Below are 72,089 nucleotides of genomic sequence, written 5' to 3'. Positions count from 1 at the left end.
TAACGCTATTTTTGTCTTCATTTATAAATATTTTATATGTATTAATATATAGCCATACATGGTCAATGCATATATTGCAGCATATTGAAAAATATAAGCACTATATTTCCCATATATGGAAATGTATTATGTCATCTTCATTTATATAACGCTTTTAACAATGTAGATTGTTCCAAGGCGGCTTTACGGAGATACAAGGATAGTTTATTCAAGGATGTAATATATTGCATTATATTTTGCAGTATATTCCCTTATATTTTTCTTCAGAATGGGAGCGCACAGACTCTTAATGGCTCCAACAATTGTCAGCTTGAATTATGTTTCCGACATGGCGTTGCATTGAACTCAAGCATCTTTTGCAGCTCTCTAGCTCCAATCTTCAATATAGCATCAAATATATCATCTAATGTTTATAACATGCACGACATAGTGGAATATACGCCTTATTTTTTATTTATTTTATTAGATTGTATTTGTTTCAGAATTTGCCTAATATTATATCAAGCAACGTTTTTTTTTTGTTTTTTTTTTAGACTATGGTAACCGCCTAGATAAGATGAATAAGGCCAATAAATAAATGCTGAATGTGTATTCATGTCTGGTCTTGAATACTGTACGCTTTGCAGTGGAGCGTTTCTGCATGTGCATCTGCTCATTTCTTGTGATGAAGACTTGAGATTCATCTTCTGCTGTCTGTAATTTCCAAACATGTCATATTATGCATGAGTGAAGAAGACTGCACAAACACACATGCCCCGTGTGTGTGTGTGTGTGTGTGTGTGTGTGAATATTAATGTGGGCAAGGCATATGCAAATGTATTCTGTGTCTGTGTGTGGATCTGAATCAGGTAATGTGTGTTTATGTAATTAGTTGTGTGATAAACTACTCCTGTGTGTGGATTTTTGCTTGTGGTGGATATTTTGTGTGTGTGTGCGCGTGTTTTTTAATAACCTCAGTTGTGCAGTAGTAGAAGTGTGTTGCTATTTGAAGGCCAGGTCTTTAATAGTGTGTGTGGTGGTCGCACTCCTCTTGATGGGTCTATGAACCGCAGCAGGATCCACAATGCTTGAATTGTGATGGAGCGGGAAATAGGCAGTAGTAGTGTCAGGGTCAGGCAGTATAGAGACATTGAACAGAAACACTTAAAGAAGCAAGACTTACACTTGTATTTAAAAGGGTCATATAATGGTACATGCACTTGTACAAGTTGATTGTACTGAAATGTGTGTTGGCAGTGCTTGTACACAACCATCACATAATGATAAAAATCCATCCGGTGTTTTTTTTATCTCCTTATATGTTTTCCCCCGTCTCAAATCAAGCCGTCTGACCGCGTGACGTCACACGGTTGGACGCCCCTCCCACGATTGTAATTGACAGCAGCGTTTCAACACAGACCCGCCCTGAGCGAGCTGTCATCAAAGTCCGCCATTGTTGATTCGCTGGAGCAGAATGGCGTCTAAGCGATTGTGGTGTTCTGTTCTCGGGTGTAATAAGGAACACAGCAGTCGTTTTGATGTTCCTAAATCCGAACCGCTGAAGACGCAGTGGCTGAGTTTTGTTTTCGAAGGGAATATTCCCCACGATCAACGTCAATGCTTTCATGTTTGAGCGAATCATTTCTCACCAGACTGCTTTATAAACGAGGGTCAGTATAAAGCTAAAGTAAAAAGTTTTTCATGACCATTAGCTGTAACCTCAATCTGTCAATGACCTAACATGTACATCTGTAAACACATAGCATTCGTATCTCACTACTCTACCCTGCCAGTACATACAAAGATAGATCAAAGTGACATTACGTTAACCAACCATTCAGAAACGTCCTGTTCGAGCCTTAATTGTCGAACTTCTTCGGGGCTGTCATCTTGTTCCGGGTCCGACTCCGGTTCAAATTGATACAGTTGCACAGGTGTGTCCTCAGAGACTCCCGCTGCTAGCCTGACTTCGTCATACTCATATTCTAGTCAGAATGTGAGTCTGATACTGCTCCATAGAGATTTAATTATGGGGCGTGTCTCAACCGAACCAGGAAAAAAAATAAACTCTGCACTCAATTGGATAGACCTACAACCAATCAGAGCAACGGAGTAAATGACGCATGTTCTTCATTCATATTTTCAACCAACAAAATGTCACGGCTCTCTGTTCCTCTTTTAAAATGAATGCGCTGTGGATATCTTCTATAACAGACGCGATGGCGGAATCTACACATGATGTTTCATAAACAAAGTTCGGGAGGAACACGTACAAATAATCAATCCAATATCAACTTGTCATCAAACAATACCATGTCTAACGTTACCCTATATCAGCATGAGGAAGCATATTCACTCTGTCAACTTACCTAACACTCCTTGACAGTTTTTCAGCATCCCTCCACCACCCCGAATCCTCACTCTTGTCTTGTTCTCTCACAACCAGGAATACCGGGGGGAGTATGGCTACCGAGCCCACAGCCCTCTCCTCGGACAGCACGTCATATACGCATCTGACTTATTTGTGTGAACTCGTGAAATCTCATATACGCATTTATTCTATCTGACTTATTTGCAAGTGTGAACTCGTGAAATCTCAATTCTCCAGCTGCAGTCTTCTTTGTTGTAAACTAATTCAAATCAAGCGCTCTTTGGTGACGTGGGTGATTACGTAACCGCAGATCATCTGTCCATCATCGATTAAAGCCCGCCCTGGCAATTTGATTGGCTCGGCCTTTTGGGAGCCGGGCATAATTACTCCTCAACGGATTGAGTCCAGACCGAACTTCCCGACCAAAAAATGTTGTGGGCGGGGTTTGGGCTGGCACCCAGGCTATCCCGCTGCCATTCTTTCTCCAAAATATACCCTCAACTGTTGTCAAGGCAACACGCCACGTGTGTTGTGTCAAAACGCCCCACAGAACAGGGCGGGGTGAGCAAAGCTCATTATCATTTAAAGACACAAAACAGAGCTGTTTTTTACCAGGTAAAATGAGTGTTTTCTTACAATACTAATGAGAATTTTTTATTAAAGTATATTACAAACTTTTCATTTAGACCCTAAAGAATCATATTAACTTATATTAACATATTAACAAAAATGGCATTATATGACCCCTTTAATGTGTTGTGGTTATCTTTCTCTCTCTGTATCTCCCTGTCCACTTTTATTGATAAATGATCTGAATATGTTTTGGTTTAGGTCCTTTTTTTTCTCCTTGTATCAACCTGCCATTGAGGAAGAAAAGACTTTGGGACTGTTTCTGGGGGACGAGTCTGAGGGAAGAACAGGAGACAATGGTAAGGAGAATGCAGAAGACAAAAGGTAGGTAAAATAAAAAGTGAATCCCCAGAAACAGTCCCACAGACCCAGCCCCAAACCCCATCTCTGCAATAATAATTAATAAAGGCTGGTTTTCAAAGTGCTTCTTCCTGCCTGTATGTGTTAATGCTCATGGGTAGCCTAAATGGGTTCTATTCAGACCTTAACATTAAGTATTTTACTGTTATGTGTCAACAAGATTCAACAAGACCTTTTCACCTGGCTACACCCAATGTTTAGATCTGCAAATTAGCACAAACATAATTAGATTATGCACTGTTTCTCCATGTTAACAAACAATTTCAAAAAACTTGTAATACATTTTTTGTTTGTCTTGATGTAAGTAATCAACTCAGTAATTTTTATAGTGATATCTAAAGGTTACAATTTTTACCCTATTCACGTAAGAAAAATAATGAATAGGCTATATTTGGGTCTTTTTCAAAACTTTCCCCTAATGGGATTCTTCTGGGCTTTTTTTCCTTACTCGGGACATATTGAGGATACAAAATCAGTTGAGTTTGCTTCTGTTGCACTTTGTTCAACCTTTTTTCATGACTGGACTAGTGTAGTGTAGTGCCTACTTGTTGTCAGTTTGGAGGCTACTATAGCAACAAGCACAATTTAAAGCAACACTAAAGATTATTTTTTACCTTAAAATAATGTTTTCAAAATCGTTTCAGTGGTTCATCAACTCGTAACAGGGTCAAAGGCACTTCTGCATTCGCTTTGCAAACCGCACTATGCAAGTTTGCCAGATCGGGTAGCGTTTCTGTGGTTCGAATGAGACATAAGAAACTACAAATTTGACTTGCTTTACGGCAAGCGTTGCAATACGCTGATTTCACGCAGCCGTTATTTTGAAATCGAAAGCGAGGCTCCGGTGGGAAGAAAACCGGAAGTGTCGCCTTTAATCATAGGAGAGTCGTGAATGCGATGGCGTATTGTTGTGTTTAATGATGTTGTGTCAATTCTAAAACTGTACATACATTTCTTTCATACTTTAGACTATATCCAGTGAAATTTATTTATAAATAAAATAATTTTTTTATATATAATTCAGAGAGTAAAAAATGAAGCAGGAATGAACTATATATATATCCTATATTAGATATTATCTTCCAATAGTGTAAATCGAGGCAGCAGCTTCAGGTTGGTAGTCCAAGGCATTGTTGTTTATCTGTACTTCCGGGGTTCTTCCCACCGGAGCCTCACTTTCAAGTTCAAAATGGCGGCTGCGTGAAATCAGCGTATAGTCATTATTTAGTTTTTCTTCGTTTCTGATGTCGCAATACATCATACTTTCATGAAATGATGCAACATACTCTACCTTGTCTGTGGACATCGTTCATTCCAAAGCCGGTGCTGGATAAACAGCGAGCGTGCGTGCGACGGTCAGCTAAATTATTTAGACAGCGGTAATGGACAATTCCGCTTCCAGCCTGTAGGGGGACCGAAGAGGAAAAGGTCTTTGGTGTTGCTTTAATGCTGGGCACACACCAAAAGATTTTTTTTGACCTATTCAGGCCAGTGTCTTTAAATATATAGCCATCAGATGACTTGTATTGCCTCAGTGGCCACCACAGCTTCCACTAGAACCTCACTGGTTCTTGCTGAAGCTCAAACGTGCTGTGTAACACAGGAATGAATCTCGTTTTTTCTCACTCAAGCGAACATGCTTGAGCTTACGTTTACCACGACTGATGTGTGAGTTGAATGTTTAAATGTGATTAAAAGCCTAAATTCAATCTGGTCATCATTGAGTCTCTTCAGAAAATTTGGACTAAACCGCTCAATTCATATGGATTAGTTTGAGCTTTTGAACTTTTTTAAGCTTCAAAGTGGTAGTTGTGTAGCTGTCAATGGAGGAACAGAAACCTCTCAGATTTCATCAAAAAGATCTTCATTCGTGTTCTGAAGATGAACGAAAGTCTTACGAGTTTGGAACGACATGAGGGCGAGTAATTACTGACAGAATTTTCATTTCCTGGGTGAACTATCACTTTGAGGTAGTAGCTTTTCTACTTTTAAGTTGTTACTCCAACACTGTTATTTGTTAGTCTTTGTAAACTTGCTTACATTTTCTACTTTGAAAATCACAACCTAATTTCGAATTTGGATTGAATCTTTTGTGCCTCCCAGATATTTATCGTTGCATTTTTGGATGGAAAATGTGTGGTAAATGGAGAGAGAGAGAGAGAGTGAACACTAAATAGAGATGTGGGATGATGTGATACACATGGAAAAGAAATGGAAGCCAAGGGTGAATGTTTTTAAAAAAAAAGGTTCAGCAGAAGAGAGAAGGGAGGGGGAGTATAGGTGAGAGGAGAGGTAAAATAGTATAAGTGCAGGTTCGTTATCTCCATTAGCACCTGCAGGGCTAACGAGGCTGTCTCTTCGTTACCATGGCAATGGCTTGTCAAACAACACACACACACACACGCACTGAAACCCCAAACCCTACCTCCTCACTCCCCCATAAACCCTCCCTGTCCCTCAGGTAATGAAAACACAAAAACACACATCATTTTCAGCATGTGTGTGTCTGTGTTTCTTCTACCTTTTGTGTGTAAGTGCCATAAATGAGTCTGTCTGGTTTGATCAATAGACAGCGGTCGCTTTGTGTGTGTGTTATCCCTCATTTTCCCCCACCTCTATTTCTAGGCCATCCTTAAAATCACATGGACAGATACATAGAGCGAAACCCTGCACACTCGAACCCGTTCGATGGGATCCAGCAGGATTGAGGATTGTGTGTGTGTGTGTAAGGGAGACAGACAGTGTGTGTTTTATCTCTTGTAGTTAATGACTGCAGCACAGCTCTACAGATATTGCTTGTGTTGAGTGATCTGTGATTGTCTCCGACCGCTAGCCATTTATCAGAGCTATATGAGAGAGAAATAGACTGTGGAGAAGACGAGAGAGGGAGAGACTCCAGATAAGTGATGGCAGAGGTAGGGATGAAGGTAAAACGAAGTGTAAGTTCATTTCGTCACTGTCCTGTCTGTGTGAGAGTGCGTCAGTGGCTCTGTCTGTGGCACTATATGCACAAATACACAGTGTGTGAGACATTATAGTGAGATTTGGGTCCCTTGCAGATGGACCGATACACAGACACACAGCAGGCCTGCTTAATAATTAACAAGGCAAATCTATTATATGAATATTTAATGTGGATGGTTCATGCGCTGTCCTGATACAGGAGTGTGTTGCTGTGGGAATGTCCGTGTGTGGGATTGTATGTATGATTTACACGTTGTGTGTATGTTTATGCTGTTGTGTAACGCTACTGTCAGTCAGACTAATATGGTGTTGATCACAGATGGGAGTATCAGGTCTGTGTCACTCTGACTATGTAGATAACTCTTTCACCAGTGTTTTATTTTATTTTATTCTTTTTTTGTCTTTTTCCTTTTTTTAATTTAAAATATTTTTTTACTTAAAATATTTTACTATTGTGTTTTATTTTAAGTTTTTTGACACCCTTATAATGCCGAATTTAGTAAATGTACTTATGACACTGAATTGTTATTTTATTTTTATTTTATTTAATTTATTACTTAAAGTCGCAATGTAACGGTAGTAGCGACAGATCCATATTGTGACATACATCCGAATGAAAATTATCGGAAAAGGACTGGGATGGGTTCTATCCATCAATTGTTGGTTGGATTGGATGCAAATCTGAATATTAAGTTTAAAGCTTTATTGATCCCCATGGGGTAATTAATTTAAGCTTACATGGATGCTTACAATATGCAGTCTAATGTAAAATAAAAAGGGGGGAGGAGGGGGTGAGAAGATTAACAAGACTAGATGATTGGAGAAGTCTGGCATATGTCACTAGAGACGAGGTGAAAAAACGAGCAAACAAACAAATCTTCCACAATAAGACCAATAACTTGTTAAAAAAAAATTGACTATGAATTTTCATTTCATGCTGACTTCAAAAAATGAAGTCCATTAAAAATATAGAATTAATCACATGCATTGACTTTGGTTCCATTTATTATTTTATTTAGTTGGTTAGTTGACATTAAAAATATCAAATGAATGACATGCATGATATTAAGCTTTAATGGTCATAGATTAGTAAGTTAGTTAGTAGGTTAGTATAGTTTAGCTTGTGTATATCCGTGTAAATGTGTATTTATAGTTTTGCTAATGCTTTGGGAATGTAACGCTTTTTTTGTTTTAACCTTGCCAATGAAACCACTTGAATCTGAGAGAGTGAGAAAGAGAGGGAGCAACAAACTCAAGGAGCAAATAAGAGAGACAGCAAACATGGGAGAATAAAGGAGAAACCGTGTGTGAGTGTGTGTGCACTGATGTTCTCATTCCCATGCCACTTTCTCTGTTCCAATATCTGCGAGAATTAGAAACTCACACATCTCTCTCTCTCTCTCTCTCTCTCTCTCTCTCTCTCTCTCTCTCTCTCTCTCTCTCTCTCTCTCTCTCTCTCTCTCTCTGCACTGACAGCTCAATGTCAACAGTGACCCAGAGCGAGGGAGGAGAAGGAGAGCTGGAGAAGAAGAAGAGGGGTAGCTAGGGAACAGAATGAGTGAAGGAGAAAGGTGAACAGCCAGTAATAACACTGCTGTGTTACGATTGCATTTATCAAAGCTGAGCTTGAAGAGGGGAAATATGAAAGATGGAAGAACACAGAGCCAGAACAAGGGAAGTGACTTAATGATTGTATTCTGGGAAGTCAGAGATATATGGCATGTATTTCATACCGAATGCATGTTTACATTGCCTTTTTGGACCAGATTTATGACCTCGCACAGTTTATAGCAAGCAAACACGCTCGGCTGAAAAATGGCTTCGTGAATTATTCATCAAGGAAAGTTGCTTGATGACAATTTACGATTTTGAGGTATGTATCTGACAACTGTACATGAGACTTCCCATATTTTCTGCCATCTAGTCACATTTCCGATCAATTCCGTGCTTATGTCCATGTTTTATGTGTGTTTCCCGTGGCCTCTCAGCACCTGTGTCTCGCCACTCCATACATGCGTTTACGTGACATGAAAATGAACGTCTTTATCCCAAAACACAATGATTTCAGCCTGATCACATGACACCTGCCATAACCAATCAGCATCCTGCTGCAAACAACTGCCCTCTTGAAGTGCGCTGGGTGTCGTAGACAGTGTTTGATTTGAATTTGAATTTAAAATATCGGCCTCATTACGATTTTCATTATCTAATCAATTATTCATGAGTTAGGCAAACGAAATGGCTTAGATGCTCAGCGAGCACTCGACAAGGGCGATTGGCCTTGAGCTTGATTTTCGCTTGATTTCGCATTTTGCGTCGTTCTCTCCCTCTCGCTGTTTTTTGCTCTGTTTTCACTGTCTCTCTTTCGAATTTTTCTTTCCACCAAAACGAAAAGTGCATGAGATTCCCAGGGGTGCGCTTTCCCCAGCTTTCAAAAACTTATTCTGTGCCACGTTCAGTCAAGAAAAAACAAGTGAAATGGGGAAAGAAAGCGAGAGAGAGAGAGAGAGAGAGAGAGAGAGAGGTAGAGGTGGAGAAAGATTGGAGAAGAAAATCAGGATATGTGTAACACAGAGCAATGGATGACAGCAAAACAGAAGGGAAGATGGAGGGTTGGCAGATGGAGGGATATGAGAGCTTTGGGACTCAGAGAGAGAGAGAGAGAGAGAGAGAGAGAGGGAGAAAGAGAGAGGATACGCCGACCAGAAGTATCATGCATTCAAACTGAGAGTGCACAGGCAAAGTGGATTATAAATGCAATTTTAATTTATACATAACTGATAATTTAGTTGCCCAATTATTGTAGGTAAAAATGTGTTTATCTAGTACACTTTGGCAGAAATGTCTACATTTGCAGATTTGCATTTGCTGAATTTTGGCTTGGTTTATTTAAAAAAAAAAACAATTATATATAATATTGAGATTTGAACCCTAGTTTCCTTGCTTACTAAGTGAAAACTGCACCACTTGACGAACATGTCTAATACATATATGATGGATTTCGAAGATCTTAAAAAGTCCATTAAATAAAAATGTTTTTTTTTGGGGGGCTTTTTAGTTTGTATGTACTGTATGTATATGCTAAAAGCCAATATATTTACTACCATTCAGATTCAAATGTTTGGGGTCAGTAAGATTGTTTTTGAAAGAAATCTTATATAGGACACATTATATAATATACAAAATATTAAGCAGCTGTTTTCAACTGTGATAATAATAATCAGAAATGTTTCTTGAGCAGCAAATTATCATATTAGAATGATTTCTGAAGGATCATGTGACTGAAGACTGGAGTAATGATGCTGAAAATTCAGCTTTGCATCACAGGAATAAATTACATTTTAAAATACATTAAAATTGAAAACAGTTATTTTAATTTGTAATAATTTTTTAGAATCCTAGTACTACTCTTTTTGCTCAAATAAATGCAAATACACTGGTGTGAGCATGAGACTTTTTTTGATGTACTTACTCAAAAGTTTTGTACTCAACATTTACACAATACATTTTTGCAGATACGTGCATTTAAAATGTCAAATTATTCTCTTGCAAGAAAATAGACCCAAAATATTTATGACTCATCCTGCGCTACACAGTTTTGTCAATCAAGTGCACTGAGAATGTCCCTCACTCTAATGCAAATGCACTAGAAAGCATAACATCGTGGTTCATGTCTGTAAGGCAACAAGCCTGTTGGCTATTATTATTATTATTTTTAAATGTGATGAGCCTTTCGATATTAAAATCTTCTCTTTATGTCAATACAGGAAAGAAACTCTGCTCATTGGGCGATTTCATAGGGCCTCCGGAAAGTGAGCCAGGACTGCCATCGGTGTCCCCTTAGAAATAACAGGTACGTGATCTCCCTGACGACCACGCTAATAGTAGCATCTCATCATTTGGTGACGGTATAATGGAAAGAGCGGACAAATGGACCGAGAAAAGAGCGCTCTTCAGGCATATCTCATTCAACATGACAGCTTTCCGAGAGGAAATTATGTTTAAATAAAATCTTTTTCTTTCTCGCTCAGCCTCAGGAAGATAAATAAGGAAACGTAATGAGAAAAGTTTGTGCAGGAGGAGAAAAGCCATTGTGTCTGTATATTACCGGCCCCAAATTACGGCCGTTAAAACACCTCTTTGCTCCAGCTTCCCCCTCACCAGCCATCCTCTGCCTGTGCAAAGATAAACACAGGCCCTAGATGGAGGGTAAAAAAAGAATCCAAATGAAACAAATGACCTCTTATTTTCATTTCATTCAACCCCCCGCCCACCCCCAACTCACTCCTGCTCTTCCTTTCTCTCTTTCTGCTCTCGCTAATGGTTATTTGCCTTGGTGGAAAGGGTACAGTGTTCTCAAAGAGGAGAAAAGACTCTCTTTATATGAAGGAAAGGAAAAGAGAGGGAGAATAAGGGTGTGGATGAGGCAAAAAGGCAGAAAATATTTCATTTAGATCCATTTTCATCCCCAGCGACAGAGATCCCCTTCCTCTGGCTACAATAAAAGAAAAAAAGACAGAGAAAGAGAAGGGGGGAAAGAGATACAGGAGGGGTGAAAAAAGAGAATTACATGTCAATATTTGTTCCCTTTGGCTCCTCGGATAAGGGCTGATACATTACCTAGAACCTCTCCCTGTAAACCAATTCAATAACGGCGAGGTTTGCCGAGGATCACAGTGACTCAGGGGGCAGCACGGAGAAACAACAAGAAATGGAAACGAACAAGTGGGGAGATGGGAGAGATGAGTTGAGACTGGCTTAAGTGAGAGAGAAAGAAAAAGAGTGTCAAAGCAACTAAAATCACCATTGCAACCAAAGAGATGGGCTACGTTGAAGGCCTTAATTGTTTCTGCCACCAAACATTTAGTCCAAACTCGGTCCTGGAGGGCCGCTGTCCTGCAGAGTTTAACTCCAACCCTGATGTGTCGTGACAGATCGCTCAGTTAAAGCTGCTCGTGAACAGTTCATCTCTTCCTTCTAGTTAATTTATAGCATCAAATAAACATGAATGAATATCAGAAGGAATGTTGTTTTAACCGTGGAAAGATGGCAGTACACACCGTTTTTCAAGTTCAAATCCACTGACGTTAATGTACTAACTCTATTGACTGCTTTGTCGGACAAAAATGGCGGATTCGAAGGATGGCGGATTATGATTGGTCAGATCGCCTGTCAATCAAACTCCCTGCAAAGGTTCAATTGGGGTCAGAGCCGAAATTCTGTTAAGGGGCCCTCATACCTGACCCATGAGCCATGTAAACCATTTGCCATTGCCACACAGTCACACCTGACATCCCAGTGCTCCCACCACAATCCTCCCTCCTTTAACTAGTACTAATGGAAATGTAATTCCTGATATCAGAAATAGACATTGTTACTAGAAAAAATACATTCTTAATATCAAGAATTCACATTTTAAATAGTACAATGCATCAAAAATGCATCCTGTGCATGAATAAAAGCTAAAATGGCTTGCCATAGCATGTCACTGTGTTTTAAATGATAAAAGCAATACTTGATGGTTATTATTTACTGAGGGATGTGCATCCATATTGACCAGTATGTCCAGCCAATCAACATTTTAAATGCAATATAGCCTATAAATCAATAGTCAATGTCAATACATTGCTTTCCATCTTGCTTTATTGCAGAGTTGTAACTAAACTGACTTGAAGACTAGATAATCATTGTCTTGTTTTAAAAGTATGTGCGTGTATAATGAGGAGTGCCATCACGCCCCTTTTTGCACTGGTCCCCACAGATGTTTTGCTGGAAAGGGCGCGTTTCATTTCGTGCACGCGCATATGAACCCATGTTAACGCGCGACACTGTTATCTTTTCCGAGCTGCAGTTTATAAACAAACACTGTTACCCTTTGTCGTTTATCAAACGTAATAAATAGTTGTATTTCACTCTCACTTTTTTGTCAGGCACAAAGTCACAGAACACAGTCCTGGAAGTGGCCGGCATTAGCAAGCAAGACACAGAAAGACCAAAAGATTCACCGCTGCTGGGTTAGACAAACAGACATACTAGAGAGAGAAACACATCAACTTTACTTTACTGTTCTCTGCTGACATCAAACTTGGAGAGGAGAGAACACAAGTCTGCCTGATTGCTGTTCCCGCAATTCACTCTCATGGTGTGTTTTTTTTCTCTCTTTTCGTGATAATTCCGCTTAATTTTCTCATCGATGTTGTAAACTTTGATTGACGCGCTTTGACATGAGGGGGAGGCGGGCCTTGAGTAATTTGCGGGTCATACGTAACTAGCGTAGTGTGCGTATAGGGCTGATCGGCTCTGATTGGGGTTGGAGCTGAACTCTTCAGGACAGTGGCCCTCCAGGAGCAGGATTGGACACCACATGTGAAAGCAATTGCATGATTACTAATTTCTACTAGTAATTTCTTAGCCTGGGTTTCCCCATGCTGCCTTTAAAATTTTATTCACGCTGCTAGGCAGCCTGGATTCCATGGCCCAATAAACGGCTCTGGGCATTCGTAAACCACGCCTCAAATACGAGAAAATGAACATGTGGTTCCCAGACCACGTCTCAATGAGACGAGGTCTGACGTTAGCCAGGCTAGTAATTTCTACTAGTCATCCAGAAAAGTAGTTGACTTGTAGAAATGAGTAATCATGCAATTGCTTTCACATGTTTAACTAAACCAGGGGTGTCCAATCACTGTCCTACAGAGTCCTACTTTTCCTCCTTCAAGTGATCCAATCCAAGACTAGTCAACTAGTCAACAACTAGTCAAGGTTTGGCTGGTAAAGCACGACCATGTTAGCATGTATGCTTGTAGAACAGAGCAGGTAAGCTCGCTCCACCCAGAATGCCCTTTGTGAAATGCTGGTTCGAGAATATGTGAAACAAGCAGTAGGTCTAAGGTTATGGAGGATTGCTTTAATGAAGTTGCGAACCTTGTACATAAATACGCAGAAAAGATCACATTTAAGAATGAAGGAGAAATTGAAAGGGAGTGTGGAGAAACTGAGTTAGCAAAGATTAATTTTGTGATATACCCACAGCTAAGTTCATTCTTCGCTTAGGGGTAAAAAGAAGTTTAAAAACGCCTTTGCAATGGTATACTTTTAACGAATATCCAGACGCCGTCCACTTTGATGAGAGCGCCGTTTAGATGAATATGCAATAGGCAATAACATATTTCTCTAAAGCCACAAATATCATGTTATCTGTAGGTCTACTGTAATTGAGACAAACAAAATTGTCCTAATTAATTAGTTACATCATATGGCATTTACAACTCAAAACATGTTGTGGTCCCATTAACTGTATGCTAATTAGCTAGTGTAGTTTTCTCCGGGTATCGCAAACCTCCTTGCTCAACACAGCCCAAAAGCATTATTGGTAGAACTAATCAACTAGTCAACTGGCACAAGTCCTATTGCATTTTAGTACATCATTAAAATGATTCCAGATCTCATAAATGCTTTAACCGGAAAACAATTTCATCTGATCCATCTGTGGTTTGATTAATGAAAGAGTGTTCATCACCTTCTGCAGATATTTTCTTCACACCCTCACACTCCAAAGCGTATGTCTTTTTTTCCCTCCTGTGAAACAACTCTTTAGCACAAAACAACATGGTGATCATTGGCTTTTTTTGACGTCTGTTTATCTATCTATCTCATCTATTTATTTTCAGGTCTTTTCTTTTCTATAGCCAGTTGTTTTTTTGTTTTGTTTTTTCAGTACAAAAAACGGTAACTTTATTCCTTGAATTTCGAGCTGTTACTTCAACGCCTGATGAACCTAAAGATGTATGATGGCTTTTGTGCTTTCGCTCTCAAGTTAATTATGTTGTTTGTGGGTCTCATATGGTCTTGTATTAATCCAGATGGTTTCTAAAACAAGACTGTTATGCTGTAGAAATGCTAAATGAACGCTGTCTTCGCACATTTCCTTTGATTAATAGTGTTGTTGCGATTGAGTCTGGGGCTCAGAGACTCAGGTGGACGGGTCGTGATCCTGTCTCCTACCTTCATCACCTGTCCGTCAAACACAAAGTAGGCTGGGACTGGCTGCGTGGGGCTGTCCATCAACCTTAGTGGGAGGGTCACGAATAATGATAGCGCCCCATCTGGCCACGAGGGCGACATCACGGCGAGCTGATTGGGGTGAAAGACCAAGTACGCCCACTTTTTCCTCCTCAGTCCAAGACATACGAGCGAAACTCCGGCACGTGCATGTGTATGTGTGGTATGACATGCCATTTGAGGGAGACAGATGGGATCCACTCACTTATACTCACGCTGACGCTCGCTCACGCCATCCTCTGCCTCATTTCACCCTCGGCTCCCCGTGATGCTGGCAAGGTCGTGACCTCTCTAACCCTTGACTTTAACAGTCTGGACAAGCATATGGAGGTAACTCGGGTGGGGAATAAAGTTTTATGCGCACACATTCCACGCTTATCGTCGCAAACTTCATTTTCCATTAAAGCCTCACTCCTGTCATGATTCGGTGTTGTCCGCTCTCATAAACGTCCCATCCGTTGGCGGAGATCAACAGCAGTTAAGTCCATCCCGATTTGCGGATCCGTAGCGGATCCGAGGCGGACCAACGCTACCCTCACCTGTGTGCATTAACATTCGAATGCCACCCGCATTGATGTCTGCATTCATTAAGACGAGAGCGCTCAGGGCTGCCATGTGCGCGCGATACAAGAACTCCAATCTGTCATACAGAGTAATATCTGTTGCTACTCTTGGCGAACACGCACACGCACAAATCCCAGACACACGTGTGGTGACTCCTGCGGTGTTCACTTCCATCTCGATCAAAGCGATAACGCTGCTTCTTAATGTCTCACCTCATTGAGATTCTATCAGTCTATCAGTCTCTGGCCTCTCACACACACACTCTTTCAACCTGAGGAATGGCATTCTCATTAAGATACATCAGATACGATGACTCCTGAACTGAGCACGCAAACTCATTTCCACCGGCTCTCATAAACGTCTTATTAAAACAAATCTCTCCTTATTTTCCACACGTGTGTACGAATGTCGAAATGATTTGTATTTGTACTGGTGTATGTATCGGTAAATATGCATAATGGAATCAGTGTGTGTGTGTGTTGTGTGTGTGTGTAGCCGTGGCCCAAAGCCTCACCCGCCGTCAGTAATGACAGGCACAGCGTAATTAGCCTGGGGTAAACAATTAACACAGGAGATCCATTCTGATGCAAATGACCAAACCCCAGCAGAACCAGACACAATGCCGCCTCAATGCATTTAGAGTCATTATGATCACCTTCCAGGTTGGCGAAGCACACCGTTCGGTTTGTGTGTGCGTGCCGGTGCATTGTCTTTGTTATTTATTATTGTGTTTCTGCAGCTCTGTCCTCTGTTTGCCGTTCTCATTAAGGTTTAGGGTAAATGTTTTTTAATAATGGCGCATCAGGTAAGCCGTATGGAAATTTCCGTCAAATTGGGAGGCCGGAAAAAAACATTAACTGGCGAAGACGGTGGCGCGCGGGTACAAAACTCAGCTTTCAATCACACGCATGTTTCTCTGTAATCACACCATCATTGTTCTTGCTCCTTCCTCTATCCTCCACCGTTGTCTCTCGTTCTCCATTCTGTCGCACCTCTAAATTAGCGCCACTACCCCTGCCGCCATTTGCTGTCCGTTCTGCTTTTCAATTACCTCTGCATGTTTAATTTACTCCATGGATTTAATTTTGAAAATCACAGATTGATTGTCATAAATGGAGCTATTTCTTTTTTTGTGATGAGATGTGGAAGTGCATTATGGGATTGATTTTAAGGCACACATTAATGTCTTCATTCACTGTGTCACTTAAACACTTATTTCTCTATTACGCTTTGCATTTGTGTTTCACACATAGAGCGAGCTGGATGTAAGTATAGATATATATTTCTATGCACTGTTGAGTCATTTGTAATGTTTTTTTGTGTTCATCCATTTTGAAAAGCTTTTAAGGTCATCTGTGCAAATGCACACGGGAATAGAGTTTCGCGTAATGGCAGCACTTATTCACTTAATCGAGATCATACGATATAGTTTTTTCCCCTCCCGGAACAAAACTCTCTGTCTCTTCGAGAGGGGAAAAAAAAAGACTGTTCCCTTTCCTCTAAGAATAATTGAGGCGATAGTGAACACAGTTGCTAATTAATCATGCAGTAGATGAAAATTGAGGTGAAAGAGAAAAAGATGAGAGGAGAGGCAGAGAGATGAGAGGACCTGGATGAGAGATGAGAGACATTTAGAAATGAGAGGAGAGGGCAAGAGTGGATGAGTGCAGGTCACATGGGGAGGGAGAACGTGAAAAAAACAGGGTCATAAAGGAAACAATGGAACAAGATCGAGACATGGTTTGAGACAAAGATTGACACATTATAGATTTATGATTGTAATAACAGACAAGATGTATGTTTACAGTGATTGAGAGGGGAGAGGGGGGGGGGGGGGGGAATTATATGTCAATGCTTTTACGTTCTCTTGCAAATGTTTTGCGTTCCCCAGAGAAACTTTGCATTCGTTTGCAAGATGTTTCTCAGGGGAACTCAAAAGTTTTTGCAAGACGCAAAGGTTTGGCGAGCAAACGCAAACAGGAACGTTTTATGCCATCATTTAAGACCTTATTTAGAACCCTTTTTTGGCATAAAGGGTTCTTTAAAACTGAGACAAGAACCCTACTTTCTATATAGAAGCCCATTGAAAAATATATATTTCTAAGAGTGATAGCATCACTATTTTTTTTAAATAATAGCTTTTTAGTTGCGACGCTTTAGTTTTATTAAGTAGCGGGATAGTAAAATGGCCATACAAAAAAAAATCTTCACAATATTTACATATTAAAGACGTATGTACAGTATTCTCTGTCAGGACAAGAAATGTCCATTCCGGGAATGAATGACTCTTTTGAATCAGTTCTTTTCTCTTCTGATTTATATGTACACACTGTTCAAATGTTTGGGTTTATTTAAACATTTTTGAAAGAAGTCTCTTATATCTAAGGCTGCATTTATTGATCAAAAATACAGTAAAAACGGTAATATTGTGAAATATTATTACAATTTTCATCTATCTATTTTAATATGTAATTTTTTCACGTGATGGCAAAGCTGATTTTTTTTTTTTTTTACTCCACATGATCCTTCAGAAATCATTCTAATATGCTGATTTGGTGTTCAATAAACATTCTTATTATTTTTTTCAGGAATCGTTGATGAATAGAAAGCTAAAAAAGAACAGCTTTTATTTGAAATATAAATCTTTTGTAACATTATAACAGTCTTTATTGTCAATTTTGATGCATCCTTGCTGAATAAAAGTATTAATTTCTTAAAAAAAAAAAAAAAAGTTTGAAAGGTTACTGTATGTCTAACACGGTTTGCTTATCTGTGCAGTCGGACATGTCAAGTTGAGGCACAAAGAAATCGGTGAGGTTTGGCTTGCACTACCTGTGTGTCCAACCATGGCAAATGGGGCGGGACAAAATGAGCTGTAAGAGGATTTGAGACCCTTTCAGACCTTTATTGACACATTGAGGTTTTCTGGGTGAAGAGAGGTGATGGCTTGTCATGTTCGGTCTCTCTCTCTCTCTCTCTTTCTTGCTCTCTCTCTCAGGAGAACATGTTTTATTTTATATTTGTGGGACAAAGGTCCATTCTCTTGGAGTTTTGCTAAAATTACCCTCTTAGCGTCCAACAGCCCCTCATTATCTCTCCATCTATCATCCATCCCCCTTTCCATTTTCCCCATTCTATTCATCTCTGCTGTCCTCAAATCCATCTAATTCTCTCCATTTATCCTTCTCTAGTTCTACCCTTCTCTCCATTATTCCTCCATCCTCTTCTGTTTCTGCTCAGTTCATCATCCCAGTACCTGTAATGCCCTTTTCCCTCTCATACGCCATCATTCCCAATCTCTGTGACCTCCTCTTTCCCTTTCTCCTCTCATCCTCATCCACTCTTCATCCCTGCCTGTTCAGCCCACTCCAAATTGGAGAGGGCTGGTTTCCTCTAATTAAAATCTTTAATCAGACTCCTAATTAGCCTAACCAGAGCCTTTAAATCATTTCCGCCTCTTGCCTCTCCTACAGACCCGGACCAAGATCCTTTTAGAAAGCGTTCGGCCCACTGTAATGCTGCTAAATGAAAGCGAGCTGCTGGATATGACGGAGAAAGAGGAACGTGCCCTCGCTCATTGTTCTGGGAGGGTTTCCTGTGACTGGCACACGTGTGTGATCTGTACGGTCTCTAATGTGGTTTAAAGCTTTAGCGAGTCAGTCTGTATCGATGGCAAAGGCTGGAGATTTTTCATTGCTGTGGATTTGGGACGCTTATCTTAAATCTAGGACATCGTATGTATGAATGGTCACTGCATGTTTGTTGCACGTTCGAACCAGAAATGGAGAATGCTCCTTGCAAAAACATATTCATTTTGGTGTGTACAGTATCTCCAGACCCACAGCACTAGATAACAGGCTAATCACAGGTGCAGATTTGTGGGTGGCAAACCAATATTTTCCCTGTGTTCTCTTCAATTAAAAAAGAAAGTGTCTAGTCTGTCTGTCTGTGTCTATATCTGCCTATCTGTCTGTCTCTCTCTGCCTGTCTATCTATCTGTCTGTCTCTCTCTGTCTATCACTTTCTGTATGTCTGTCGATCTGTTTGTTTGTTTGATTGTTTGTTTGTCTATCTCTCTCTGTCTGTGTCTGTCTCTCTGCCTGTCTGTCTGTCTGTCTATTGTATGTCTGTCTGTCTCTTTTTGTCTGCCTGCCTGTCTATCTGTCTGTGTCAGAGACAGACACGTCCCTATCTCACGTCCCTATCTCTCTGTCTGTCTCTCTCTGTCTTTCTGTCAGTCAACTTCAATTCATATTGCTTTATTGGCATGACATACTTAGGTAATGGTAATGCCAAAGCATTGCGCAAAGCAAAACAAAAACAAACATACTATATATGTATGTATACATATTTATATAACTTACAGATTACTGAATAAATACATAAATTATATTTATCATATAATATAAATATACCCTATATAATATAATTAGACTAGCACTAACAATCATTAGAACCACATAAAAATGCATGGTGGACCAAGCAAAGATGGATGGATGAATGAATGTCCTTTACTGATCCCTAAGGGGAAATTAGGGAAGATGAGCTGTTGAATGCACTACATTCTTATATTACCTCTCCGCACTCAGTCCTGTCAGCTCCCTTTACTAATTAGGCTACACAGACCGAGTCTCCATAGCTAGCCTGCCTCGAGGCCAAAACTTTATATGACTAACCTCTGCTTCCACACCATCTTTCACAGGAGTCCGAGCCACGGGTCGTCCCTTAAATCCGCCCGTATCCAGTGAAAAATCGAACTCCCGTGTGACTGGGGCTAATGTACACAGTGGATGACCTTTGCCACCAGTTAATGGTTTAATGTCGGGGTTTAGTTGTGGTGGATGTGGAACAAGAAACGTAATGAACTCCACAGCATTAGCCGAGGCTGATTACTCAGCACAGCTGGATGGGGACATGATGGAAAAGCAGCCTTGTTTTCCTCGCTCTCTCTCTTTTCGCTCTTGTTTTATGAGTTTCTGCCTAATGCCCCCAAAACGCACTTACAGTCTCATCTCCACGGTAGCTGAAGTCATTATTTGGATAAATGACATCACCTGTTGATTTTCTCCAGACCCTCGAAGGCTAATATCTTTTCTTCTGCTCCTTTCTTTTGTCTCTCGCACTCTTCTCCTTTCCCAAGCCGCAGGCCTGGTATTTTTAGGGCCGTGTGAAGGGGTGAAAGCATCGAGCACTTTTTCTCTCATCTCTCCATTTTAATCCTTGAGTGATGGCTGAAATGTGCGAGGCCCAGAAATGACTGTCTCTCCGCGCCTGCGGGCATGAGCCATCAGTCACCTCGCTACAGACTAAAACAGCACAATTCCTCGGCAACCCGACCCCCGGAGGTGTGTACGTGTGTGTGAGTGTTGTGTAGTTGTGTATGCGGGCTGCATTATGCTGAAAATTCAGAACACTTCCTTTGTGCCGCTCGCAAAACACCGCTGGGCTAAATGGCACATTATGCATCTTTCACTTTTTCACCCTCGCTGTTCACGACGACCAATGTTGGTTGTACTTATTGAACTCTTTGAGCCAAAAACGAACATGCTCTTATCACATCACACACACGCATACACACACAAAATGGGTTTTCATGTTTAATGGGGACTTAAAACATGCACGTCCATAGACATAATGATTTTTATACTGTACAAACTGTATATTTTATCCCCTAACCCTAAACCTACACATCACAGAAAACTTTCTACATGTTTACTTTTTCAAAAACATAATTTATTATGATTTACAGTATAAATCTTCATGGGGACCGAAACATTTTCTCACAAGGACAAGGATTTTGCCATCTTTGTGGGGACATTTTGTCCCCATAATGTATGGTTTAGTTGGACCACACACACACACACACACACACTATTATTGGTGCCCAATTATTATGCATTATTTTCAGGATTCTTTGATGAACAGAAAGTTCAATGAACAGCTTCTATTTGAAATAGAAATCTTTTGTAACATTAGACAAGTCTTTACTGTCACTTACGATCAATTGAATGCATCCTTGCAGAATAAAAGTATTAGTTTCTTAATAAAAAGATCTGACTGACCCCAAAACTTTTGAATAGTGTTTCACGATTTCCACAAATATATGACCTATAACACAATTGTTTTCAACATTGATAATAATAAGAAATGTTTCCTGAGCACCAGATCAGCATTCGCTTTTCACAACGACCATGCTGGTTGTACTTATTCGCCTCTTTGAGCCAAAAACGAACGTGCTCCTATATCGCATCACAGAAACACACATGCACACACACTCCTGTAATGCATAATGCATTGTGCTGTAGCCGTTTCAGCGTCGTCAAACCCCCCCCCCACCCCACCCCACCCCACACGCCCAGTCTGTTCCAGGCTATCAGACATGACAGTGCCAGCTGGGCTCCTGGCAGCAGCCGAGCAGGGAGGAGGAGAAAGAGAGAGACTCCGAGAGAGAGAGAGAGAGAGAGATGGAAACACAGCAGGACAATGTGAAGAAAGGATGCAGGGGGGAAGGAGAGAAAGAGCGAGGAGGAGGCGCTCCAGCGTCTGTTCCGTTCCCCGCTGATCTAAGACACGTTGCAGAACCGTGCCGGTCGGGTTTTTTGGGATGGAAAGCCGCTCTGGGTTGAGCAGTGTTCAGTTTATATAAAGACAGCTGTCAGCACAGGAGTGTGTGCCACTTCCAAACACTCCACTCATCGCTGACTCACTCTGAGCAATTAACTGCTCCAGTTAACCTCGCTTCTGTTGATAGAGTGAGAGAGAGAGAGAGAGAGAGAGAGAGGAAAACAGTATCTGAGTGTATCTGTTTGAGCAAATCACCATGTGTGTTCAAGAAAGTGTGAGAGCTGAAGAAAGTCTGTGTGCGTGTCTGTCCATCTGTCTGGGAAGGTGTGCCTGTTTAAACCAGCATGTGTATGTGATCATGTCTGAGTTAGCTCAGACTGTTCAGAGACTTCGCAGCTTGTTTCTGTGTGCCCATGTTGGCTGAGGTCTTTAGCGTCCTTGTTAGCGCGTGCGCCTCACGCGCAAACCCTCAGAGACCCGGGTTTGAATCCCGCTGGGAGCAGGTCAAATAGGACCGGTCACATTTGGTGCCGTGACCCGGGTGGGAGTGAGGTTTAGGGGGGTGGGAATCACAGGGTACCTCACAATATGATACGATACATTGCTCATGATACCGATAATATCACGATACAGCAATTCTGCGATAATCAATATACTGCTAGACAATCCTATAATGATACATCACGATATCTGTGTAACTATGAAAACAAAATGCCAGTGAAAAGGTTAAGCGCAGGTTTTCTCTCTTTATTCAAGTCCAAACTGTTAGAAAACAGCACAGCAAGTTTTTCAGTCCGTAAATGAAATTAAACATTTTCAATGAGATCAGGGTGATGGCGTTGCATGTTTGTGGTATTACCCTTGCACTTTATTTTTTACCAGGCAGTTCTTGTATATCACGTACTCTTTGTCGATTTTGTTTGTCCCATCAATGGTATAAAAGCCGAAGTGGGTCCAGACTTTGGACTTAAATGTGGTTTGGGCATCTATTATTTTACTCACACTGCTGTCTGCCATCCCGTTAAAAACCTCTCTTTCAGTTAACTTATGTTCACGTTTCCATCATTCATGTGTTGAGCGCCACCTTGAGGAGCCATGAAGTAGCAATGCTGGGAGCAGGGAAATCTATTTAGAGTGCTTTATTTGATTAATTAATATATCGATATTTGGTGCCAGAATATCGATTCTCGTATCGCACTGAGAAGGACAACTACATATCGTCCTATCGATATTTTGACCCACCCCTAGGGGTGAGTGTAACGCAGGTAGGCCAGTAAGAGTTGTGTGTGTAAACCTCACTCCCCTGGCCTCAAGAGGTGCTAGAGACTGCGGTCTTTAGCATCCTTATTAGCACACCCGCCTCCCACGCCGGAGACCCCAGTTCGCATCCCACATGGAGCAGGTCGAGTAAGACAGGTTTTTTTTTTTTTTTTTTACCTTTATTTTACCAGGAAGTCTCATTGAGATCTGGCCAAGGTAGCAGCCATACATAAACAACATATTAAAGTGCTACATACAAGGCAGCAGCCATACATAAACACAACATGGTAAAATAAAATACTACATACATACATACATACAATCATTCAAATACAAGGACCTCTCAAGAAAAACAACTACATGTCTCCTTTACCACATTTTTTATGATGGTCTTAAATTTATTAATTGATAAACACGTTTCTAGTTTAAGATCTTTTTGCTAATTATTCCATGCCCATGGTGCATAGTATGAAAATGCAGTTTTCCCCAAATCTGTCCAAACCCTGGGTACATTAAAAAGCAACCACTTGGAGGAGCGTAGCTGATAAAAGGAGGGTACAGAGGTAAGCTGGAAGTTTACCTAGCATGGCTTTATATATAAAAATGTACCAATGCTGTTTTCTGCGGGTGGTCAGTGCTGTCCAACCCACCAGATCATAAAGAATGCAATGGTGAGTGAGGGACTTTGCATTTGTAATAAAGCGTAGAGACGCATGATACACTGATTCAAGGTTACATATGCTAATACTGTAGCTGTGTGTCCCCATACACATCCTCCTCTATGAAAAAGCAGTATGTGAAGGTTGTGTGTAGTATTAATGAAACGCTTGATGGGTGACGAAGTGCATCTGCCAAGATTCGTAAGTGTGCACCTAGTGGATGTTTTGCTATCTCATTATGCGCTGGTCAGAGTAAAGGTCAAATGTCAGTGCTAATAGGCCTGATGTAATTTGTCCAGGACTTTATTCAGCACACAGTTGCACACTTATTTTTCATTTTACTGTTAACTTTTTTTTTTTTTTTTTTTTTTTTGCATTTGTCATTTTTTAAGATAATGTGAACATATGGAACATGAACCTCATTTGTAGGACTACTGGATCTTCAAAATGAGTCAATTACTTGTTTGATATTAAATAAACCCTACCAAAAATGGAAATTCTGTCATCATTGACTCATCCTCAGTTCAGTCAAAACCTGTATGCATTTTATTCCTCTGCTGAACACAAAAGAAGATATTTTGAACAATGCTGAGGACTAAAGAATTTTGGTTCGCACTGACTTCCACTGTATTTTTCGTTTATACAGTGGAAGTCAGTGCATGGGAATTGAAACTGTTTAGTTAGCAACAGTCTTCAAAATATAAAAAAATTGTTGTGTTCAGCAGAAGAGAGCAAGTCATACAGGTTCAGAACGATGTGGAAATGTGCTAAATTAGTAAACTTGTCCATAGTCAAGTCATGTCACCTTTATTTATATATAGCGCTTTTTACAATACAGATTGTTTCAAAGCAGCTTTACAGAGATAACAGGAAAATAATGCAACAAAGTCTGTTTCCAGAAGATAATGGCATCACAGTCCAGCTTAAGTAAGTTCAGTGATTTTTTATTTTTTTATTTTTTTTAAAGTTATTAATTTAGGTCATTTATATATATATATATAGGCGCTCTGGAGAAAACCGTGATGTCATTGTCCAGCTCAGTTCAGTTCTCACATAATAGTGTCAATGCAGGCAGATCAATATTATTGTTGAATATTAAATTAAATGTCCCCAACTAAGCAAGCAAACGCCAATGGCTGAAAAAAGGCGACAGTGGCGAGGAACCAAATCTCCATCAGGTGACCAGAATGGAGAAAAAACCTTGGGAGAAACCAGGCCCAGAGTCAGTTCTCTGGCCAACCAAAGAACAGTGTATGATTATGATTCAGGCAGCGTTACAGGTCAGAAGTCAGATTGGATCAGAACATTCAGAATATTATCCAGTTCCATCTGGTTAAAGATCGGAGTCATCAGGCAGGTATGGATAGATAATATATATAAGCTATGGTTTTGTTGTTTATTTGTTTGTATACCATTTTGTTTATGGTTACTATATCAGGTGATGGATATGTGCACTCCCATTGACTGCATCACATCACTGTTCAATAGCATAAAGTTGAATTGTGTTCAGCTTTGCCTTCACCAGCTTTGCCTTCACCAACCTTTCCCATCTCTTATTAAAAATGAATGATTTCAGGTCAGGTTTGTTGCTCTAAATCGCTGCACAATGGCCCTTAACCCCATCAACCCACATGCATGTTTGATAGGTGCATGGGTTTCTGAGGCCTCTACATCATATAAAGTCAGAATTTGGAGGTATAAACTCGCAATTGCAAGAAAAAAAAGTATTGCGAGTTATAAAGTCAGAATTGGGAGATGTAAATCACAGTTACGAAAAAATTGTAATTACCTTTTTTTTTTTTTATTCTGTGGCAGAAACAAACTTTTACTGTAGTATAGCGTTGTGCATCTTTGTGGAGGGAAATCTTTGCGGTTTTTGACTTATGCTTGCATAACATTATGGAAAAACCTTGTTGAAAATGTGTGCATTAAATTATGATGAAAATATATGCACCTTTTTATGCATATTTTGTTTAAATGTTGAACCGTTTCAGTTTAAAAAAGATATGTCAGGCATGTATATTTCTCTGCCTATGTGTGCTTTAACCAGACGGCGTTACAGAAAAACACCACCTCTGTCATCTGCTCCCTTCACCCGACACCCTTGTTCTTGACTCGGGATCGCCCTGAGGGTCGGCCGCCCGGTTTGCTTCGTCTCGCAGGAAAATCCTCAAGCCTCTGCCTGGAAACATCTGAGACGGAGAACAGATGGCGCTGTGATTTCTGACAATTGTGAACATGTTTTCCCCCCAACTGCGTCTGTGTGTGTTTGTGCTCTTTTAGCTATCCAGACCTCCGCTCCTGTATACACCCTTGGGTGAGTATTTGCATGAATGAGAGAGTGAGAAAGAAAGGGAGAGACGGAGGAAGTACATTGTGTTTATGTTCTTTTCAGGCCTACTTGCTGCTACGGGTCAGACCCATAGAGTCATCATGGATTAAAAGCACTGGGAAACGCGCCATAGGTCCGTCACTCAACGCACTCGGATCCAAACTAGCACAACGGGGTGTTGACAGATCTTCTCTTTTAACGCTGATCTCAGAGCGGTATTCCAGAAGCTCTCATTATGATGGGAATTTGAATGCATGTGAGAGCGACTGCTCTGAAACCAGCATAAATGGGAGACTAAGCGTGAAACGGGACCGGCGGGGCCCACGGGTCAGGGATGATGATGATGATGATGAACTGGCGGAGCCCAACCCCCACTGTTTGTCCTGAAATGGCTCCAACATATAAAAAGACCCTGCAGTAAAGGTGTGTATGTGTGTGTGTGGGAGAGAGCTTTACTGTCTACAGGCTCGTACGGAAAGTAAATCAGGGGCCTATTGTACCGTAAATGTCATTCGCCCTGCCTCTCGTCTCCTGTCGCTGGCAGAGCGTTTTGCGGGTTATGAGACTGGACGGACACCAATTCTCTGGCTTAAAGGTGTCCAGAAGAGGCTGGAAGATGAACTGTGAATTTGGGTCTCTGTATGTTTTACAAGACAGCATCCATGAGGAAAATCAATTAAGCTGAATGGTAAACGTCAGATATTTCTGTATATTGTCTCTGGCACTATAAAGACGTCCTACATATTTGAAGCAGATTTGTGCCCTTTAGGGAGGCATATAATAAGGTAAATAGCAGAGTAAACCAGATTTTTACACATTCTGAAGAAAGTGTTAGTGGTGCTTGCCTGTGGAAAACTCACTGCCACAATGCTAGGGTGATAAAGGCACGATAGGGGTACCGTATCAGTTATCTGCCAAAATTAGAGTATTTTTTTAAATAATATATAATATTAAAGAATATTAGCCAGTTTGATATTTGTGCATGCTCATTTCCTCTAGGTTTACATTTAGAATACCTTTGCCATCAAAAGTAAATCTTGAAAAACCTACTAATTAAATAATTGTTAAATGTAATGCAAATCTCAAAATGAATATTCTTTTCTCTTATTGGAAATTATAAATTTAATTGTGGCTTTGATTTTAGTTTGTAATGATTTATTTTTAAATGTACAAATCTTTTTTTACACTTAGATGAAAATTACAGTTCTATACTCTCAGCCATTTATTGGTTATTAGCCATAACATGAAAATAATGATTGGCTTATTTGCCAAAATCTCCTTATTAAGTCGAAGCTTTCTGTGATGTTCAGGTCACCCCTCTGTATCATGCCTCAGAATATGAGATCTTCATAAACAAATCATCATAAACAAGCTATACATTCCCTTTTAGATGTTCTAATCCAGCGTAGTCATGCCCCGAGGCCAAACATTTAACCCACAAACCTACTTCGATGCTCATGTAGAAAATCTGTGTACGTGGATGACCTGCTAAGTGGAAATAAGATCCTGCGATGCATTTGAAACATCAACGGAAAGCCACTCCTTGCTGCAACTATAGGGGTGAAATTGAACATTAAGGGTGTGAAGGAGCGTCTAGGAGGCCAAAGGCTGGATGTAAGAGTAGCAAAGGTGTCGCACCGGTGAAAGGTGACACCCCGGGAAGATGCTAATCTCCCACAAGGTGTACAGGGATTTGGGAAGTTTCCCCGGGGACTCGTTTATGTGCGAAGCATCCGCGGTAGATGGATCACCTAGGCCACTGTATCTGTGAAACCTGCTCATTATAGTCTCGCCTGACTGTGAGAACCTGATCTGTTTGACTGCGGCTCTTATAACCGCTAAGGTTTTGATTTGAAAACAGGGAGGGGGTGATTGTAGACCAGTATGAGAGAGCAACTAATTACAGGCTCCAATGACCGTGATGTTCTGCCAGTGTCCTTAAGGCAGCAGCTCCCACAGAGATGCTTAAGACGTATCCAGTTACACCTATCCTCCACATAAAGCAAGCAGCCATGACCAGTCACACATTAGTCATCATTACCGCTAGTGCACGTGTGTGTGAAGGAGGGGCGTATTTCCATCAGCATGCGCACGTCGGGGGTGAATGCACTATGAGGCCTCTGACAGCTTTAGATTCAAATAGCATATGTATGTCTAATTAGCCATCACAACATATGAGTGCAAGCTACGGTGTGTGTGTGACAGCCATACAGAAGCAGTCAGAGTGCACTTGTGTATTCGCTAGCGTGTGCTTTGTAGACGACTATCTGAGAGTGTGATGTGGATTAGAGGAGTAATTGGCAAAGTCTATGTACTGTCATGTCCCAGCAGGCTGTTTAGTGTTGCGGCGTGTTTGCCGTGATCTGAGAGTCTGTCCCCAGGCCTGATCCTCCTTTTCCACCGCCTCTGAGTATCTAAACATCAATTGATTCTGTCTGCTTGTGCCATCTATCTGCTCATTGATCAATTTGCAGTTCAACTTGACTAATCTTGAACTTTACCTCAGCTGTTTTTTTTTGTTGTTGTTGTTTTTAAATTAAGCTTCCTCTGAGGATGTTGGAAAATGTCACAGCTGAAATCCAAAAACTGGGAGCTCGAAATGTAAATCAGAAGGAAGAGGAGTGTGTTTAATGCTTTCGCGGGTGGATACATGACACACTATAATAGGACAAGTCGACCTTATGTTGGGCCGGGGCAGAGAAGTCCGTGCGCGCCTCCTTTCGGTCACTTTTGTAACTGCGTGCTTTCCTCGAGGTACAGCTGAGGGAACCAACCAGTTGCGTAAAAAAAACAGCTTTTTGTCAATTTTGAAGGTCAAAACACTAAAATTTTATAAGCGCTCTGACGCTTTTTATGGCGTGTAACACTGATAGCCAAAAAATGTCTCGGTAAACAAGAATGCCTTATTTAGGTCTGCTAGAAAAGGAGGCTTATGGAATGCACGATTTCTGGAAAGCTGAAAAATACCCGGATTGAGTCGAGAGAGCATAGTAGAAAAGTGAGCAAACTGTGAAAAGACCCTCCTCTGTCACGTCTGAACCTGCCCTGTCAGTTCCTTTCAGCTCAAAACCCGCAGAAGAAGCCGGAGGAAAGAAGGAAGCTTTAATTAATTAACGGTACAAGCAAACAAGGAACTTTTTCACTTTGCGTTTTTGCCCCTCAGTTCTCCGAGCAGACGGAACAGCTGCTCTCGCACAGCAAGCGCAAAAACCAACATCTACTGTTCCGCCTGTATAATATCCTCCGACGTCTGCTGTTATTTAACTGGTTTGTTTACTCGGTCTTTTCTGTGATCTCTCGGATATAAAGCGAAATTTCCGGAGGACTCTGTTCGGTTCATGGTTTTAAGAGGATTGTAACGTTGATTTTAGAGATGTATGGGTCATGAGGATGCCTGGTTACTATTTAATGCCCTGTCAGCAATGCAACTGTCTGGAAAACGAATTGGACGTCGGGATTAGGGGGACAGTCGTATAAAATCACCACAGAAACCACGTTTAGCAGTTGCTACTACTCCAAAACTATATTACATTTAAACGGAATCTCATTCAGAAGGTTTCAGAACGTATATGTCATATTAATTTATTTTTTATTGTACTGTGGTCACTATGGCATTTTGGAGTAAACTCTGTTAACCACATAATTTTTTAAGGCAACTGAGAATTATTTTATTTTTCCTTTAGAATATTGTTGTTCTATGGCCCCGGGCCCTTGAGCTGAGGTTTCTGAATCATCCAGAAGCAAGGCACTGCAAATGTAAATTGATATAGATAGTCAAACACTGTTTGAATGTTTGCCAATAATATAATTAAAATCAATGAATTTTGGGGGGTCTCCAAAAAACTGGTGCCGTGGGGCCTCACAGGACCATAATACATCCTTGGGACTCAGGACTTTAATATAGTCTTGCATTTGTGAAATGAGAGAGAGAGAGAAATTTTTTTTTTTTTTTTTTTTGGATGGGGCTTGATATTGTCCATAGAAAATTGATTAGACTGAAAAGTGGGCGTTATACCAGAAAAGGGTAAAGTGTTTTTAACAAAATCATTATAATCAAAAGAAATCTCAGAGGCGAAGCAAGGAGACAGACACTTTTATTCTTTTGAATTATATGCACCAATGAGTTATGCACAATACAACATGTTTTAATGAAGTAAATGAGATCAGTTTGAATTTCATGTTGAGCCTAAGAGGCCATTCACACAGTGTGCGTTTTTGTAGAACTTGGGCATTGGATGGGGGGAAAAAACGCTGAGCGCAGTGTTCTGCACGAGACGCTGCAAAAGATGCGAGCGCAACGGTCAAATACATATGTCTAGCGTATTTACATTGAAAAACAATGGAAAAGTAGCGCCGTGGAATGGAAAATGCAATCTGTGTGAATGGCCCCTAAGATACTTAACATAATAATTTTATATTTTCTTCTCTTTCTCTTTCTCTTTCTCTCCAGACCTGCAATGCTGCCCATGTCTCCTGTTCCTCTCCTGTCTCTACTACTGTTGGCTCTACAGAGCGTCTGGTCATCTACTCCACAGGAACCCAAAGTTCAAGGCTCGCCTCAGCCAGAAATCTCCAGCTTACATCACCCCACCTGGAGCCTGGGACTGCAGCTGTACAGGTCGATCCGCATCGGCGCTTCCAAGACCAACACCATCATCTCCCCGCTTCTGTTGGCCAACTCTCTGCTGGCTCTAGGAGGTGGAGCTAATGGATCCACAGTAGCCCAGTTTCATGATCTCCTGAGGATCACCAAAAATGAGAAAGCGGTTGGAGAGGCTTTGACCAGGGCGCTGAAATCTGTGCGTGAAGCTAATGGAACCAGCTACACATTACACAGTTCCTCCGCACTGTTTTCCAAACAAGCCCCTGAACTGGAGAAGAGCTTTCTGGAGAAGCTCCAGACCCACTTTGGGTTGCAGCATGTGGCCCTGGAGGACGCACAGAAAGAGACTGACATGGAGATGCTCCAGTCCTGGGCTAAAAGTGGGATGGATGGGGAAGAGGCAGCAGCTCTGGAACAAGCGCTCGAGACCAAACCTGGAGCCGTGATCCTAGCCAATGCACTGCGCTTTAAAGGTGAGAAGAAACAATAAGTTGGAAACTAGTTTAGCTGGGTTAATATAATGGTAGAGCACAATTCTGTTCTAATATAACATTGAGTCAAAGAGTTATTTTCATCACTGACTGCAAATGACATATCACAGGACATGGCATATGATGAAGAAGGACTAAAGCTTCTGTGAATAGCATGCTTTAGGAACACAGAGTTTTACTGAAGGTGCGGCTTGTCTACTGTACTTAGAGGATCAGGATAGTTGTGTCTAATCTTCAAGCTTTATGGTCCATTATGTGTTTGGACAGTGGCCAGACTGCATTGCAAAATTCATGGCCTCATCTTGCCTGATGCACTGGAAAACCTGGCTCTACTTAAATGGCCTGTGGGAAGTGAATACTATTATTTTTTTATCATTTGAGTTCTTAGCGATGCTTTGTTTGTGAACTAATCAGTGTTTTGAATAAATTGTAGACAATTTATTTATAATTTATATTTTTATACAATTTATAATTTTTTACATACGCATATTTTAAATATAAATGAATAATAGTTTGTTAATAGTACGGCTCTGTGATCTGATTGGCAGAGCGGCTTTCCAGGAGCACTGATGTAGATTTTAACAGCACTGGGACTTGAACCATTAATTCATGTGGGATTTAAATCATTGATTAAACCAATTTGTTCAAAAACACTGATTCATTCAGCAAAAAAAAAAAAAGGGACTGGCTGCATCCGAAATCACATACTTCCCTACTATATAGTAGGCAAAAAAAACAGTATGTGACAAAATTAGTATGTCAGAATTCACAAAGGCAAAAAGTACTAGAATGACCTACTACTTTCGGTGAGATTCTGAAGTGTGCATATGATGGACGATTTCGGTTGCAGCCACTGTTTTTAAAGGGTAACTAAACCCTAAACTAACTTTTTTTAGTTAATGATCTGTAAGAATGGGGCTTTATTAGTGCTGTTCATTGATTCGAGTAACTTTTTTGACATTTGGGTATAAAGTGTTTTAATTCTACAATATATGGTGTAAAAATGTCTGAGTGCTGCCCTCTTCAGGTTGAACGGTGGCTACTGCAGTTGAATTTTTCCTATTGGATGTTTGCGGTACTACGTGACGTAAGCGGTACTGCGTGACGTAAGCAGGTTCCAGCTCACCACGCCCTTGGTACGAGCTACCACGCATAGTATTGACGCAATAGAGGTGGAAATGGGCTTCTCCACACAGCTCGTGCTGAAAAGCGACGCAGTGCCAAACGCTGCTCCTCCTGCATGGACTCCACCACCGCAGCGGCGTCTTGATGTGAGTGGGCATATATTTTTAGTCGCAATTTATGGTTAGGCTAAAGTTAATCCTCTGGGGTCGACAAACACGCCGGCGCATTTTGCTGGATTTTTTCACATAGCGGCAAAATATGATTATGCCTACAAAGAGCGCGCGCTATTGACATCAACTCGATAAAACTCATCAGATGCATGTACTTTACGTCGTCTTGCGACCCTGTGAGTCACTCTCCATTTTAGAGAGTCTGACAGCAGGTCTCAGGTGCACGCCCCCTCGCTCAGCCCCGCCCTCGGTTCGTCCCCTCTATCTCCACTGGGGTCTGCCCACATTTCCAGCATTTTTCAAATATTGCCAGTGGGTGGAGTCAGGCTCTGACCAGGGGTTTAGTTACTCTTTAATAAGTGATTCATTGAATCATTTAAAGGGACAGTTCACCCAAAAATGTAAATTCTGTCATTAGTTACTCACCCTCATGTCATCCAAACCCGTAAGACTTTTATTCATCTTCGGAACACAAATGTAGATTTTTTAAATTAAATCTGAGAGCTTTCTGTCCCTCCATTGACAGCTACGCAACTACCACTTTGACGCTTCAAAGAGTTCATAAAGAGATCATAAAACTAATCCATATGAATTGAGCGGTTTATTCCAAATTTTCTGAAGACTTGCGATCACTTTATGAACAGATTTAATTTAGGTTTTTATTCACATATAAATATTCATCAACTCACACATTAGTTGTGGTAAACAGAAGCTCAAGCATGTTCACTTGACGTGAGAGAACCAATGAGGTTCATTCTCGTGTTACGCATCACGTTTGAGCTTCAGCAAGAACCAGTGAGGTTCATTCTCGTGTTACGCATCACGTTTGAGCTTCAGCAAGAACCAATAAGGTTCATTCTCGTGTTACGCATCACATTTGAGCTTCCTCAAGAACCAATGAGGTTCATTCTCTTGTGTCAAGTATGTTCGATTGAGCTTCTGTTTATGTTCGAGGACAGAAAAAAGTGAAAAATGCAGACTGCAGATAGAAAGTCAATGGAGAGTATAAAACTGGCTCAGATTTTATTAAAAAGATCTTCATTTGTGTTCTGAAGATGAACGAAAGTCTTACTGGTTTGGATGACATGAGGGTGAGTAATTAATGACAGAATTTACATTTTTGGGTGAACTATTCCTTTAACACTGATTTATTCAGGAACACCTCTGTTATGCTCTACATTTTTTTTTTAACTGTTGTATAAAGATTGCAAAGACATCCTCAGAAAAACAAATCAGTGTACAAATCTTTTTGGTGAACTAATTCAAAAGAGTAATTGGGATTAATCGAATCCTCACTAGTATGAGTTGCAACTCATAGTGCTACTCAAATAATTTCAGGCTACCATTAACTGGTTTAAGAATGTGAACGGTTAACATTTTCGTACAATTCTAGGTCTCTACCAATTCCAGGGTCAGTGTGGCGTTAAAACACTTTTACACTAGCAGATATCGATGTTTTAAAAAAAATATATATAAAAAAAGGCAAGAACTGATATTTGAGCCAAACAGGATCAGACGGAGTAGTCGTAGCACCGCTGGGCTTCCGCTCACTTGCGTGCTAGTACAGATTGTGTTGCTGCTTGATAAATGGAGTATAAGCAGTTGCACGGCTGATGCTGAAGGTGAAAATTAGCTTGGAGGATAAGGAATCACACTTTAGGGGGTGTGCAAAACATACGTGTGTGTGATTATAGTGATTTATGTTGGTGTAGCAGATGCACCTGTGAGGCGCATGTGTTTGCAACGTATGTGTTTGTATTTATTTGTGTACTGTATACACACCTGTTTGTGTTCACGCTGGGAAGTCTGATTCATTTTGATGAACTTTTGTTTCACAGCGAGTTGGTTGAAATAAATGATTCACAATTTTTTTACGACAGTTTATTACAATTCCCAAACTACAATCAAACGCTTTGTGAATCGTTCTGAACAAATCGTCAAAGCATCGGTTCAAAAAAATGATTCTTTCACAAATGGGACAGTAGTTCACATGTTCAGGGTTGATGACACACCATCTCCAGTATATCAGGAAGAGCCTATTAATCTTCCCAGGAGAGGTGGTGTCATCTTAAATAATGTAGTAATGATCGTCTGCATCTCCTGCCCTCCAGTGATTGGCTATTGCCAGGGATAGTTCACCCAAAAAGTTGCTGTTAATTTAATTCACCCTCAGGCTATCCAAGATGTAGGTGACTTTTTTCCTTCAGTAGAACAGTAAAGATTTTTTGCTGAAACTGTGGGCCTTGGTGATTCATATAATGCAAGTCAATGGTTACCGTCACTTTGGGAGTCAAAAAAACATAAACTGGCAAAACAAAACTAATACCCGTGGCTCTTGAAGATACATTAAGGTCTTATGAAGCGAAATGATTGACATGCCATTGACATGCAATACATGTTCATTTTTGGGTGAACTATCCCTTTAATACAATGTTAGCCTTCTGCATACAGTGCAGTATATACTGTATACTGACTACTGTAGAAAAATATATTTGGACCTCTATTATGCAACAATGAACCGTTGTATACTGCATTACTGTCACATGACCTGTGAATGGCATTGTCTTTGTCATATCTGAAATAAATTGGTATATTCAAATCCATGCAATTGGGAACATTTGCATAATATGCACAGAACATGTCTTCTGTCATTTTTGGTCCTTTTAGACAGTATTGCATCTAATATACATTATATCTTATATTCACATGCATTTAGCTGACACTTTATCCAAAGCAACTTATCAGTTCATGCATTATCCATGGGAATCGAACCCATGACCTTGGTGTTGCTAGCACCATTCTCTACCATTTGAGCTATGTTTAAATCCGCATGAACACTGTGGTTCAATGTGTAAGAGCGTGCATGTTAACCACTAAGCCAAGGCTCTGATTTAGTATCTTTAACCTTGAACCCAACTGAAAGGAAAATTTTTTGACACACTCTAGAGATGGTGGTTTTCTTGTCTTGTTATTATTGAGCAGTAATAGTAGTAATATTGTATTCACACAAAAGCTTTGGAGTACATGTAGTGCCATGTTTAGTCAAATCAGAGACAGTTCAACAATACTTAAGTTCCTTGTCAGCTCCAAGAAGAGACGTTAAATATGCTTGAAGGGCTTAAAATGAGTTTTTAACATGCCGCTGTTCTACTTCACTGGAGATCTGTCTCTCTCTCTCTCTCTCTCTCTCTCTCTCTCTCTCTCTCTCTCTCTCTCTCTCTCTTTTTTGTGCATTGTCTCACCCACATGCTGGAGTCTTGTTCTACTCATCGATTTCTTTGTCTGAGTAATACTGGCAGGTGCTTTGATCCTATTTTAAACACAGAGCGATGGGAACGTAGCGGTGGGAGGAGAGCTTCTCTCTACTACCAAACGCAACAGGAAATAAAGTTTGGATTGATTTTAGGTTGATAAGCAATCTAATTAATTTCTTTTGTTTTATGTTTTGACTTAATTACGTATTTTTTTTCCCCATTCTCAAGCAAGAAGCGGGAGTCGGTGGAAGTTCATTAATTCAGCCGATGAAATATACAAATTAGATCAGACAATAGATTGGGCCCTGTGAATGAGATTATGAAAATTGAATTCATAGTTTGGATTTATAATTTAAAAGCAGTCAGTAGTCGCACCGCTTCAGGGTTCTATAGTAATTCATTTAGTCGCCTGTGCAATATTAACTTTGTCCGAAGCTTTTTCATTGCCTCTCTGATGGGGCGTTTGTGGACTTTTACTCTCGTTGTTAATCTGAGAGCAGTTTTCTCTGTTCTCCTGGACCGTTCAATCATGCGTGGGCCGCTTCAAGTGGATTTGAATTAATAGTTCGCTTTTTTTTAGGGAGTAAGTTACAAATGTTTTATTGGCCACATACACAATGCAGTTAAATTTTCCCCTTTTAGTGCTTATTCCCATTGCATACACACACAGTCATTTACGGGAGTGACAACCGCATTCTACAACCGAATTAACTCCCAAAAATTCTATGCTGTGTGTACGCAACCGAACAACTTGTTAATGACGTATTTTAATGTGCATCAATGTGTCCCTCTTCTGTTTGCATGCGGTGCAAGTCTTGACTCAATTGTGTTGCCAGATCCTCCTAGAAAAAAACAACGAACAAGCCCATTATAAAGCGAGATAAATCCAAATGCTTAATATTGAAAAAAAGACCAAAAAATCATGACCCACAGCTACATACTTTATTAACTCCATAAACTATATCGCTTTATGACTCAAGCTCAAACAAGAAGCCCAAAAACGCTTTTAATTAGTGGACATGGCAACACTTCAAGTGTGAGCTCTGTGAAGCAGCCTTCCTAACATGAACAAAACTCTGTAGACTATGGTTATGTTCAAATTGCAGAACATAATGAGTCTTTTGTTGCTGTAATATTAATAGTAGGGGTGTAACAATATGTCGTGTCACAATATATAGCAATACAAAAATGCAGCAATATGTATTGTGTATAGTTCACCCAAAATAAAAATTACTGTGCGTGAAAAAAATCAAGTTTATTGAGTTTTGGTGTCAGTACTACATTAAAATACTATATATAATGTTGAATATAATGTATAATAATGCAATGGGGGAATATTTGTGTGTCCTGAATCTGATAATGCCAAATGTCTGATGTAAAACGTGTCCTAGATTATTTTAAATATGTCTAGTCAGTGAAAGAGTGTAAGCAAATTCGTCTAAAATAATTCTGTATTTTCAGCTTCAGAATCATGAATATTTTTATTCTGGTGTCTCTATTGTCCTGTGCATTGGGTTTCCAGCACCAAGTCCAAGCCTATAGCATTTACACCCCTAATGTAATATAAAATTTAGCATTTTAATCAACAGTACTTTTTTTTGTTAACCTTTTACCATATGTTTTGGAGTATCGCAATAATATCGTATCGTGAGTTCAGTATCATGAAATGTATTGAATCGTGACATGAGGGTATCGTTACACCCCTAATTAATAGCGGATACCAAACCTGCGAGACGCCAGAACTTTTGCTATGCCGTCAATCATCCCAATTTCAGGAGTGAATTGTGTTCCGTACACACATGGAACGATAATTTAGGGGATTCACTCCCGTACAGGCTACATGCTTCCTGTGCATGTACAATTCATAATTCCAGGTACACTGAAACAAATAGCCAGACACCATGGAGAACTGGATTGGAGATCATAGCAGGGGGCAAATGGAGAGCCACAGGTGTGAAGGGTAAAGAAAGACAGGGGTGAAAGATGAGAGATTTTTGGTTTAACGAGAAAGACAAAGGGAACTGTAGGCCCATAGGGTGTGTCGTGGTGGCAGACACAACACTCGCTCAGCTCATTACCTCAGTCTTTGTGCTCTGTACAGCAAACCCCAAAACAAGCACATACTCTTCAGCAGAGCACCAACGGATCTGGCGAGAGAAGATGAACGTGCTTTAAATCAGAGCGCTTTAGCTTTATTGTTTGTGGCACGGTTATTAGTGAACATGGGCATGAGAGAGGTTTCAGGATGCAAAACCACACAATAGCCGCATTGTCTTTACGCTCTGTAATTAATGAAGAAGGTATGAGCGTCCCTCTCTTGTGAATGCTCGTCGGGTCACTGTTGGATGTTTTTCACCCAGGATGTTTTTCTTTCTTTTGATTGCCAGCCAAGACCGCAGTGACAAGAATCCTTGTGTGGCATTTCAGAAACTCGCATGGCAGAATTCCCCTTTTAATGCTTGCAGTTCCAAGAGCTTTGCCACCCCATAATAACTGACAGATACCATGCCATGTGTTTTGAACTTTAGACTGATCAAATTTCATCCCCCTGTATAATTATTGAAATCCAACTGCTCTGGCTCTTGGCTTGTGTTCACAGGCTCAAAGGGAACTGCTAACATACCATTGAGGCGCATGCAAAGCTTGGCACGGGGCCGACCGGAGAGGTTTGCTTTCCTTACACTGGATCAGGTGTTTCTCATAATAAATGACAGTTGAACGTCTCGTCTCGGGTTTATAAAACCAGGCACTTTTCTTTAAAGAGGAATTCTAACCAAGTTTCTGTCTCTTTGTTTTGTTTATTTTCTGATTTTGTTAATGGTATTCCTAATTATCTGTAAGGGATATGTTTTGAATTCCTCCGGGTGAGGATGTTTAATGCCGAAAGCAGTGGTTTTGGGACCGGGAGTGTTTAAAGGTGATTATGGAAATTTCTTCTTGGGTGGCACGTTCCTTTTTAAGGCACAACAAACCAGAGGCCTGGATAAACTGAAGCTATACATACAGACGTGCGATCAGGTAACTTTGTAATTTGGTGCTAGTTTCAAGAAACATTTCTTATTATTATCAATGTTGAAAATTTGATATTTTTTTTAGAAACTGTGATACAATTTTTTCAGGAATTTTTTAACAGTTCATAAGAAATCGAAATATTTCGTAACATTATGAATGTCACTTTTGATCTATATTATGCATGCGTGCTGAATAAAAGCATTCGTTTCTTTTCCTCCCGATGTTAGAGCACTTCATCATAGATCAGAAAAGTTCTTCCGTCTATCAAAGTACATAATCTGAAAGTATCTTTAGCGTCTATGTTTAAAGTTAAAGGCGTCATGAGATGAGACGTCAAATGTCACACATGGGCAAATACATTTGCATATGCCTGCCTCCAGAGCATGACATCGATGAATAGTTCTACATCATCACACCATAGGCTCCGCCCACTGGCGTTCAGTCGCTTAACAGCTGACGTTTGACTACACTGGATGTGAGCGTCACATCAAAAACATAAAACCCATTATAATCACTGACGCTGTCTACACTGATACAGTTTACAGATGTGTGTTCAGTTTCTGACACTTGAGTCTGTTGACAACAGGACTAATGAAAGAGTGAAAGAACTTTCGCTGGAGGTCTGTCTCTCTCTTTTTTTTGTGCATTGTCTCACCCACATGCTGGAGTCTTGTTCTAATCAGTGCTCAGTGTAATGGAGAGTTCACAAAGAAACTTTTGTTGAAAGATGAAGCAGCGACTGTATTGAATCTGACAGCAGCAGCACAAACTGAAGTAAATGATTTTATAATGCTTTATCTGTAAATGATGGTTTTATATGGATAAAGTTTTCAAAAACACTTACCGGTGTTTAATTGCGAGTGGGTGTTGATACGGTGCAGTGACGTTAGCCAATCATAACAGTGGCCGTTTACTGACAAGCCTTAAAGGAGCCGTGCTTTAAAAACAGATAGAGGCTCAGAATGAGGGTTGAAATTTATAGTTTTTCCACATATGTATTTGTTTTATTAACATTATAAGTGAACCTCAAGGAACATATTAAAGTAATGAAATAATCAATGTCATAAATGACCCCTTTAATGTGATCAACTGGTGGTGTTTTAAAACAATTGCAAAAAAGTTATTTCTGGAAAAATAAGTTCTAGTATATTTTTTCCGATGACACTTTGACGCTTTTTTTTTTATCTGACACGATGATATTTAGACATTTTAAGTGTCCAAATAGTTTCTAGGGGCGACTGTAGGTCTAAATAACAAGTGTCAAGGTTCAAATTGAGTTGCAGAAGCCACTGACTGACTGTCTTATCTTTTTGTCTCTTCTCTCCTCTTGAAGAGCAATCTAGGGCTTCTGGTGCAGAGAAATACAATAAGACGGCCTGGCTTAACCCCATAGTGTCTTGCAATCATCCTTAGTATTTGATTTGACTCGATACTGCTTTTTTCGCTCTTTATTTTTCTCTCATTCTTTATCTTTCCCTTGACTAATCCAATAAGGTTGAAATACTGTGGAAAAGAACATGTGACTGTAATGCTGCTAATAGTCTCTTTATCGAATCTCATCTTTGTCAGTGAATTTAATGGGTGTAATGGGCTGTAATAATACGTCCTATGCCTCTGCCTCCCCTGCACCCCTCCTCTTGCCTTTTCTTTCTATTATCTTTTGCTCTTTTTCTGGCTTGGTGTCTGTGATTGTTCTTTTGTGTGATATGACTCATCAAGGTCTCAATGCATGTCAGATCCAAAGATGAGTTTGTCTGTAAGATTAGTAATGTAAGATGATGATACTCAATGTTCTCTAATAGTTTGTGTCAGGATGTTAAAATGATTGCCCGGGTCATGACGTCCCAAGCCATGTTCATTTATTGATTAATTTATGTTGATTTTTCTGTTTGTAGGATTTTGGGATCGAGGCTTCTACCATGAAAGCCAAGAATTGCGCAACTTCCTGGGTACCAAATACACTAAAGTTCCCATGATGCACAGATCAGGTAAGTCCCAACAGTCATTTATCATCGGCATACACATCTAAGACATCCAAACCACCAATTGTCTGTTTTCCCAGGCGTATACCGTCACTACGAGGACATGGAGAACATGGTACAGGTGTTGGAACTGGGCCTGTGGGAAGGGAAGGCCAGCATGGTGCTGCTTTTGCCCTTCCATGTGGAGGGTTTGGCTCGGCTGGACCGTCTGCTGACCCTGGATCAGGTGGAGAAGTGGTTGGGGAAACTAAACTCCACAAGTATGGCACTATCCCTCCCGAGAGCCAAGATGAGCAGCGCGATTAATCTACAGGTAATAGTCTAAATATTGTACGTATCACTTCCTACACGGTCGTTATGAGTGTGTGAAATGCAATTTCAAAACATTACGTTATAGATAAATATTCTTAACATACAATGTAGATAAGACTCATTTAGAAAGCTAATGGAAGATATCCAGAGATGACATTAGCATAATGAGAACCAACCATAGGTCATAGATTATTCTCATTCAGAGGGAAAGCTATTTTCCTTTTAATGGAAATCGTGTTTGCACTGAAATTGCAGTCATGGTTTGGAAGGCAGTTTTATGTGTCTTAGGACACATGAGCTATGGTTTTTATTCTTTAAAACATTCCTCAGTTGTGCATTTAAGCTCTTCCATTGCCTTCATTTTTGAACACCAGCAGGTTGAGTATGTTGCCCTGTGATCAGAGTGCAGATTACACAGGGGTTCGGGCCGTGTTCATTTTTAAAGGGTTTTTATTGTTAATAACAAGGACAAATTTTGTCTTTTGATTAAAGTATCTAGTTCTTTCTTTCTTACTTACTGGTGCTTGCTAGGTGGAGGGACGTTTTCATAGTTCCTATAACTATTGGCGAAAGTACCCACTTTTTGGCGTGTTTGCACCGCAGTAACTGGGAACTATTTTTGTTATAGGAATGCAGTGTTTTCCACTGGATTTTGTGAGACTATGGTGGGTGGACATTGGTCCATCTAGGGGGGGTCAAATAAATGCTGTCTTTGTGAGCATAAGAGCCTTCTTTCAAAAACATAAAAAAAAAATCTCACTGACCTCAATCTAACTTTTGAATCATGGTGTATATATTACAAAATAGTTAGTTTTTTTTTTTTCTTAAAAAAAGGAAAGTTTTCTTAAAGTCCCCCTGTGGTGAAAATCAAGTATTTAATGTTGTTTGTATGTCCATGTAGTGTTTTTAATATTCTTTAAGACAAACCATGTGCAATTTCATGAGTCAAACCCATTGCTGAGTATTTTCTCTTTAAAACTGCAGTGAACCAAAGACAGTCTCAAAAACACGGTTTGAAATCGCTGGTGTTTCTGATGTCACAAACTACCTTGTAACCAATCAGGTCAACGTGCGGACGGGCTTTAGCATATCATTAACAGCGAACTAGCAGGGGAGTCTTGAGAGATTTTTCTGTTGATATGAAAAATCTGTTAGATTTGTCATTAATGTTAACCAAAGAACCAAGGGAAAGGGAGAATTACTCACTGCTTTTTGACTAAAGAACTTTTGTAGCTTTTAAAAAGATTAGTCTATATTTAATCTATCATTTACGCCGTGCAGACTGTTTGATAACTTTATTCACTTTCTGTATATTGTTCTGTAAATGTTAGACAGGAAGGGCACAGGTAAATATGACATTTATTATGGGTTTATGTGATGATTTATTTGAAGTTCACTTAAATTTAATTTGAAGCCTAATAAATGTAAAAAAGAATTATAGCTTTCAATTACACTGTAATGTTGAATGGCTATAATTAATGCTTAAAATGGGGTGGGGGAGGGTGGGGTCATTTTTATTCAGACATCAATAGCTGTGTTAGTATCAGTGAGACTGACCTTCATTCATAAAAAAAAATAAAGTTTTTAAAATATACTGTCTTTGTTGTTTCTACATTAATTTGGAGATTAACTGTAAAATTCTTACATTATAAAATATATAAATGAGATATAAACCTACAAAAATGTAAGTATTTTTTATTGCAATTAATCACGATTAATCACAGATATTTTTTTTATTTATTAATTGAGTACATTTTTTTTCATCGAAATTATTTTTTATATATGTGTGTGTGTGTGTGTGTGTGTGTGTGGTTAGTCATGGATCATGTATGGCATTAACAATTTAAAAAATGGCATTAAAAAATTTATTTTGAAGATACCTTCAGAAATCCTGGATATGAAAAATTTGTTAGATAGAGCAATATAGCGTGTATGATGTATATGTATATGTGTATGAACTATATACCTCTCTCCACTGACGTTCTGAGATGTTCAAAGCGTTTCTGATAATTGTTTGTATAACATTAGCAACACATTATTAGCTGTTTGATAACATAGTCAAGCCAAAGGCTAATCATATTTAATTGCCATTATGTGTCCGACTTTGTACTTTGTGATACCATTGTGCAGCGTTTACCTCAGTAATTTGACAGAGTGAATCTCTGAGCTGGCGTGAGTGAGTGGAGGCGGGGCTAATTAGCATATTCATGGATACGCGTATACAAATTTTATTTCACAGGAAAAAAAAACTTATAAATATTTCATTTTGGTGATCAAAGATGAGTTTTAAGGGATACAATTATTGACTACAGGGTAGGGCTGGGCAATATGGCAAAAATGTAATCTCGATAATTTTTTTTCCATATTGATCGATAAATATTAATTGTTAATGCTGCCAGCTTTAACAGAGTATCCCAACAATGACAGAAGCCACAACAACTAGAGGGTTTGATAATTACATTTTAAAGTATAGTTTATTAACAAAAACAGATTACACATTTGGCATTAAAATATTAAGATAACTTCCTAAAATAAATAAAAAACCAAAGGTTGTGACATAAGGAGGTAAATGAGATTAAATGTGCAAAATGTAAACAAAACTATTGTAAACAACATTTGTAACACACTTACAATTTGTTTGTTTTTAGAGGTAGCTTAAATGTGCAAAAATGTAAAAATAACTCTATACAACTAGAAGTGCAAATCATTTTTTTTTACGGGGGGGGGGGGGTGTAAAAAAAATCTTGCATCAAAATAAGTGTTTTGTGAAAACATTTTAGTAACTAAACAGAATTTTATTAGGTTTTGTGACAACATGTTACAATGTTTACTTGGTACAATTTCTGGTAAACTATGGTTTTCTATTATCACTTGACAAAAATTTCACGATTTCAATTTAATTCTTGTATACTTCAATATTGACTCATTTGGATAAATATTAGGTACTCAAGATGTGCGTTAATTTTTCTCAAGAAAAAACAAACAAATTTCTCACCTAATGCTGCAAACATACAGAGAGCTCTATCAGCTGGTAGTATTATTTAAGGTTAAAAATAACTCGAATTAAATATAATGCGTTTTTTATTATAATAACTTTATTTAATGATATTAAGTAAAAATATAATAAATATGTAATATAGTACACATATTTAGCTAAATACTCTCTATAGCTTTTTTTCTAGCCAACTAACGTGCTAGTCTATGGTCATTAAATGGCTTTCCTGAGGTAAATGTTATGTGACATAATTGTTCTCCAGCTGTTTTATTGACCCCTTTCCGCGGTTGAAAAACACTGATTGATAGATATTATGTATGAGTAATATACATTTCGGTAAGTTGTACTGTATCTTTCAACATTGTTCATTCGTGTTTATGTACTATTAGCTAGATATGATCGGTTCACGTGCCGCTAGGGATCTGTCACGTCACATTTACAAGCGCCAAAACGGTATTTATTGTTTGAATTTCATAATAGAATTGACAGGATCTGAGAGCTGATATATATATATTTTTTTATATCATAAGTAACCAGTGTTGTATAAAGTACTAGAAAGCAATACTTGAGTAAAAGTACAAGTATCGTACTAGAAAAAGACTTTGGTAGAAGTGAAAGTTACCTTTTAGAATATTACTTAAGTAAAAGTCTTAAAGTATCTGATATATACTGTACTTAAGTATCAAAAGTAATTTTCTGATATTTAATGTACTTAAGTAATTGAAGTAAAAGTAAAAGTTTTTTTTTTTTTTTTGGTTATGCGTTGAATTCAGCGATCACGGAAACGCGAAAAACTGGAGGGACTGTGTAGCCTGTACTGTAGGCTACTTGTGTTATCGTTTATTTCCCACTGCATGTACCTTTAGCTGTAAAAAAAAATTGCATCACAATAGGTGTATTGTGATTGTCACTAACATTTTTGTAATTAAACTGATTTTTATTAGGTTTAGTGACATGTTACAATGTTTAGATGGTACAATTTATGGTAAGCTACGCTTTTTTATTATTTCAATTCAATTGTGATTTGATTTAATATTGACTCATTTGTATAAATATTAGGTACTGTAGGCTACACAAGATAGGCCTTAATTTTTCTCAAAAAAACCAATAAAAACAACTCACCTAATGCTGTAAACATACAGAGCCCTATCAGCTGGTAGTAGGCTATTATTTAAGGTTAAAAATAATTAAATATGCGTTTTTTATTATTATAATAAAACCTTTAATGATATAAGTAAAAATATAATAAATATGTAATATAGAACACATATTTAGCAAAATACTCTCTATAGCTATTTTTTTTCTTGCCAACTGTGCTATAGGCTAGCCTATGTTTATTAAATGGCTTTCCTGAGGTAAATGTGACATAATTGTCCTTCAGCTATGTTATTGACCTCTTCACGCTGATGAAAAACACTTATTGATCGATATTATGTATGAGGAATATACATTTCGGTAAGTTGTCATAAAGTAAATTGCTTTGTCTAGTCTGTCGGTCTCCGTGTCCTCTTTGCTTCGCGATTTTTCTGTGCGTGAGAAAATGCATGTGAGAGCGTGTGAAAAATGTCAATTGCGTGTGTCTCACGGTGAATGCGTGAGAGTTGGCAGCTCTTCCTCCAGCAGGTGCTCGTGCTTCCATGGCGGTTTCAGTTGTGCTTCCTCCTCCTTTGGCATGGCAACAAACAAGCATTACGCTGAAATAGAGCGCGCGCCGTGCGGAGCGTACTGCAATCTAGGAGCAGTGATTCGCCAAATCTCCCGTATTGTAGTCGCACACATTTCTTCTGATTTTATTTTGTAGTAACGAGTAACGAAGATGCTTAGTGGAAATATAGCGGAGTAAAAGTATACATTTTATCTAGGAAATGTAGTGGAGTAAAAGTGAAAGTTGACATACATTTAAATAACGAAGTAAAGTACAGATACGTGAAATTTCTACTTAAGTACAGTAACGAAGTATTTGTACTCCGTTACATTACAACACTGTAAGTAACTTGCTCTGTCTTGTCTGTCGGTCTCCGTGCCCTCTTTGCTTCGAGATTTTTCTCTGCGTGAGAAAATGGATGTGTGGCGTGAGAGCGTGTGAAAAGTGTCAATTGTGTGAGTCTCACGGTGAATGCGTGAGAGTTGGCAGCCCTGTTCGTGCTAGCTTTTCTGTCGACAATTTCATCATCTTTCGATGATAACTCAAGGTGAGTTTCACTTTCGCCACTGCTTCCACACATTTTTTGTCATCCTCGTATTGAGTTTGCTTTGCAAAGTGCAGTAGGAAATGGACTTTGTACTTTGTTTGACGTGCACATTAAAAGCTGCACGCTGATTGGCTGTTGTGACATATTTCTGCTGTGAGATTAGCTCTTAGAATAATCCATATCGAGTAAAAATGTCCAGAGCTTATCGTTATCAACATACATTTTATCGCGATTCGATATGATATCGTTTATCGGCCCAGCCCTACTACAGGGTGACTTTAAACATTGTTGACGGTCATGTTGTGAAATTCAGACGTCAACAGAACCCCCCCACCAGCACTACCGAAAGTCATCCTATAATTATGGGTCTGTGATCCCTCTAAGTGTTTTTCCATTCAGACTAAAGACTCTTTTGGCATCCCAAAAATTCACGCTCCATCAAGGCCTGGGCAAAGGCATAGTGTAGCGGCCCAGAGCCCCTCAGAGAGATGGCATGCTGGGTTAGAAGCTCAGCAAGAGTCTCTCCAGCAGCTCGGCCACAAGAAGCAGTCTGGACTCAGACAGCAGAAAGTGACAGAGTTTTAGAGTAGCACAGATGGTTCTGCCTGCACTGCTGAACAGATCTGGATTTGGACGACAGAGAGTGACAGTGACTGTGGCGGGCTTGTTTGGGCTGTTGAGTTCAGTAGATGAATCCGTGTCTGGTACGATTGGCTCGTGTGGTAAGCACATTGGATTCTTTGGTTTCTTGCGGTGGGTGGATATGTCAAGTACGCCTTCATATTTCTCTTCTTGTGAATTGTGGAGGTGAAGTGTTTTGGAGCTTGATGAATGATTTTGTGACATCTGCTGGCTCTCCTCCTCTCTCCTCCCTTGCCTCTTTCCTGTCTCCCTGCCCGTTCTTCTTATTCTTTTTTTTTCTTTTTCCAGCTACCTCTCCGTCCTCCCTCTCTCAGTGTCTGACCTCAGCACATCTATCTCTTGCCCGGAGTCCACTGGTTCCTCCCACTCATCCTTCGTCTCCCTTTCTTTATTCATCACTTCATGCACCACCTCAATCTTTGTGTCTGCCCTCTCATTCTCTCTCATTTCTAGCTGGTCAGAGCCCCTGCAGCTCATCTTCTGTCTCGGCCCTTTTCTTCTCTCACACGCTTTCTTTTCTCTCTTTTTACCTCCTTCATATTCACTTGCACCTCTTTCTGCAGTCTTCATTTCTTTCACTTTTTTCTGTCCTCGAACGTAAGCAGAAGCTCAATCGAACATACTTGACACACGAGAATGAACCTCATTGGTTCTTGAGGAAGCTCAAACGTGATGTGTAACACGAGAATTAACCTCATTGGTTCTTGCTGAAGCTCAAACGTGATGCGTAACACAAGAATGAACCTCATTGGTTCTTGTTGAAGCTCAAACGTGATGCGTAACACGAGAATGAACCTCATTGGTTCTTGCTGAAGCTCAAACGTGATGCGTAACACAAGAATGAACCTCATTGGTTCTTGTTGAAGCTCAAACGTGATGCGTAACACGAGAATGAACCTCATTGGCTCTTGCTGAAGCTCAAACGTGATGCGTAACACGAGAATGAACCTCATTGGTTCTTGTCGAAGCTCAAACGTGATGCGTAACATGAGAATGAACCTCATTGGTTCTTGTCGAAGCTCAAACGTGATGCGTAACACAAGAATGAACCTCATTGGTTCTCTCATGTCAAGTGAACATGCTTGAGCATCCATTTTCAATGACTGATGTGTAGGGCTGTAGTCAACCAAAGAAATGCTTAGTCGACCAAAGTCCTGTCCTGCGCAACGATTAGTCGACTAATAAAAAAATAAAAATAAAATAAAACATTTATTAAACAATTGTCATAGAGCATTTATAAAACAACAACGAAAAAACGTTTATTTTATTTTATTGACACCTGGGATCCCCGCGAAACGGTTCTCATTCGTGCTTGAATAAGGCCGGCGACACACTGGCTGCGTGGCGTGCTGTTTTTATTTCGGCTCCCATGTTAACAGGTTGGAGTTTGCACACTGCGGCTCGAGCCACGCGGAAAACGCGTGCATGCTAGAAATAGAACCGACGCCTAAGTGTTCCAGCAACGGGAGTGTTCTCTGACTAGAGCGCAGAACAGCGAGTTTGTATGGACCGAAGTGCATGCCTGAGCTTGTATTGCTGCTGCTTTACCCGTTATTATTAATCTAAATTAATCTCGTTTTTAATTTAGGCTAACTTAATTTCGATTTTCTTTATTTAAATTTCGTTTTTTCTTTATTTAAATTTAGTTTTTCTTTAGGCCTAGGCTATTTAAATTTAGTTTTTCTTTATTTAAATTTAGTTTCTCTTTATTTAAATTTCGTTTCTCTTTATTTAAATTTCGTTTTTTCTTTATTTAAATTTCGTTTTGTTTTTTCTGTATTTAAATTTCATTTTTCTTTATTTAAATTTAGTTTTTCTTTATTTAAATTTAGTTTTGTTTTTTTCTTTATTTAAATTTAGTTTTTCTTTATTTAAATCTACCCTTTACTGTGTCAGTAATTTGTTAGTTAGAAAAATATTAGACTACCTTAAAAGTATTGCTTTAGTTAACAGACTGTGTGCATTTTATATCACTAGTACAGTGTCCGTTCTCGGAGAATATAAGCCCTGCTCGCGTGAGGTGCGCCGCTTCCCGCTCGCGCTGTTCCGTAGTTTACTATTAATTCTGAACGTGTCACGTCTTGCCTGTCCATCTATATTGCACCAAATGCGACACTGCACTCCCTTGTGAAGTCGATTGGATGAACGGTTCTCGAAATAATCCAAATGCAAACGGACAGACAGACACAGAGATTACTACCTATATTCCTTACTGAGCACGAAGCAGCAGTGCAGCCAGCTACAAAATAGCCTAAAGCATTTAAAGTTGTGGATAAAACATAGGCTAATTATATTTAGAATACAATAATATATAACTGCTTATAAAGGAATAAATATCAAGGAGTAAATCAATGAAAATTTCTTTATTGGTGAAAAAAAAAATAATTATGCGACTGGTCGACCAATGAGAATGTCAGTCGACCAAGACGGCATCGACCGATTAGTCGACTAAACGACTAAAGTTGACAGCCCTACTGATGTGTGAGTTGATGAATGTTTATATGTGAATAAAAGCCTAAATTAAATCTGTTCATCAGAAGTCTCTTCAGAAAATTTGGACTAAACCGCTCAATCCACATTGATTAGTTTTACGATCTCTTTATGAACTTTTTTAAGCTTCAAAGTGGTAGTTGCATACTGTAGCTGTCAATGGAGGGACAGAAAGCTCTCAGATTTCATCAAAAAGATCTTCATTTGTGTTCTGAAGATGAACGAAAGTCTTACGGGTTTTGGAACAACATGAGGGTAATTAATGACAGAATTTTCCTTTTTGGGTGAACAATCCCTTTAAGTTAAACATATTTCATTAATATCTTAAGTGCATAAGTTAACTTTGACAGCCCAAAAATGACATTTTATAAAAAAAGATTTAAAAAAAATCTCTTTGCTAACCCGCTTGCACTTCCTTGTGGTCCCCAAAGGTCCCCAGAGTCCATTTTGAAAACCCCTGCTGTAGGGTCACTGTCCCAGGGTAATGCTGCAGGCAGATTACCTACTCTCTAAACCACAAGGTTGGCTCTATCCTCATAGTAGACAGCAGATGCCAGGACAAATGTGTCAAGAGGAGTCCAGTGGCAGAAAAGGGTAGGAATTTAGAAAAATAGAGGTTAAAAGAGACAGAGAGAGAGTATAAAAAAGGTACAACAAAATTGACAGTTGTTGAACTAGACAGGTCAAACGGGGCACAACTCTTCCCAGGGAGCACAGAGAAGAGAACGGTCACTGTAGTGAGGAACAGCGTTTTGTAAAAGTTTTGTAATGTTGGGTGAGAAATATAAGCGGCCACATGCCATGTCCGTGCACTCAGCCCTGCTCGGAAGAACAAGATTTTGACATTAAAATGAGCGGTAAGGATGCCCAAGAGAGACCTAGAAGCTTGCTTTAAAATAAACCCACCGACAGCCCAGACATGACTCCCTTTTTTTTAAACTTGCTGTGTTCACATACAGTAAGTGATGCCCCAGCGTGCGGAAAGAGGCCGAAAAGTCATGACATGAATAGAGCTGTATTACTTCTCTGACAAGCTCTCCTGCTGCTCCCTCACTCTCCACATCATTCAGCTCTCTGTCTTTCTCTGCACTTTCATGCTCTTGTCTGGCTTTTTCTTTATTCTGCCACACACACTCTCTCTCTTGTAGTATCTGAGGAAATATCACACTAGGTCAGAGACACTTGATTCCTCTACTTTTATATGGGCAGTGACAGAAGAGGCGCGCTGAGTGTTGCTTCCCTCTCCCTCTCCGATCGGGTCGAAAGTGAGCAAACACAGCCTCCATCTCGAGGCGCAAATAGCGTTTTCCACTTTTTATATATCATCTCACCTCAGAGCCTCAGCCTCCAACATGGCCGCCAAATGCTCTGTCGCTCTGAAGTCGCTCTAGGCTTCGGCGTGGACGTCTTCAGTCTCAGGAGGAGCTGCTATTATCCTGATTTCCAATCCGTGCGCTTGCGTATGCACTAATGTAGCCGTGCTGCGTGGCTACGGGGCGCCCGGCTCGGGGCGGGATGACCCAAATTGGACTGACGTGCAGCTGGAGAGGTGAGTGGTTGTGAGGGAGGTGGAATAGGGTTGAGTGCTGGAGAGAGAAAGAGACGGGGAAAGGGCAGAGTGGATGAGCCGGATAAAAATATCCGCTCTGGTGCTGAGGCAGCGAGGCCAGAGCTCAGGAGCGGTTAGTGCCAGGCGATAGCGGCTAACAAGAGATTGAGTCTGGACTCCATAACGAGCACGAGGGGTCGAGGGGTCACCGTCTGCCTGATGCCTGGCAAACACACACAGCCAGACACACTGACCTTAAGAGTCTGACGCAGGGATACACAGAAAACACTCACACACACACACTTACCGTGCCAAGGCCTGTGGATGCCAGTGTGGCCGTAATTGGATTGCACAGTTCTGTGTGTGTGCCAGAGAGACAGAGGGAGTCAAGCTAACATACACACACTCATTGATGAGGTCATGAAGTGGATGTGGTGTGTATGCCAGGACTTGGGAAAAGCCTGTTGTGTTTAGACAAGTGTTTTAGAGAGCCGTGTAAAATGCTAATTTATAATCTCATACAAATATTGACGTATCCTTTTTATTATGTGTAAATCTCTATAGTATATTGAGGTCGAATGGCCTTGTTGTAAAGTTCTTTTGTGACGCTTGCCAATAGCAAATGAGTTTCTATCATTATTTGTCATAAATAATTCTTGGCAGCTATGAAAATGTATTCTATTAATTCCATAAATTAATGTTTTAGTACTTCTTAGGAAGGGATATTTGGAAATAAAGAGACACAGTTCTTTTTATACGATCATCATGAGCCTGTTGTCAATTGATGAGATTATTTCAGATGTCACAAACAAAAAATTGGTTTTATTTTAAAAGACTTTGTAACGAGGCACAAAAGTGGCATAAATGAAGTCTAATAATTGGCCCTAACTATTGGCTTATATTAAATAAAACATATTCATGTTTATTCATTAATTTAATTTAATTTAAAGGTGCTGTATGTAACTTTTCTACTAAAATGAATCCTTTTTTTATTGCCTGTGTGTGAAGGGGTTGTAATCTCACATTAAAATGATCCACTTTGCGGGTTTTGCTATTACCTCGGAAAGCAAGTATTCTTATTTTTATGTGAAGGTGCCGGGTCGGATTCACCGCGAAATCCAGTGACGTGACCGCGCTCCCGAGCCTCTTGTCTAGCCTACTGACTTTGCACTCAACAGCGACGACACTGCAACTGTGACTTATGACTTATGCAACTTATGACATGTCTGATAACACTAAGAAACGACCTGCTCCCAGCACAACACAGACTCCAACACAAACTCCACATATTGAAAAAAAAAAAAGAAGTTTTTTTTCTGCTGAAGCTCGTAAGGCCAGACGTGAATCGCATGAACTTCGGGTGAAAAAACACGGCTCAACATCGGCAGGGCATTTGAATCATGGAAAAACCTAATCTACAAACCTAGAATGTACATTTCCTGAAGAAAATGTGAAGTGGTGCTTGAAGTGGCAAAATTCGGCACGGTTGATAGGGTTCCATACTTATCATGGTACGAGCATGGAGCATTAGTTCAACGTCAAGCTGATAAAAGTAGCCTATTATTGTAATGTTGCAGTGGGAGTTTACCTTAGTTTCGCGGTTCAGCGAAAAGAGGAGACGTGTTCCGGCGCAAACTTTCCCTGGTGCTATTTTGCAGTTCCAGAAAACAGTTCCGCCACAGACCAGGAAAAACCTAGTCTAAAGTCATTGGCATGTTATTCAGATGCTATTTTAAGGGCGCATGCTTGGCCATAATGTAGCATGTGCACAATGCGCATACACTTTGCTTCTCTCATCTACACAGACGCAGCAGTTGACATTTTTGCAAACCATACATAATTACAGGGAAAAATATTCCACACGAGGGAAATCATTGTGGTGTCCATGAAGATGTGAGAAAATAGGCATAAATCTAGCTTACACATTTACCCAAATTATTTAGGCTAATTGTAGTAATGACGGATCAAACCTGTTTGACCAATAGTGGCAAGACATTCCGCCATTATAATAGCAATCCGCCATGGAACAAAAGCGCCTGCTTTTAAAGGAAATGTGAGATGACGCTCTGATTGGTTTATTGCACGTTACGCCCAAACCACACCTATGAGTAATGTAGCTACTTCAGACCAACCCATTTTAGATTTGCGTCGGGCGCAAGAGTCATTTATCCCGCCAGTATAATAGCAACAGCGCCCGAGATCCGCCCACAAAGTTACTTGCGTTTCGCGTTTGATACTTTCGGTTTCAGATCGTTAAAATAGGGCCCTTCATCTTTGAAACACAAATTTTGATATTTTTAATGAAACCTCCATTGAAAGTCCATTACACCAAAACTGGTGTAAAAAAGTTCATAAAGATATCCGTATGAATCTAGTGGTTTACCAAGACTTCTGAAGAGACATGATCGCTTTTTCAGATGACAAACAGATTTGATTTAGGCTTTTATTCACACATACATCAAGCACATCAAAATAAACATCTCTCAGATTTCATTTAAATATCTCAATTTGTGTTTTGAAGATGAACGAAAGCCTTATGGGTTTGAAACGACATGAGGGTGAATACAGTAATTCAGAATTTTGATTTTTTTATGGTGAGCCATCCCTTCAAGTCTCTGTTTGCAGAATACCACAGAAATCAATATTTTAATCCTGCAAAATTGTGGGTTTTCTCTTATTACAGTAATTTCTGTTAGCAGACTCACCCTGGCATTATGCCTCTTTTATCTAAAGTGGGAGGCTCCCCCTAGGGGAGGGGTTTTGCAACTGCTTCGACTGATTCATAAGTGTTTTTTGATTCACTATACAACCTGCTCATAAGAGTCATTCATTTGGAAATTGGCATGCACCACACTGTTGATTTTAGTTGAGGCTCAGTGGTTCCCCTGAGTAGTAGCGCAGAAAATATTGATGTATTGCGTGTTTAGTATTTTATACGGAAAATGTTTTGAAAATCAGTTGCTCCAAATTATATTTTTTTAACCAATTTGGAACAAGAATCTGTTCTTGTTTTCCCAACCATTTGTAATTTAATATATGCATTTCATGTGTTAACACAGCTGTTTTGCACCAGCAGGTTTGTATTTCACTCTAATTTCTTGTGATTTTTCCAGGAAGCTGATAAACGGCGTGACGTTCTTTGTGGCAGAATGTGATGTAAAGGATAAACAAAAAGATGAGTATTGAGCGTGTAGGGGCAGAAAGTGAAGAGGAGAGAGATAGAGAATGTAAATTAGACATAAGATAGTGATAAAGAACTCTGCCACTGAATAATGCCCAAGACGTATTCTGAAACTGACTGCCTTGATGCTGCGAGGCTGAATAAAATAGTTTCTGAAGGCTCAGTGTGCCACTGGTGAAGCCATCTCCACCCCTCAAGTTCCCATACATCATCGTGTTGTATAGAAAATACAATATGGAGCCGACTCCAGGGCTGATTCTTCTTGTGCGTTATTCATAAGCTGTATGTTTTTATAGTTGTGTTTATTGATGTAGGCGCTTGAATTATGCTACGGCATAATGCTGCAGTTTGCAAAAATAAATAAAAAAAGGATGGAGAATAAGGATGGGCTGCAACAGACAGGAAGAGAGAGTGAGAAGAGAAGAAAATAGAGACGCTCCATTTCCACCCAATGAGCAGCATTAGAGCTGAACCATGTTTACACAGCCCTCCTCTTCGCTCCATCTCTCTCTCTCTCTTTTTCCTCCATCTGCCCATCACATTTACTGCATTAGTTGGGAGTCTGTGTGCCACATTACTACATGTTATTTATTAGCCTCCTTTCATCTGTTTCCAGGGCAAAAACTACTGTACTCATCTGCAGAGCCATCACTCAATCCCACTGCCTGCTGGGCACGTCTCCTCTCCGTAAACGTGTCATTAATTCATTTGGGGGCTCAGTGCACTCAGGGAGGGTTTACCTGTTCCTCCTCCAGGGCATCCTTTCAGCTGCGTTGGATTTTGTAGGAGTGAGGCCAAGCTTCACTAGCTTCAAATGACTCAAAGCTAAGCTGTGTGTCATCTTGGAGATCTGGACTCAGTTAATATGCGAAATGAGCATTTTTTTTTTCGACCGCCGACCCCGGGAGGGTTTCTTGAATGAACCCTTGCACAACGACGGCCCGTGCTGAATATTTAAACGCTGATTGTTTTTAAAAATGAAGTGACCTCAGCATATCCGCACATCCCGAGAGGTGCCGCCATCCCAAGGAGAAAGAGCGAGACAAGGAAACAGGCATGCTATTTATAGAGGCTGTCACAATGCAGGCTAGGAGATGCCTGCTAATGTTGCATGTGACTGTAATTGCCGGAGACAGGACTGTCGTAGTAACACGCGGTGCCATGTCACCGCAGAGGCAACAAGCTGCTTCAGGTCAAGGCTATGCGGCCCAGGAGCGGATGTGCATCTATAGTGCCGGAAAACATCAAAGTTACATGGGGAAAGCTGGGGAGATGCAAGGAAAAACCCTTTGAGCCACACAGAGAATTAATTAAAGGGAAGTAAATGCGCCCGATGCAGTGTCAGCCTGTTATAGCAAGGACATACAGCCGTGAGAGAGGGCGAGAAAGCCTCAGGAGACAGAGAGGAAAGACTGTCACTCTCGGGAACATAAATACATGCTTAGATACAAGCCTGGACATTCGGATCAGAGCGGGAAAAAGACAGGGAGCGCGTGAGAGCAGGCGAGAGAGGAATTAAACAAGCGGCGGATGGTCAGATGAGGAATGAGGATGCCACAGAGGTGGCTGAGCCGTCGACAGGATCAGGCAGTGATGAAGTGATGGAGGAAAGAGGTAGGAGAAGGAGAATAATGGATGAGGACAATAGAAGTGCATTAGTGGAGGTGTGTGCCGAGACTGTTGAGCGAGAGAGAGAGAGAGAGAGAGAGAGAACCGCAGAGGGTCGAACCGTGTTAGTGAGGTGACAGCCTCCCCCACCTCTCTCCCTCATTATCAGCCTCTCCGTCCATCTTTCTCTCGTTTTCCATCTCCCCTTTAACTACCTCTGTGCCAGCACCAGGGCTGTGTGCCCATTCAGAATTGAATTGAGAATACATTTTAATTGCAGAATTGGAATTGAAGTAGCGAACGGGATGCAAAGATACTTCAAAGTCCCCTTCGGAGAAAAGTCAGTTCATTCGGTGGCCATATTTGGAACGCCTCCGGGCAGCTATTTTAGGCGTGTAAAACCAACTCCTGTCTACAGCGCTTGAATGGGGAAATAGCAAAATCTCAAAAACTTGTGCCAAACTCACATTTAAATAACATGTTTCAAATAAGCAATAAAACCTTGACACAAACTGTCCCATAAATGTAGCTTATTATGCTCAAATAGCATAAAAAAAGCACATATTTCAAGTTGGTCCATTGGAATGGGGAAAAAGAACAGATGGTTTCAAGACGTTGTTTTTTTAAAAGAAACAATACGTGAGCACGTCTAATGCCTGCTACAGACTGTGTGATTTCTGCAATCCTATAAGATCATTATAGATCACACTGTACGACATTGATCTAATAAACTTGGGTACGACATGTATGTAGACTGTAGACGATGAGGATGACACCTATTGAATCGTAGGCTCTGACGCAAGTTAGTATAGAAGAATAAAACGTCATCATCAGCATGCACTAGTGGTGAACAAATAGAGCAAGATGAATCGCTCTTTGGCAATTGTGGTTTTTATGTGCGCTGAATGGAGGAAGCAAAAGAGGAGAATATGGAAGCGGTCATGTCTAGGGAAAAGAGGCCAACTTGGCATGCAAATTTTGCAAATGGAGCTTGAGGTAAATAGTTTTAAGTTTTAGCGCATGTCGCGTTGATCAATACGACATTTCATGTTGCATTTTTATTGGCTAATCAGTAGATGTAGGTCGTAGCAGCAAACACACTGTGAGACGATCATGCTAAATTACTGACACTGTCAGAAAATTATCGTAGGCTATCTTTGGTCGCAAGACCGTGACAACGGCCATCTTTGAACCTCTCTCACTGTTCGACGTAGAACCACTGTTAAGGAGCCACGATTGGGACAGCCCAAAATCGTACATTGTGTACCAGGCATAAGACATCCATCTAGTGCATGTTTACATAGAAAAACAATGGAAAAGCAGCACAGTGTAATACAAGAACGCATTGTGTGTGAATGGCCCCTTTTCCCACCATATTGTGAACCGTTTTGGTATATATATATATATACATTCTTTGATTGCAATTCGAGGTTGACTGTAAGGAAGTCAAATCTAAGAAATTTTAATTTTTAATTAAGAAAGCAAAGTTATCAAAGCCTTGTTTGAATAGTTGTATAGGCCTATAAATAGATCTACCGAAGTATGTATATTTCATCATATTTAATAAATTACCTTTTGCAGACCTGGGTAGAAGGACACTTCTTTTCCCAGAATGTACAAATGTGTTGATTTTATTAGAATTGCCATTCTGTCATTCCGATTCAAATTCCGATTCCGCTTTCTGTCAGGTGGGGACAGTTAAAATACAATTACAATTGATTCATTGATTTGGAACCTTTTCTTTAATTCTGAATTTAGTGCAAACCTAACTAGCACACCAACCCAGCCATTGCCATGCCTTGAGCTCACATCATTTTTGCAACAAGATAGAGTATGCATGCGCTCTGCTTTAATTACAATAGTAATTTAGGCGAGAGTGCTTAATCATTCAGTTAAAGCACTTGCCATTCGGTCTCAGCTTTCACAAACAAGTTGGGTGTCTCTCAATCTTCCCACAGCAGTTCACTTATTATCTCCTCTTCCTCATTCCACCATCTCTCTCACCAGCCTCTCTCTCTCTCTCTCTCTCTCTCTCCCAATGCGGGTAACTGTCGTTTATCCAGGATCTCATCCAGGGGGAATATAAACTACCTGTCAGCGAGCATCTTTCTGCCAAATTCATATCTGAAAGGAAAACAAAAGCGGGCCGAGGTCAGAGAGATCTTTTTTAAATTATTCATAAGCAGCTCTCCCTCGGCCACCGTCTTCAGCTCCTGTCGCATGCTTTGTACCGCCCGCACTGCCAACAAGGGCATCTGTCATGCCTTTAAAATAAAGGGGAGGCAATGAAGAGGGGAAACAACCAGATTTTTGAAACATTATTGATTTACAGTGACACTCTTTATGTTTTGCTTTCATTTGTCCTTTCTACCTGTCTGAAGAAGACTGCTGTGTTTTTTTCTTTTTATTTCTACCATTGGGAGGCATAAAGAGCCATGAATGTTTAATTTTTCAAGGTCTCTATTGGCCCATATTTGTGCTTTTATTTATAGTCTGCATAATTGATTCACATTATCTTAGTTATTTGGAGCATGGCTTTTGGTGAGGTGGGAGTGACGCTAACAGACAGCAGACAAACAGCTAGTAGTGACCGCAGCGGCAATCCACCTGTCACTCAAGTGGCCACGCCCTGAATTATACAGAACTTTAAGGCTTAATATAATTTAAATGGATGAGTTATAAAAAAAAAATGTAACCCCCTCAATTAACAGTTGTCATGAAGGGCAAAATTAGCTATATAGACCAAAACCACTTTTTGCACCAGGCTGTAAACATATTTTTTTCTGCTGTAAAGTTGGGCATTTTAACATGGGGGTCAATGGGATTGACTCTCTTTTGGAGCCTGTCTCTAGCGGCCAGTCGATGAATTGCAGTATAAGTCACTTCCGTGTTGGTTTCAAGAGAGAGACAGGAAGGTTGCCGCTTGTTTAGAAGACAATTACATTAAATTCTCTCTGTTTCTTGCACTCTTTCCACCCCCCCATACTTCTCTCTTTTTCCCTTCTTTACTCTCACTCAGGAGCAGCTGGCCACATTGGGTTTGGTAGACGCGTGCAACGAGACGTCAGCTGATTTCTCCACCGCATCAAGCATGGGACGGGGGAAGCTCCATTTGGGAGCCGTGCTGCACTGGACGTCCCTTGAACTGGCCCCTGAATCTGGCAGCATCGACGGTATGCATGAGGATGAGGACGTGGAGAAGCCAAAAACCTTCTATGCGGATCATTCCTTCATTATACTAGTCAGGGACAACAGCACTGGTGCATTGCTCATGATAGGTGCTCTGGACCACACTGACAGCCCTGCAATTCACGACGAGCTGTAGAGCCAAAATACTTCACCTTCTGCCACTGACAGTCTGCTGAAGAGCCAAAATGGCTGACCTACAGGTATTGACAATAAACTGACCCACTTATCCACTGCAAATCCGCTGTCTTTCATCTGTTGTTCTTGTGTTATGTGCTGACGCGTTACATTTGCCTTGTTTTACAGATATGAAAGAGCTTAGAATAGGTTGTAATTAAACTGATGTGTAGGAGAGCACAGAATCTGCGCCCACAGAATTATACCTTGGGTTTCTAAAGAATTTGAAAGTCTTTTATACAAGTTCTATGCATCTCTTCAACTTGTAGTTTTGCTTATTAAATATTTGGGCTTTTTTTTGAGAAAGCTTTCAGCTGCCATTATCAGTCAAGTAGTCACAGATCTGTTAAAAGAGGGACAAGAGATTTTAAATTGATCAAAATCTGGATTTTAATTGTGCATATGGATTTCTGTATATTTTATTAACCCTTGCTTTCATCTAGCATTCACTTATACTTTAATTTTATAATACTGTTGAATATATTTATATTTTTAATCAGATCTGTAGAGAACGAATCTATACTTTTAATTATTAGTAATTGCCTAAAAAATTTTTTTTTGTATGTTTTAATTTTAATTATTTTACATACATTTGTTTTAATCTGAAATATCTTTTATTTATCAGTTATCAGCTATATCATTAAAATAATTATCAGCATCGGTCAAAATACTGCGCATCCCTAGTTTGCAGCTTGGGATATGAAAACAAACAATGCAATTGCACAAATTGAATGTTTGAATGCATTGTTTATTATACAGGTTTTTTTTTTTCTATTTGTAGTCAAGGAATTATTCAAATCAATCAAACAACAAAAAGACAGACTTGATTGTGAAACATCAACTATAAACAAAGTATCTTCTAGCCTATTTTGTGTGTGTCCCTCAGCAATGATGTTTGATTTCGGTTTTGGTCAAATTGAATGGAATTAAATTGAATTTAAAGTTGCTCCTATTATGCTATTTTAAAGTTCCCTAATGTTGTTGTGTAGTCTCCTACTACAGGTTCATGCATCAAAGGTAAAAAAAACTAAAACTTTAATTTTCTCATAATATACATTTGCACATCACCACATTTTCAATGATTCTCAAACGACTCGTCAGATGAATCAATCTCTCTAAATCCCTCCTTTCCGCGAGCTACTCTGCTCTGATTGGCCAGACAGCTCAGTCTGTTGTGATTGGTTTACCGCGTACAGCGCGTGTGTCGAAGACAAAAACGCCCATTGCCATAAAAATGTCAGCTCTGCTTGTCCTGAGGCTTCCTACACACAGTTATGAACAGTGACGTCGATTTTACCATATCAATCCGAGTGCGAGTCCGATGATGAAACATTGGAAGAACTAGTCATTCAACCCGAACCTCCATCGCAAAGGACGACTCTAGCAGAACGTTTCTCAGTGAAACGCTACTTAGTTTGAGGTATATTATGAGATGTTGCAACTGTAATTCCTCACCATCAGCATTAACAAGTGCATGTCCATCAACAAACCGATTGTTTTACTTGTACTTATTTATTTTTCTAATATATTGCGGTGAACACGTGGAAACTGTATCAATAACAGTGCATACATTAGCTGAGCTCTAGCGTGAATGACTGATGTAACATAAATGTTGGTAAAACAAATCTTGCTCCATGCTTAATCTTTCCTCAAAGTAGTGAGAACGTCAGACAATCTGCATTAATAGACACAGTTTTAGGTAATAGCGGCCCACAACTGATTAGCAGAAGTATTTCAGTAAGACAGTAATAATGTGAGTTAGCCAGTTAGCAGGACACCTACACAATATAAAACTCAAAACTAAGTATTTTGAACACCATCTTTCAAGAGCAAGCGGTTTGTGAATCCTGCATTGAACTCTGAGAAAGTGAAATAAAGGGAACACAGCAAAAGTTTTGGATTATACTGCTGTGGTATCATGATAAAGATGAACTTTAACCACTGATTCTTCACATGCTCGTCCTTGGACAGTGAAAATAAACTGGCTTTACCTTCACGTTGTAGAGCACAGCGTCTTCTCGACATGATGCTGTCCAGTATCCTGGTGTCTGCGCGGGCAGTGGGCGGGCAATATGCTAATGTTTCGTCTTGACGTCACAACGAAACGGCTTATGATTCGTTTGAAAAACAATTCATTTCATTGACTCAGAGTCGACTCTTACTTTTGAAAGACAATAACCTCATATACGGTGCACTTTCAGATTTAAAACTTTGCAGGGTGTTTTCATTCACTTAGAGCTATGTTACACACTACATGAAAGGTCATTTTCAAAAATCCATGATAGGGGCCCTTTAAGGACGCTGCGTCCGTCTGTTGCGTCGCTTCACTGCAATTCACAAATCCTCTCCTGTGGCCTCATGGGATAGTAAAGTGTCCATCGAATGCACACTTCAGAATCTCGCCAGAAGTAGTAGGTCATCCGGGTACTTTCTGAGTATTGTGAATGCGAACGTACTTCTTTTTTTCCGCCTACTATATAGTAGGGAAGAGTATGCGCTTTCAGATGCAGTCTCTGTTTTTTTCTGCACTGTCACACTAGTTAGCCCTACCTAGTGAAATCTCACTGGTCCAAAATCCTGTTTGCAGATTCTGTGTGGGCATAATGATGTAGTTAGATTTAAAATACCCTGTTTGAAGTGTCAGTTTGTGCACTTGTAGAGTGCATGCGTTCCTGTGTCTGCGAGCCATTCACAGCAGAGACACTGACTGACAGCAACACTCACAGTGATAGACGTGCACTGCGATGAGATCGTCAGTGGGAAGCTCTGGAGCCAGTGTGGTGGGTGTCAACTACACTCATATCGACACACTGACACAACTCATTCCCCACTGTAACTGTAAGGAAACCCACCATGGTGACAGCCGAGTGAACACATGCTGATGTGGAGATACTGGAAAAGACACACCACAGACTCTTACACTGCAACGCAAAATGACATGTAAACTCTTCTATGTCTAACAGAGTGTTTTTAAGTAAAAAAAAAAAAAAAAAAATCGACTTTTTTTTCTAAGTTTAGATTTTATATATAGGGCTGGGTGGGCAATGCGACCAAAAGCTTATTTCAAGATACAAATATATATCACTAGATACAGTAGGCAGTAGTTATTGTGTTTTCACTTTATTTTGATGGACCATTTAACACATCCTTTTGGGGATAAGTAACAGACAGTACATGTCTACTACTGTAACTCTCATTAGAGTGTTAGTAGATTATTAGTAGACTGGTTGGGTTAGGGTTAGAATTGACATTAAAGTTACTTATAGTCAGTCGAATGTCTGTTGGAAGAGCATCACAATAAAGAGTTGGCAGATATTAAAGGAATAGTTCACTTCAAAATGAAAATTCTGTCATCATTTACTCACCCTCAAGTTGTTTCAAACCTGTATGAATTTCTTCCTTCTGCTGAACACAAAAGAAAATATTTTGAAGAATGTCGGTAACCAAACAGTTGGTGTACCCCATTGACTTCCATAGTTTTTTTTTTTTTCTTACTATGGAAGTCAGTGGGGTACACCAACTGTTGATTACCAACATTCTTCAAAATATCTTCCTTTGTGTTCAGCAGAAGGAAGTAATTACCATTATTAGTAGTATAAAAAACCATACCAACACTCAAAATACCATTATTTTTAGTATACTGTACAAATAACTTAACTGTGCTACATGGATACATTTACATACTGTGATATAAATGATATAGCAAAATCTCTATAATCGCCACGAGGCTCTGAAACAAGAAGGTTGCCGTTTTCTCCGTCTCATCTCTTTCTTAATTTCTCCCAGTGTAGCTGACTCATCTTCCTGGACGAACTTACCCGAGCAGATCAGGGACTCCAGAAGAGCACAGGCTAAGCTGGCAGCGCCACCCCCCGCCCCGGGATCACTCTCTCAGGGAGCCAGATCGCTCACCCGGGCTGTTATTGATGGGATAGGCTTAATGCTAATGGCGCTAATGACTCGAGACTGCCGTCAACAACGCAAGACAGATGATAAACCTTTTAATCTTTTAATGCCTGCCCCAATCAATGGAGGCCACGGCCGTACCACTTCATGCCAGTTAAACGCTGTGACAAATCATGCCATAAATTAAGAATTTACATGTTGATTTTACAACACAGGACTTAGTATTTGTTGACTTTTTATTGCAACTGTTATGGTAGAAAGCAGTGCATGACTGGGGAAAAATGTCTGTATTGTAAAGTAGGGCTTGTAATATGGCTTCGGGTTATAGTGCTGCATTCAATATACTGAGTGCACCCAAAAATTAAATAAATACATAAATAACCCAAGCAAGATAAAATGTAATATCTTAAGCCAATAAAGCTGTTTGCAAGGCGGGTTTACAAGGCTATAAGGCTTTTAATGTCTCAATGAGCGTATTAATCAGCTTCCATTTTACGCGGTGCTTTATTCATTTAAATTCTCCTGAGTGGAAACCTCTAAAAGAAACATAAAACGAAAACAGAATAACTATGTTAAAAAATGGCCAAAGTACTGTATCCTTATCCAACCCCTGTCCAATAATTACATGAGCGACTGGTCCACGAATATTAAAAGTAGCTGTTATATTGGAACCGTCAGGCCTTTTAAGCGTGGACGCTAATTAAGGGCCACTGGAAAAAGTGGGATGTTCGGTGGCACGACGGATTTTTCATCCTCTCAGCCAATACCGCACATAAACACAAACCGCTCGTTTCGTCCCTCCGCAAATGAATTATTGAGGAATAAAAGAAACGAGTGGGAGAAAAAAGAATCCCCTTTTTGCCATTAATCTTAAAAAAAGAGTGTCCCTACACGACCATGTTTTATTAAAAGCTTTGAGGGCAGTTTTATTTGATTACCTCAGAATGCTTCGCTTCCCCGCACTGGAAACACATTTTTAGAGGGCTATTATTTTTACAGACCGACTGTGTTTGCGGATAAAAGGGGGTTATGGAAGGGCATAGATGGATTCTTTTAGATGGAAAAAAGTGTAAATGCATTGTACATTTGTCCACATAAGGAACATCAGATGTTTGTCCCTGTTGGTGATGAATGCATAATGTCGAAACGCGAGCTGCTACCGCTTCTACAAGGACCTCGGCGTGCCCTGTGAACACTGAACGCAATATGTGGCGATGCTAAAAAATGAGTTGCGTTAATAATCCTAATGAAAACCACCGGAAGAATGTCATTATTCAATTGCAACTTCCAAAACCTTTAGAGGGACCCAGATGTTGTGTTCTGGCGATGACATAAGGCTCTCTTAGCCCTCTTGACTGTGTGAGTGAAACAGAACACTGTGAGCACGTCCGTTGGTCTTCATATATCATGTGCGTTATGAACATAAAGCATGATGTGCTGCTGTCCGGGACTCTGAGGCCCGAAGCTTTTGCTCAAGCTCGCATTAGCTTGGCTGATTCGTGCTCGCATCCTGTTCAAGTCAAATTCATCAAATGGCGTTTCTCCCTGCTGAGAACTACTCACCCATACATAGCCTATATGGTGCGTTCAAGTCTTGGGAAGTTTGTATTGACGAGCTGGGAAGTCGGGGTTTACATGTTTGTCGGAGCAAGACGGCGGTGTACCTTCTAAATTGCTCAAAAATACAGCAAGATTTTTAAACTCTACTTCTAGAAAATGACGAACAAAAAATTTGCATAAGGTGTGTTTTGCTTTTTTATGTTAAAGTCCCCTGCAGTCGATAATTATATCCTTTAAAACTCATTTTTGATCACCAAAATGACATATTTAAACTTAAAAATATTAATTGTATATATTTAAACCTTAAAATAGCTTGAATGTAACTCTGCACCCTTGCCTCATTTAGCATACGTGGTTCTATGAATATGCAAATGAGCCCCGCCTCCACTCACTCACTCAGCTCAGAGATCCACTCGTTGACGATCACACGTTGATCTGATTGGTTACAAGGTAGTTTGTGACGTCAGAAACACCAGCGATTTCAAAGCGTGTTTTTGAGACTGTCTTTGGTTCACTGCAGTTTTAAAGAGAAAATACTCAGCAATGGTGTCGACTGATGAATTTGCACATAGTTTGTCTTAAAGCATATTAAAAACACCACATAGACATAAATTAATTAATGCTTTAATTAATTAATGAAGCCACTGTAACCTTTATCGTTACGTATTATATTGTTATGTTACAATGCTATTATATTTTGTGTAGGCAAATAGCTTATTTTGATGACACGCCTCAAAGTCGTAATCTCGGGTCTTACAGAAATTCCCGAGCTTCCCACTCATATTTAGGATTTGTGGTGGTGTCCATGTGCGTTCAACTCGTAAATACGATCTACCGACATGACTTGAATGCACGATAGATTTTGAGGCCTGAATATCACCAGAAGTAAAAACTACACCACAGTCTCATGACCTCAGCGTCACCACCATCACGCTTCCGACAACTCTTCAGTCTTCATTTAAAAACATTTTCCCTGAAAGTTTGAGTTAATTTGCCTTATAAACACAATGAGGCTGCGAAAGTGGACTAGTGAGTAGATGAGTTTACCTGTTCGGCTGATGACGTTTAATGTCCCCGACAAACTCTGTAGTCCCATTTAGCCACTTGTTAGCAACCGTTTTTTTTTTTTTTAAGACAAGTAAAATCTTTAAAAAACACACACAAGGGGTATTCCTAATGTATTTAATGTCACAGAACCCATTCAAAAGCCCATTGACTTCAGAACGGTGGAACCCGAAGTGCTAAAACGCTGAATATATTCTTGGTTGTCTTTAATAGCGACCACTAAGAACTGTTGCTTTCAAAGTCATATTCAAAACCTCCTTTATCTCCCATTTATTATTTCAGGCATATTTTTCTCTCAAGAGGATATTTTTGTTTATTTATTTTGTGTGTGTGTGTGTGTGTCCAAAAGGTACATTAGCTCAATTTAATATACTGCAGAAGACAATCTGGAGAGCAATGCAAAGCATTACGGGAAGCATTTTAGGTCCCGGTAGGGACATTTAGTTTAACTTGCACTTAGATTTTCAGAGGGGCTCTGTCAAGCCACAAATCTCAGTAGAGGTGTGAAAGAGAAACGCAGGGAGTGTGTGTCTATGTGTGTGTCTGTGTCTATAATCAAAATGTGAAATGCATTATGGGTGGAGGTGGACTGAGTGTGAGTGACGTTATCAGAGACTGAAAGTGCACCCTCTTCATCCAACGGGTTTAGAGGGTTTAATGTTTAATCTCCCATTTTTAAATAAAAGATTATAGACCTGAGCCATGCCTTTTGTCAAAGTCCTGCTCCACACCATTTTGATGCAGAAAAAAGGGAATGTAAATGGCACCGGGGGATTTGTGTGCCATCTGAGTTGCTGTACTTACAGAGAGTGAATGGAGGCTCACGGATCCCCAGGGTCAGATGCCTTGTGGGTCATTCCTGGGATTCGGTTGTATTTCAGTCACTTAGACTTTTTAAAGTGGTGGTTCACCAAAATGAAATGTTTAAAGCTTTTTGCAATACGTTGGTATGTCCATTATAATGAATATAAATGACTATTGATTTTGTACTTAGAAAATATTTAACAAAATGTGCACAGGGTCTATTTTTGTAATATTGTAAGTATTAATTTGTGTTACTTTCTTGTGAAAAAATATTTTCTAAAAAATGAAAGATATATATATATATATATATATATATATATATATACATATACATATACATTTATTATTATTATTTTTATTTTTATTTTTTTTAAAACAGACTATAAAGTTATGAACTCAACCCCGTCACGCCAACCATTCTCTGCCTATAATAATTTAGACTCCACCCATATGTGACATAATTTACCAGAAATTACATCATTAAGTAGTACAGCTAAGTAGTTTCATACTTTTTATTCATATTTTTGAGGCGTATTATGAGGATACTGTCAAGCTTAACTCAACTCCATCACATAAAATTAAGATGGAGAATTATTATTTTTCAACATTTTATTTTAACCCATAAGTATATGCAATGTACTTATATCATCATTGCTGCGAGATATGGTCTACTCTCGTACACTACACGAGGCCATTTTGAGCAAAAAACCTCAACCCTGTCACACATATGTGTATTTCTCATTGATGGTTACAAACTTGTGACAGGGTTGAGTTTTTCACTTCATTTAAGAATAATTTGAATTAAACCAAAATATAAAATAGTCACATTGTTTCAGTAAATATACTGTATATACTTACCAAAATCATGACAACTCATTATTTTGTTTTAAATAGAATATTTGATGTTAATGTGTCGACTTAAACACTGACAAGCAAGAAATGGCAGCCACATCCGCAGCAGAAAGACTGTGTTGTGTTGCTCCAGAGGGCACAATATGACAGAGAGACAAAATGAAAAAGATAAAATTGTCTCCCTTCAAACCTGTCTTCAACACCGTCACACTATTCTCAACCATGTCGCGTTGATATTTTTGGGAAAAAATAGGGAAGACGATTAAAAATGAAGGCATTTCATGCTGATTATCACCTGACATATTAAAGGAGAACTCCAGTACAGAGAACAACGACAAAAATCGGTGTTGCCTACACCGTGTTATCCTCTTTTTAAAATTTGCACCCTGTTGACTTAAATGGGGCAAGTTTTAAACCTGCTTTTAGCCTCTTAACATCCTTGATGTGTCATTACAAGTGCCTAGCCATGTGAGTGATTCCTTCAGAGTGAACACAGGTGAATCTGACTGCAGTAGATGTGAAAGATATGAATAAAAGTGATGTTAATTCAGCCAGCGCACATACCTGTATTTACTTCCTGTTTTCAGTCGAAGTCCACAGTAGTCGATTGTCGAGTTCACGCGCGTGATCATAGGTAACTAAGCAACAGTATGAGTTCGACAATCGACTACTGTGGACTTCGACCGAAAACAGGAAGTAAATACAGGTATGTGCGCAGGGTGCAACATTTTAAAAAGAGGATAACACGTTTTAGGCAACACCGATTTTTGTCGTTGTTCTCTGTACTGACAGCACTCCAAATTTACAAAAAAATGAGCTCAATGTTAAAATTGACCGGAGTTCTCCTTTAAGGACTAATTTAAGGATTTAGTTAAACATCTAAAAAAATAAATAAATAAAGAGACCACAGACACAATTTGTCTATTTTTAACAGTCCCATGAAAATGATCACAAATGTTAGATTTGTAGTTATTATATTGTTATGAGGGCCACATGAGCAGTAGATGTTTGTTTTATAACAAGGTTTGCTTTAAATCCTTTTTAAACCAATTCCATTTAGTCCGTTTACGAGGTTGAGAATAAAAGGTGTTTAAATCTGAAGAAAAAAAACCCTAAAAACAATAAAATTTCTTTAATACCAGAGGTGGGAAAATATGATTTGTTGGAGGTTTGATATGTGCCTAATGATGTGGGGTCTTCAGTAATTGAATCATCATTTATTTGAATTTGTTTTTAAAATCCAAGTTGAAATCCCAAGAGTGAAATAATAATAATTCATTATATTTATATAGCGCTTTTCTCTGCACTCAAAGCGCTTTTACATATGGAAGGGGGAATCTTCTCAACCAGCACCTATGTGCAGCATCACCTGGATGATGCGACGGCAGCCATATTGCGCCAGAACGCCCACCACACACCAGCTTACTGGTGGAGAGGAGACAGAGTGATAGAGACAATTAGTATATATGTATATGGGGATTATTAGGCCATGATGGACAGAGGCCACTCTGCAAATTTGGACAGGATGCCAGGGTTACACCCCTACTCTTTTGTCGAAGGACATCCTGGGATTTTTTGTGACCACAGAGAGTCAGGACCTCAGTTTAGTGGCTCATCCGAAGGACGGTGCTCTTTGACAGTATAGTGTCCCCATCACTACACTGGGGAGTTAGGACCCACACAGACCACAGGGTGAGCGCCCCCTACTGGCCTCACTAACAACTCTTCCAGCAGCAACCTAGTTTTCCCAGGAGGTCTCCCATCCAGGTACTAAACAGGCTCAACCCTGCTTAGCTTCAGAGGGACACCAGACTTAGGCTATAGGGTGATATGGCTGCTGGCCAATAAACCCCACGACAGCCTTGGTGGATTTATCAAAGTTCAAGCACTGCCCCACAAATCTTTCAACAAATCCTACAGCTTATCCATTTGTACTCAGGGCCATTTAAGAGCTGTAAGAGAAGTGATACAAATGACAAACAAATGTTAACAAATATGGGTTTTAAAAGATTTGTGGGGCAGTGCTTGAACTTTGATAAATCCACCAAGGCTGTCGTGGGGTTTGTTCATGTCACTGCATTCAACCATTGATGAGTTCAAACTAAGCATATGCTGAGTTTTATTCAATAGACCTTAAAAAGGCTTTCTCTAAGTAAACAGTAGCTTCCATGAGCATGTCTTTTCTCACCCATATGTTTCAGTGGTTTAATGCATCCTTGAGCTGTTTTGCATTCAGTAAGGCAATAGTCTGTCGGTGCTCCAGAAAGAAGATAATCATTTCTCTCTTGAGACAAGGCCATGTGTGCCATTGGAGTATTACGAGCAAACATAATATATAAGCATAATCCCGTTCCAGTAGGTTTTTATTTAACACACATTGTCTATTAATTTTTGACTGTTATTCCAATAGTGATGTGTCTTTTTAAACATATTCATTAAATACTAGTACTTATTTATTAAATAAATACCATTACTTTTCATAGTAGGCTACCCATTTATTAGTACTTATTTATTAGACACTATCTTTTGTAATTGTTTGTAACAATTCTTCTCTTACTAGTCACAGCTGCGTTTTTACTCGTCTTATGTTAGGACTATAGTCAGCATGGCCACTGTAGAGATCAATTTAAAATCTTACTAGGAATAAATACTAGTATTTAATAAATGTGTATAGTAGCTAATCAATGGGCCTAAGTACCACCAGTATCTAATGAATAAGTACTAGTATCTATTTAATAGGTATGAGTATTTAATGAATAAGACATTTTAGCCTATCGAATCAATAAGAACTAGTATCTAATGAATAAATACCAATATGTTATTAAATAATTACGAGTATCTAATAAATAAGTAGGCTACTAGTATTTAATAATATCAACAACAAAAAAGCTAGTTCCTAACGAATAACTACTAGAATATTAAAAATATGAATGACAGATCCCCATAGAAGTCCATGGCAACAATTTTTTAAATGTGTTGCTAACAATAGTTACTACTAGTCACTATTGAAATAAGTACTAAATGCTGGTATCCAATGAATATGTAGGCCTACTCATATTTAATAAGAAGTAGGCTACTGGTATCTAAAAAAAGAAGTACTAGTAGCCTATCAGGTAACTTACAAGGCTAGTATCTAATAAACGAGTAACGTTAGCCTACCACCAGTATCTAACGTTACTAACTTACCTAAAGAATAAGCACTTTACCTTATGGAATTTAAGGATTAAATGTTAAAACGGCTAGCCATACGTATTTCTTATTCCCAAAAATACAAGCATTACAGTGTTTTTTTATTATTATTTATTTATTTAAATGGTGTTTTGTGCCCTCATTTAAAGCTTCAGTGACTTGAGAAAGCCAGCGTCATGCGCCGTTTCCATGGAGACGCGTCCACACTCCACAGAGTCTCCACGCGCAGCGGCGTCTGAATGGTGTTTACCGCTTGAAGCAGTTTGAAAACTTTGACTTTACGCTCTTTAAATAGTCATTTATATAGTTGGAAGACGCTGTCGGAAGCCATACTTCACAGGTAAGGTAAGATTGATATTTTTGCTTGCTTATTTGAAACTTAACTGAGACTGTAGAAATTAAGACGGTTATTTTCAAAACAAACGGTTGCTATCTGCCTTTAGCACAAACCGTTACGTAACTTACGTACTTAGCTGCTACTACTTTGATATTTGGCGACTTCTTTGAATATGTTAAAGGAGAACTAACGTTAGTGCTTTAGACAACACAAGACATTTAACAGCTGATTTGTTATAAAATAACCCTGTCACTTGACATCAGTCAGTAAATAAACAACGAAGAGTGCTATATATAACGTTATATATATAATCTCACAGGTCTTTCTCCAGGCTTTTAGATTACAGTTAGATCTTTGAAATCACATGGTTTTAGTTCAACAGAGAGCTAGATTCCCGAAGTCCTCTATAATCAGTCACAAACTTGGCTTTGTCGTTTCATCTGATGCAGTGTCTCACAGACTTATTTTAACTGATCAAACCTGCAGCCTTCCAAATTTCATCTGATCTGACGCGATCTGCAGTTTTAAATGATTTCCATTACTCACAGACTCCCTGTCTTACCTTTTCCTTTTCATCCTTTTTGTATTGCCTCCAAAACTGTCGGCATTATTACATACAGCACTCAACAAAACTGACAAGTTGGGAGCTGAATCAAAGCTTCAATAAAGAAGGAGGGCCTGCTGGTGTTGACAACTAAATGTGGAAATGGAGGGAGAGACATCAGCTTGGAAAAGATAAATAGTTTATGAGCTAGATATTTTTTGCTCTCGCTTCCTGACTGAGGCAGATTTATCCATATCGTCTGTCTAAGAAGAGACTATGAGAGAAGGCAATACTGTGATACTGGGAAACTCGTAGCAAGTCTGTGCTAAAAGGTTCTTCTCTGATGTTCAAAATGTTTTTTTTTTTTCCTGCCTCTGTTCATGCTTTTATTTACTTGGACCAAGAATGTCTTGGAGAAATCACAGAGCTCTAGACGGCATCATTAGGATGTTGAGCACATTTTGTAATTGACGCTTCCCTGCTGTGAAGTCTGTGTGTGCTTATTTATATTGGTAAGGTTTTGTAATGTGATAAGCATATTACATTTTGTCAACTGAAGACTGGAGTAATGGTGCTGAAATTTCAGCTTTGCCATCACAGGAATAAATTACATTTTAAAATATTTGATTATGAATTTGGTTATGTTGATTTTGTAATAATATCTTCTTTACTGTATTTTTTTAATCAAATAAATTCAGCCTTGTTGAGCATTAGAGATTCTATCAAAAACATACTAAAATCATATAGAACCCCCCAATATATAATTACTAATGTTTTTGATATCCTCAGCTTTATTGTTTTCACTTTCCCGTCCTTAACAAGCCGTATTATTTGAGGTATAATTCACGTTCATAGCGCAAAAATAGAATATGGCTCGAGTTATGTGCCAAAGTTTAATATTTCAAGGCACGTAAGATTTGGGGTTAAAATATGAATAAAAAAAACACTATAAAAATGCTAGGCCTAGGCTTTATATTTTGTTGACTTGTGTACTTGCGTTATCCCAATGTTTCCAACAATGTTTAAATCCAGAGAAATCAGCAGGGTAACGTTTAACCCTCGATTATGGCTTTACTTCCGTAGAAAGCATGGAAACACCAAAGACACCTTAATATATTA

At 39.6% G+C, this 72,089-nt stretch overlaps 1 protein-coding gene across 1 annotated transcript; it reads left to right on the top strand.

The window, feature by feature from the left end:
• The first annotated feature begins 28,435 nt into the window (after window positions 1-28,435).
• On the top strand, window positions 28,436-59,034 carry serpinh2 (serine (or cysteine) peptidase inhibitor, clade H, member 2). Its single transcript, XM_084404432.1, has 5 exons — window positions 28,436-28,860; window positions 30,195-30,820; window positions 40,295-40,387; window positions 40,462-40,694; window positions 58,370-59,034. Exons 2-5 carry the CDS (start codon window positions 30,202-30,204, stop codon window positions 58,673-58,675), a joined length of 1,251 nt encoding a protein of 416 aa, XP_084260558.1. The 5' UTR covers window positions 28,436-28,860; window positions 30,195-30,201; the 3' UTR covers window positions 58,676-59,034.
• Window positions 59,035-72,089: the final 13,055 nt, after the last annotated feature.

Source organism: Rutilus rutilus (genome assembly GCF_951802725.1).
Source record: "Rutilus rutilus genome assembly, chromosome: 3".
NCBI classification, from domain to species: Eukaryota; Metazoa; Chordata; class Actinopteri; order Cypriniformes; family Leuciscidae; genus Rutilus; species Rutilus rutilus.
This window is presented reverse-complemented; position numbering and strand designations above follow the sequence as displayed.

Coding starts and splice junctions, on each gene's coding strand:
- serpinh2 (XM_084404432.1), top strand. CDS start 30,202: ATGCTGCCCATGTCTCCTGTTCCTCTCCTGTCTCTACTACTGTTGGCT. Junction 30,821..40,294: donor CAATGCACTGCGCTTTAAAG/GTGAGAAGAAAC, acceptor TTCTGTTTGTAG/GATTTTGGGATCGAGGCTTC. Junction 40,695..58,369: donor GCAGCGCGATTAATCTACAG/GTAATAGTCTAA, acceptor ACTCTCACTCAG/GAGCAGCTGGCCACATTGGG.